Genomic DNA, 69,003 nt, shown 5'->3' on the forward strand with positions numbered 1-69,003 from the left:
GTATTGGCAAACTGTGAGGAAGTATGGGAGTGAGGCTTTCCTCTGGGTACCTTTTGTGCCTTTTGAATTATAAACCACATTAACAAATTACCTACTCAAATACATTGTATCAAAAAAAACAAAAAGAATAGTGGGAGGGTAAGTGGATATAGGAAGTATAGAAGTATAAGCAATGCTCTTCAGGAGATTTGTTGTAAAGTTGGCAGAGTCCACCTCTTCCTAGCTCTGTGGCCCAGGAAGGCAGTACATGTTTCTAAACCTCCATTCTCTTATTCCTAGAATTGGGGGTAGTAATACCTGCCACATAGAATTATCCTGAAGATAAAATAAAAATATTTATCAGGCACTTAGCACACCGGTAGCATACAGGAAGGACTCAACAAATTATTATTATTGTTATTGAATTATTATAATTCATGAGTCCATAAAAATCCCCATTGAAAACGCAGGATTTCCTAGCACCACTAGATGGCATCAGTCTCAAATAAGTGGGTGCTCCTTTCACTCACTGAGTGCGGGAAACAGGGGAGCTCTTTGTTTTCCGCTTGGCTGGGGCACAAGGAACTTGAAACTCAATGCTGAACAGGGCAGATGAGGTGGGGGTTGTTCTGGGCTCCAAAGAAATGAGTTTCCTAAGGCTCCCCCTTTCCATTCATATCTTCCTTTGTAAAGAGTGAAACATGACTGGGTGGGAAAGATACTGAAGGTCAGTGAGAAGAGAGGGGAAATCAACGGTGTTGGGATGGGAGGGTGAATGAACAGAACCAGACTCTGGGACAAGCAGAACTACTAACACCTGTGGTTGCCAGATAGGCCACACCTGTCAGCCGACTACTTCGACTGTCAGGGGACATTCTTCTGTCCCTGACATAAGATGTACTTGAGAGTTTCTCCTAAGATACATTTTGGGGACATCTTAAGATCCTAAGGTCTGCTGCATCTTCCTGTTCTGCCATCGATGCCAGACTTTTCCTCCCAGATCTACCTGCTGAGAGGTGTGGTTTCAGGCCACCTTTTTGGGTTTAAACTATGATGAGTCTGTGGGTGCAGTTGTACTGAGGACGTCACAGAGTGTTACCAGATCATCTTCTTTCATGAGGACTACAGTTTCCATAAGGTTGGTAGATACAGGAGTTATAATGCCCATTGTATAAATGCAGGAAGGACATTTGGTGGCAGGGGAAGGGACCAGGCCAGGCTTGCGTCTGTCCCAAGGCATATTTCACCCACATGGCATTTGAGAGACAGAGCCAAGGAGCTACAGGGCAGGAGCAGGATGAAGCGAAGGCTTCTCTCCAACCTGGCTGCCTAGTTTCCAGGCGGAACAGAGCCCCACAGAGGAAGCCCTGGCTAGTTCACTGCCAGCACTGGGAAGTACCTGCTATTTCTGGGAATGTGAAAGCTGGTGTTTCCTAGAACAGGAACCTTCAAAGGTAAGTCCCTCCCAGTAACCAGAAATGTGTACAGCTCTGCATTTTCATTGGTTGATCCATGTGGGGAGGATTGAGAATGAGGACAGTGGAAGAACCGGACTTACTCATTTATCCAGCACGTAGCCTTGTCTCCGATGGAAGGAGCCCTGTGCCAGGTGGGCGATACAGAGCTTATTATGATGTATGGCCTAGAGTGGGCTCCGGGGACAGGCCTGGATTCAAACTCCAGCTCCACCACTGTGTAAGCTTGAGAACATTGTTTAATCTCTTTGAGACTCAGTTTCCCCGTCTATAAAATGGGGATAATAGTGACCAACCTCATAGGACTGAGAATAAGGACTTGAAATGGTATTAAATGAAAAACATTTAGCATAGTTCCTATTCGCATTCAACACTATAAACAGAAGCTATCATCAATGTTTTATTTACACTGTAAATTATGGAACTGTGCTCTGCCCCTCCACACCCTAGCTCCCAAAATATCAGACACCCTGGGAATGGGGAAAGATACAGAAAGGCAACCTCCTGACCATGTCCATTTGGCAGAGAGCAGATAAAAAACTAATAGGAGAGCCAGCAAAATCGTAGCGAGAGTGAAACACAGGTTAAACTTACTTCTCTACATGAACGTGCGCTATTTATACAATAAGCAAAATATTTTAAAATATATTTATTATACACTGCACTGTGCTCAGCACCAGGCCCCGCCCTGCCCTTGGAGGAGAGAAGGGCCGGGACGCACAGCAGCCCCTCTCCCCGCAGACGAGGCGGCGCGCTGGAGGCCCCATCGCGGAGGCCCGGGCGCAGCGGCCGCGAGAGGGCCCCCCCCCCCCCCCCCCCCCCGCCTCAGTCCAGCAGCCGCCGCGCCAGGCGCGAGTAGAGGTCCTGCCCCGCCAGGAGCTGGGCGCGGTCCAGCAGCTGCCCCCGCCGCAGCACCAGCACCTGGTCAGCCCTCTGCACCGTCTGCAGCCTGTGAGCGATCACCAGCACCGTCCGGTCCCCGCGGGCCTGCCAGTCCTGCAGCTGAAGGGGGGTCGGCTGCCTCAGGAAGAGGCGCGCGTGGGCACCCCCCGCCCCCCACTGCCCGGCTCCTCGGGCCGGCGGGGAGGGGCAGGGGCAGGGGCCGCTCGAGGGTGGGGCAGGCAGGAACCCCCACCCACCACACTCTCCATTCCACCCCCGCCAAGACGACGCAGATACCCCGCCCCTGCTGGGCCGATCGCCCCCGCAGCGCCCCTGCCCCCACTTACCGCCTGCTCACACTCCACGTCCAGCGCACTGGTGGCTTCGTCCAGGATTAGGACGCGTGGGTCCCGCACGAGGGCCCGGGCAATGGCCAGGCGTTGCTTCTGTCCCACGGCCAGCAGGTTCCCCTTCTCCCCCACATCTGAGGAAACCACGGAACGCCCTTCCTCAGATGCAAGTGACCGCGACAACACGCTCCCGCGAGCAGGGACAAGGCGCGGCTGGCATTCCCGCTGGCACAGCTAGGGGGGCCTGGGGGCGCCCGCAGGGCTGCCCGCGGAGCTCCTGGCGTCGGGGCGGGGCCGTGGGGGCTGAGGCAAGAGCAAGGGAACAGTGAACGCGGGTCACAGGGCCCGCGAATAAGCCGCGGTCCCGGGGCCGGGAGGTACCTGTGTCCAGTCCGCGCTCCATCTCGCCTATGAACGCGGCCGCCTGCGCGGCGTGGGCGGCCGCCATCACCCGGTCGTCGCGGCAGCCCGGCAGCCCGTAAGCGATGTTGTCCCGCACGGAGCCCGAGAACAGCACCGGCTCCTGCCCCACCAAAGCCACCTGCGCGGGGGCGGGGGCGGAGCGGGTGGGCGGCCCTGGCCGGGCCCTCCCTGCCTCCTCCGCCCAGCGGCCCCTCGCGCGTCTCCACGCGGGGCCCTGCTCCCTGCCGCGCTCCTGCCCCCGGGCCCATCCTCTCCTGCCGCTCACCTGCCGGTGCAGGTAGCGGTGCTCATACTGGGGAAGGGGCTCCCCATCCAGCAGCAGCTTCCCTGCTGTGGGCTGGTACAGATTCTGCAGCAGGGCCGCCACCGTGCTCTTCCCGGACCCGTTGGGCCCCACCAGCGCCGTCACCTCGCCGGGCCGCAGGGTGAAGGTCAGCCCCTGGGAAAGCAGGGGAGGTAAGGGGCGGGCCTCGCCTCCCTCGGGACCCCCTCTCCTTCTGTCCCAGGTAAGGTCAGCCCCTGGTCACACCCGAGCGGCAGGCAGGGGCGCAGCGCCCTCGCGGCCCTTCGGGCACCTTGAGCACGGGCTGGTCCGGGCGGCCGGGGTACGCAAAGGAGACGTCCTGGAATTCCACCAGCCCGCGCAGCGCGGCGGGCTCCAGGGTCCCCGGCGGGGGCAGGTTCGGCCGTCTGTCCAGGTAGCTGAAAACCTTCTCGGCCGCCCCCACGTTGCTCAGCATATCCCCGCACATGTACACCAGGGTCTGGGAGACAGGGGTGCAGGGTCAGCTCGTCCAACACAGGCCCCCCAGACCAGCCTCCCGCTGCCCCCCCCCAGCGACACTTCCCGCATCCAGAGGAGAGTCTCCTCCTTAAAGGTGCGATTCGGGTGGAATTTAAAAACAGCACCGGTTCCCTCCTGTTCCAACCGCGTCGTAAAAGATGGAGCTGCCCACACCCTCCCGGCGGGACTGCTGCCCGGACTCAGCTACTGCTTCGCGCGGCTGGCCGCAGGGCGCACCTGCCCGCTGCACAGGGCGCCCCTAAAGGCCGGCGCTGTGCCCACCCCGCCTCAGTGGCCCCAGGCGCCTCCCACGGTTCTCCATGCACGAAACACGTTTAACAGACGTCTAGGACATTTATAAAATGAAGCCCAAGATGAAGTAACTATGTTTGAAACCTGGAAAATGCAGGGAAAGAGCTAAATGCTCACTTTGCCTTTTTTAGTCAAACTGGCGACTGGGCACCAAGCAGTGGAGAGGGGAAGTCTGTCCAGCTGACAGAGGAAGGGGTGGGAGAGCCACCTGCTTTCCGCCCCCAGTGAGCTCGGGATCCACACTGAGCGCCAGCGGCCGGTGGCGGCAGACACACCCGAGCGGTGAACGTGATGCACACGCGGGACAAGTGCAGGCCTGACCACTGACCTACTTGGTGGATCTGAAGAATCATCATTAACTTTCCAGGTGTGATCATGGCTTTGTGGTTATGATTCTAATGTTTATACTTTATAAATACAGCTGAAATATTTACAGATAAAATTGTGTCTTGGATTTTCTTCAAAACACTGTGGGTGGGAGGAGGGTCAGGGCGCAGAGGAAGCCAGCCTGGCTGAGCGGGTGGCTGCGAGCAGGCCGAGGCCCCGGGCTCCTTAGCTGCTCCTCTTTCCTGGCGTGTTTTAAATCCTTCCTAACACAGTGAGCTGGGATTCTGCTTTGTCTTGTGTTTTTAAGGGGAACCAATAAAGCCCAAGGCCCAGAGGCTAGAGAGGAAAACAGGGACAAAGAGGACGCGCGGAGGGCCACTGACCTGCACGTAGTGACCCACGTCTTCCTGGAAGAGCAGAAAGGACAGCAGCCCGCCCCGGGTGAGGGCCCCGGCCAGGATCTGCTGCAGCCCGCAGCTGAGCATCAGCACCTGCATCACCAGGTGCAGCATCTGGGGGGAGGGCGGGGCTGAGACAGGCTCCTCCCCTCGCCCAGGCCCCGCCCCGCCGAGGGGGACCCGCCCCGCCCCAGCCACGCCCCTTCTCACCCTGCGGAAGAGCAGGTAGAGGGCGCGTTCCAGGTTTCCTCGCCACCGCAGCTTCCGGCACCGTTCCAGGGCCTCCTCATAGCGACAGGCCTCGTGCTCCTCAGCCCCAAAGCTGCGCACGGTCGGCAGCCCTCCGACGGCCTCCCGCACCACCTGCCCCGCCTGCGCCACCTCGTCCTGGATCTCCAGAAGCAAGGCCTGGACACGGGCAGGAGGCGCGAGGTTCACTCGGCGGAAGACGGCGCAGCCCAGCCGCGCTCCAGCCCCCGCGCGCTCCCCAGCCGGCCTCGCAGCAGCAAACTGCCTTCCTTCCCTCTTCCTTACGTTTACTTCCAGAAGGAGCAGCGCGAGTGAGGAGGGGAGGGAACAAATTATCCCTGGGCTCTCGGTGCTAGTTAAGTGGGAGATGCACACCGTTTTACCCCTTCATCTGAGCTCATTCGCACCACCCCCTGCGTCTGAACAAGAGAGGAGGGGTAGTCCCCCAGGAGCCACAGCTACTTAGCAGAAGGTGGAGATGTAACTTAAAGTGGACCGAAGACCCGAACCTAAGAGCTAAAACGATAAAACTCTTAGAAGAAAAAACAGAAGGGAAAGCTTCGGGACACTTGCTTTGGCAATGGCTTCTTGGACGTGACACCAGAACCACAGGCAACAAACTAAGAAGAACATAAATGGGACTTCGCCAAAATGAAAACTTTGTGCATTAAAGGACTCTACCAACAGAGTGAAAAAGAAACCCGCATAATGGGAGGGGACATTTGCTGATTGCTGATAAAGGGATAAGACACAGGATATACAAAGAACTCTTACAACTCAACAATTTAAAAACAACTCAGTTTAAAAATGAGCAAAGAACTTGCATAGACATTTCTCCAAAAAAGATAAAAATGGCCAATAGCCTGGCTGGTGTGGTTCAGCGGTTGAGCATCAACCCATGAACCAGGAGGTCAGGGCACATGCCCAGGTTGCAGGCTCGATCCCCAGTAGGGAGAATGCAGGAGGCAGCCAATCAATGACTCTTTCATCGCTGATATTTCTATTTCTCTCTCCCTCTCCTTTCCTCTCTCTAAAATCAATTAAAAAATGTTTTTAAATAAATAAATAAAAGTGGCCAATAAGTATATGAAAAGATGCTTAACATGACTAATCATTAGGGAAATGCAAATCAAGACCACAATAAGATATCACCTCACTATCATTAGGATGGTTATTTTTTAGGTAATATATATATGCAAATATTAGCCATTAAAAAAGGAAATTCTGCCTTTTGTGACAATATGGACCTTGATGGCATTATGCTAAGTGAGATAAGTCAGATAAAGAAAGGCAAAAACTATATAAGCTCATTTATAAGTGGAATCTAGAAGAAAATCAGGTTTGTTGTTACTAGAGGTGGGTGTGGAGCACAGGGAAATTGTAGGTGGTCAAACTTCCAATTATAAGATAAATAAGTGTAAGGAATGTAATTTTTAAAACACAGAGGAGCCCTAGCCAGTTTGGCTCAGTGGTTAGAGAGTCAGCCCACGGACTGAAGGATGCCAGGATCGATACTGGCCAAGGGCAGGAACCTCAGCTGCAGGCTCAATCCCCAACCCCGGTCGGCACAGGAGCAGGAGGCAGCCAATCGATGTGTCTCTCTCACATCAATGTTTCTCTCTCACTCTCTCTCCCCTCCACTCTCTCACATCAATGTTTCTCTCTCTCCCTCTCTCCCCTCCACTCTCTCTGAAAAGGCAATGGGAAAAATACCCTTGGGTGAAGATTAAAAACAACAAACGCAGAAGATAACAAGTGCTGGAGAAGGATATGGAGAAATGAAACCCCTGTGCACTGCAGGTGGGAGCCTAAAACGGTGTGGCCACTATGGAAAACAGCATGGTGGCTCTTCAAAACGTCAAAAGTAAAGTCAACATACAATCCAGCAGTCCTACTCCTGGGTATATGCCCAAAAGAATTGAAAGCAGGGACACAAACAGATATTTGTACATTTATGTTCATAGCAATATTATTCGCAGTAGCCAAAAGGTGGAGCAACCCAAGGGTCCATCAGCAGATGACTGGATAAACAAAATGTGCTGTCTGCATTGATGGAATATTATTCATCCCTAAAAAAGAGAAATTCTGACACATGCTACCACATGGTTGAACCCTGAGGACATTATGCTAAACGAAAGAACCCAGCCACAAAAAGACAAATACTGTATGAAGCCACTTATAGGATGTCTAAGTAATCAAATTCATATACAGAAAGTAGCATGGTGGTTGCCATGGTGGGGAGGGGAGGAATAGGAATCTATTGTTTAATGGGTTAAAGTTTCAGTTTGGAAAGATGAAAAGAGTTCTGCAGATGGATGGTGGGGATGGTTGTGAGACAGGCCAGTCAGCTAGGACAAAGTAGAATGGAGAAACTGAGACAGAGAGCTGAATAAACTGGCAGAGCAGTTTACAGCAGATACAGAAGCATCTGCTGCCTAAAGATAGCATCTAAGCCTCAGTTGTATTTCAGCTCCAGGCCCAGAAAAGCAACAAAACCAGGTAGGCAAAGCCAGGACCAGCTGCAGTGATCAATGACCCCCTGCCCTGGTGCTGACCAATCAGTGGAGACCATGGCCCTAGAGGAGCACAGGTAGAAAATGATGAATATTCTGCTAAAACCCTCCCCTGATACCTCCCCTATGATTCCCACCTGAAAGAAAAAGATAAAAGCTTCAAGACAAAGAACCCAGTGTGAGCTCTCTTTCTGGGGAGCAGCCCCCCTCCTCCCTTCCCTCACTTCTTTCCCCACTTCTTCCCCCACAGGCATGCATCTTCTAAACCCTAAAGGACCCCATGATACTTGCAACCAGGAGAGTAATGGGCATCAGCAGCTAACCCCCTGAACCTGTTCCCAAGGCCTCTTTTCTCTGACTTCCCGGTGAGCTAAAGCAGCCCAGCCTAGGCTCCTGTTGCCTCTTCTATGCTAAGCCCTTTTTTGTTTTATGTCCTCACTGTCCCCAGCTTTAATAAATGTTCCCTCATAGTCACCTAGACTCCTGCTGAACCCTCACACTTCTCAGGGCCAGGTCCCTTTTCCAGTTACAGTTGTACAACAATATGAATGTATGTAATGCCACTAAAATGGCACATTTTTAAATTGTTCAAAATAGTAAATTTTATGTTATGCATATTTTACCATAATTTTTTTTAAAAGAAAGAGAAGGGATTCCAGGATGGTGGCACATTGAGTGGAAGCTGCACTGACACTCTCCAGAACCACACTGGAATTACAACTAAAATATAGAAAAACCTGAATAATCAACTGACGACTAGCTGGAGAGCACCCTCATAACCAAGGAGAAAAAGCGGAGACAGCATGGAGACTGGCAGGAAGTGCAGAGGCGCGATAGGGCTGGCTGGGCTCCCCCAGGCAGCAGCTGAAGGTCAGGAGAGATATCTCAGCTGTGGCGGTTTCCCACTGAGAACTTTGGGATCTAAACCCCAAGCTGGGCTCCCCCACCCAGAGCACCAGAACTGGAAAAGGTGCCCACATAACAATTGGCTTTGAATAGCAGCAGGGTTTCAGTCTGCCAGGGAGAGATAGCTAGAAATGCAGGTCCCCTCTTAAAGGGCCAATGCACCAAGTTTCATGTGCAGCCACTCATCTTGGGTCTGGAGAAAGGAGAGCAGAGTGGACTAGACCTGTGTGAGGAGAGTCCAGAGTTGCTGGCTCGGGATAGAGCTCAGAGGGCAGCCATTTGGATCCTTATGCTGAGTTATTCCCCCATATGGCAGGGGACATCTTTCTCAAGCAGACCTTTACCATCCAAGCTTTTGCCTGGGTGGAGAAGCAATTGCCCTGCCCTGTTGAAAAACCTCTTGACCCATCCTGTGGAGTTTCTACAGCCTGAAATTCATTAAGAAACTGGATAACAATCAACCTCTGGGTGCTTTCAGTATTTGCCTGATCTGCTTCTGGACCCAGGGCTTGGAAAAGCAGAACTTGGTGTGCATCTTGCTCCTTTCCAAGTGCACCCAGCCCCAGCAGAGGAAATCACAAGCTGTGGAATGTGGAAAGCTTCAAACAGGGTAATCAAGGCCAGTCACAAACAGCGTCTGACACTGGCCTGCACCAGAGACCATCCAAAAGACTGGGAGTCCTAGCAGATCTACCTAACACATAGAAACAAATCCAAACAGGCAGCCAAAATGGGGAGACAAAAAAAAAAAAAAAAACCCAAACGAAAGAACAAAAGAATTCTCCAGAAGAAGAGCTAAATGAAATGGAGATAAGTAATCTATCAGATATAGAGTTCAGAATACTGATCATAAGGATGCTCAACAGCATGAGAAAAGATATGGAAACTATGAAGGAAATTAAGAATGACATAATAGAAATTAAAAAATACATTGGAAGGAATAAACAGCAGATTAGGGGAAGCTGAGGATTGGAACAGCAAATTAGAAGACAGGGTAGAAAAAAATAACTCAATCAGAGAACCAAAAAGAAAAAACAATTTTAAAAACAGCAGGACAATTTAAGGGAGCTGTGGGACAACATTAAATGTAACAATATTCACATCATAGGAGTGCCAGAAGAGGTCAAAAGTAAGCAAGGGTTAGAGAATCTATTTCAAGAAATAATGGCAGTAAACTTCCCTAACCTGGTGAAGGAAAAAGTCACACAAGTTCAGGAGGCACAGAGAGTCCCAAGCAAGAAGAACCCAAAGAGGCCTACACCCAGACTCCTCATAATTAAAATGCCAAAATTCAAGACAAAGAGAGAATCTTAAAGGCAGCAAGAGAAAAGCAACTTGTTACCTACAAGGGAGCTCCCACAAGGCTGTCAGCTGATTTCTTATCAGATACTCTATAGGCCAAAAGGGAATGGCATGAAGTATTCAAGGAAATGAAAAGCAAGGATCTGAAACCAAGACTACTCTATCCAGCAAGGCTATCATTCAAAATAGATGGTGAAATAAAGAGCTTTCCAGACCAAAAAAGGCTAAAGGAGTTTATCACAACCAAACCAGCACTGAAAAAAATGTTGAAGGGACTGCTGTAATTAGAAGTTGAAATAGATAGAACAAGAAGCATAGGCATAAAGAAATAAAATGGCAATAGATAAGTACCTATCAATAATAACCTTAAACATAAATGGATTCAATGCTCCAATCAAAAGACATAAGGTAGCTGAATGGATAAGAAAACAAGTCCCAAATATATGCTGTCTACAAGAGACTCACGTCAGAACAAAAGACTCACACAGGCTGGGGGGGGGGGGGGAGAAAGAAAGAAAAAAGCTTCTAGAGGACTTTAAAAGAGAGATCAACAGCAATACAGTCACAGTAGGGGACTTTAACACAGCACTGACTTCACTGGATAGATCTTCCAGACAAAAAATCAACAAGGAAACAGTGACTCTAAATGACACACTAAATGCAATGGACTTAATTGACATTTACAGAACATTGCACTCCAAAGCTGCAGAATATACATTCTCTTCAAATGCTCATGTGATATTCTCGCCCAGCCAGGCATGGCTCAGTGGTTGAGTGTCGACCTAGGATCCAGGCGATCGGGGTTCGATTCCCGGGCAGGGCACATGCCTGGGTTGTGGGCCCGATCCCCAGTCGGGGGTGTGCAGGAGGCAGCGGATCAATGACTCTCTCATCATTGATGTTTCTATCTCTCTCTCTCTCCTTTCCTCTCTCTGAAATCAATAAAGATATATTTTTTAAAAACACACACACAAAAAAAAAACAAATGCACATGGGATATTCTCAAAGATAGACAACATATTAGGACACAAAACAAGTCTCCACAAGTTCAAGAAGACTGAAATCATATCTAGCATCTTCTTGGACATTTACGCCATGGAATGCTATGCAGCTGTAAAAACGAAGGATTCTTTGCCTTTTGAGACAGCATGGTGGGACCTGGAGAGCATTATGCTAAGCGAAATAAGCCAGTCAGAGAAAGACAAGTATCCCATGATCTTACTCAGATGTGGAATCTAATGAACAAAATTAACTAATGAACAAAACAGATCTAGAGACATAGAAGCGTGGAACAGACTGAGGGATCTCAGAGGGAAGGCGGGGGCGGGTGGATGGGTGGGGAGAAATTAACCTAAGACCTTATATACACATATGTATAAGCCACAGACACAGACAATAGAGTGATGAAGGCCTGGAGGGCGATGTGGTACAGGGTGGAGGAGATCAATGGGGGGGAAAGGGGGACATTTGTAACATTTTCAACAATAAAGATAAATTGAAACATAAAAAAATATAATAAAAAATAATAAATAAAATAAAAAGAATGAGTAGGTGAGACTAACATGCAGACTCAGGTCTTCCCGGCTGCACATTCTACTTTCTCTCTACACTCCTGCTGGTTATAAGGGGAGCACTACCTACAGCCTCCAAGATGGCAGTGTTCGTCTTTTATGGGGAAATTACGTGCAGACTCCTTTGAGAATCTGATGAAAATTATCCTCACCCCAGAAAAATGTGACTTCCCTCTCTCCTTTCCTCCCTCCTTCTCTGTCTGTCTCTCTGTCTGTCTGTCTGTCTGTCTCTCTCTCTCACACACACACACACACACACACAGTCCCAGGGCCGTGGACCTTCTGAAGCCTGTCAGAACTGCTGCTCTAAGGGCTGAGAGGACAAGACCTCTAGGACTGATCCTTCCCAGGGCTCCGCAACAGCCACATATACCTGATGGCGGGCATTGTACACCTTTTCAGCCGCTATCGTGAGAGGCACCTCGAGCAGGGACAGCAGGGTGAGTCGGGGCGACAGGCTGAGCATGAAGCTGTACAGTCCCACCACTTTCACCAGGCTCCGCAGGAGCACATTGGCATTTAAAGGAAGCCAGGAACTCATCAGCTTGGTATCCGAGTTCAGCCGGGAATTCAGCTCCCCTGGGCAGGACAGAGCAGGTGAGGACCCCGCGGGCAATGGAGACCCCAGAAACTCCCTCCTGACCTTCCCTCTGACACAGGCCCCTCCTCTGAGCAGCCTCCTTCGCTTGCACGCCAGGGGCAGGCTGCCTGCGGGTTGAGGGGAAGCCCGCACCTGGACTCTGGGCCCCACCTGTCTTAGTCTCCTGGAAGAAACCAAGGTCCTGGCGAAGAAGGGAGGCAAAGAGCTGCTCCCGGATCCGCAAGTTGATTCTGGACATAGTGAAGAGGAAGCAGCCTCCCCGGCAGCCTGCAGACAGTGAGCTGTGGGGTGGGGAGGGGACAGGAGGGTGGACAGGACAGAGACAGAGGGAGGGGATGAAGGGGGGGAAACAAAGGAGAAAGCAGAGAGTGAAAAGTAATGCAAAGTTGGGGAAAATACACCGTGAGGGCAGGAGAGAAACAAACAAGAGAGGGATGGGGGGGTGGCAAAGGGGCAGAAATAAACAGAGAAAGAAAAAACGGTCACGATGAGCTATACCCAGAACAAAATCCCAACCCGTACAGATACACCTGCATTTATGGAGCTCACTCTGTGCTAGACGCAGGGAAGGCTACAATAGCAGTGAAAAGATACCGACACAGAGATGGGCTGTGGCCCACCTGGCCTCCCCGAGCTATCCTTCCGGGCTTCCCGCCGTCTTGGTCCTTGGTCTCTTTTCTCCCCACCCCCAAAGTCCTCCTTCCTAGTCCTGGCTGCTTCTCTGTGGGGACCCTGCCTCCCAAGCTCCGCGCCCTGGTCGCGCTGTTCCCCATCCTCTCGTCCCCGGAGTTGGACAACGCCTCTTAGACTAACCCTATTTTTACAATAAAACATGAAGGGAAAATGTGAAAGCATGGAAACAGGTATTTTACAAAATATGGGTTCCTCATACAAATCTAGTCACCAGGTTTGAAGGGGACAGTCGGTGACAGAACATGAGGGTTTGGACTCTGGTGAGAAAGGAGAGAAGAGCCACAGGAGAAACACTGAGTGCGGGGCGTGACCCTGAGAAAAGCATCAACGCTCCTGGTGCTGATGCCTGGAGCCCAAGAGACTGATGGTGTCAGAGGGGGAAAAGAAGAGGGAGCCAGTCCCAAGAGGACCAGGAGGGAGTGTGAGGTGCCTGGAGCCCTGGGTGTGAGGAACGTGGGGTGAGAGGGGGATGTCCAGTGTGAATGTCTAGGAGGCAACAGGACTGGAGCTGAGCCCGGAGCTGTGGATGGTGGAGCCAGATGACCTGAGTTAGCTCACCAGGAAAATGTTCTTAAGATCAAAGATCAAAGAACTGAGTCAGGAGAAAAGTCCACATTTAAGGGTCCGGAGGAGGAAAGTCTCCCGAGCAGGGAGAGTGGGTTGGGAAGTGGGAAGGGAGAAAGGGGTCAATAAGAGATGATTCGAACGCCAAGTGCTACAGAGAAGCAAAGAGAATTGAGGACCGATTTTTTTTTAAGTTTGATTTTTAAAAAACATTTGAGTAATTGGTTTCAGGAAGAAAAAAAAAAGTAGCAAAAATGGAATAAAGACATAATGAAGAAGTGGTTTCTGGGCCATTCTGAATGAAGCAGGACCACAAAAGGCGCCGTCGGGCACTAGGGCGAGGAGAGCGCAGCTCCTCGAGGCGAGCACCCTGGCGCCTCCCTGGAGCACCCTGGTCCCAGCCCCAGTTGGTTAATTGACAGCAGCTTCCTGGGTGTGTCTAAGGAAAGAGGGAAAAGCAAAGCAAGTGGAAAAGAGTAGAGATGCTGGAAAGAAAAGTGTAAGGGGCAGGGTGAGATCTCCAGGGTGACAATGGGGTGTCCGGGGGAGGACCATGCGCGCGCTGAGCAGAGGATAACCCTGGAGGCGACGCGGCGGGCGCGGGGGCACCCCGCGGGGCGCCAGCCTGGCGCGGCCCGGACCGTGCCGCCGGCGGGCAGGGCCGGCGGGTGAAGGGTGAATGGGCTAATAGAAAGGCGAGCAAATAAACACAAGCGGGTTTTCGCTTAAGGGTTTTGTGCTTCGTGCACAAAAGTATCTGAAAACAGAGTTAGGAATGGGAGGGGCCGGTGAAGGTCTGGGGCCAGCGCGCGGGGCTCGCCATCACCCACCTCCCGACGGAGAAAAGGCACATGAAAAGGATGGCGCTGGCGAAGGCGTCGGGGTCAAAGTCACCACCCAGGATGTCGATCACGCGACCGGAGTAGTAAGGGATGAACGTCTCACCTGAAGGCAGGCAGGGGGGTTACGGAGGCGCGGGTGCCGGGCCTCCCCCCGCTCCAGGCGTCGCCCACTCACCCAGCACGGCGAGCACCAGGAAAAAGAAGGCGGCGGCGAGCGCCGGCAGGTCGGGCCTGGAGAGCTTCAGCAGGCGCCACACGAGGGCGCGGCCGCGCTCGGGCGCGGGCTCCCCGCCGCCGGCCCCCGCGGGGCGCAGCGCGGCCCAGACGGCCCAGCCCAGCGCGGCGGCCGCGTCCCCCAGCAGCAGCCAGCTCCACGGGGCCGCGGCCGCCCTGGCGGGGGGCGCGCTGGCGGCGTCTGGGCGCAGGGCCCCCAGCGACAGGTACACGGGCGTCGCCAGGCAGAGCGCGGGCAGCAGCGCCCCAGCGACGCCCCGCAGGGCTCCCAGCTTCAGCAGCCACCACAGCCCTCCGAGGCGCAGGGCGCCCTCCAGCCACAGGCCCGGGAGCCCTCGCGGCAGCAGCGCCCCCAGGGTCCCCCGGAGCAGCCAGAGCAGAGCCGCGTCCGCCAGCAGCAGGGCGGCCCAGGGTCTCGGGTCAGGGAGCCGCATGGCGTGGCTGCGGGTGGAAGGCGGGCATTAGAGCGGCGGGGTCCCACCCTCGTTCCCCCCTCCCACCCCACTCCCCGGACGGGCCCGCGCTTCTCGCCGTCTCTGACCCGATCCCGAAGCTCCGGGTTCCCGCGCCCCTCGGTGCATCCCTCCCCCGACGGAAGCAAGGCGCCCGCACCAGCCTGGGAGCCTGGCCTTCAGGGCTTCACCCTTAAACATCCCGTGAACCCTCCCTCACCCCTCCCCACCCGCCGCGTCGGGGTCCGCAGGCCGGGCGGTCGTGCCCGACCCCTGCACCCCTGGGGCCCGGGGGGGGGAGGGGGCGGCAGGAAGCCGGACCCGGGGTGCTGGCGAGCGGGGAAGCGTTCCTGCCGCACGGACTCGCTGGCGGCAGCTTCGGGCCTGCAGCTCCCGAGGTCCTCCCGTGAGATGCTGGGCACTGAGTGAGATGCTGGGGACTGAGCTCCGAAACCGGCTCCCGCAGCCCCCGCCGGGCCGCCCTTCCGCCGGCTGAAAACAATCCCAGGCGAGGGAGTGCCGGCCGCCGCTTTCGCTTTCGCTTCCCCTCGGGCCGGGCTCTGCGCAGCGCGGCCAGCAGGGGGCGCTCGACACCGCAGACGCCGCGCCAGCACCTGCTGCAGCGAGCCTCTCGCCCGTAGCAACCGTTACTCTAATGGAAAACCGCAATTTCTAAAAATTGTCACTAAGTAGAATAAAGCTATGTCAAGAATTGGGATGCTTTGTAATTGGAGAACCACTGGGTTGTCTTACGTGGAGGTCTTACTACCTCAAGCTCTGCAACTGTTTTGAGAAGTGCCCTCTTCCCCTGCCCAAGCTCCAGTTTTAGGGTCTTGGGGTAAAAACAGCCAAGTTCCGAGGGAGAAACATGGGGTCTCCTAAACAGAAGGCAGCAGGCACTCTCACGGGCGCCGAGTGGGTTTCACTTACAGATTCTGGGCTGAAAAGGCCCTGCCCCTTTATTTGTCCTCTGCACTGCGCCTGGAGCAGGGCACGTGTTCAGATGCCTCCAAATGCGTGCCCCAAATTATGTCGGGCAGCTTCCGCACCTGAGGGATGGACTTGGTTTCCTGGTCTAACACCGGCTGGAACAGCGATGGGTGCTCCAGGTCCTGCCTGGCCCAGAGCCTCCTATGGGGCAGGCACGCTGGCTGGTTTCAGAAACGGCTCTTCCGGCTGAAACTACCTCCCAAGCTCAACGTATCCTCAGAGGTGATGACTGGGTTTCCCCGGCACCCTTTTGAACCGTTCCTGGTACGGCTACCAATGAGTCACTTCAAACTGAAAGCAATGGGGGAGGGGAGAAATTTACAGTGGAGGATTACTCGCCGGCCAGGCGTGGCTCAGCGGTTAAGCATCGACCTAGGATCCAGGCGATCGGGGTTCGATTCCCTGTCAGGGCACATGCCTGGGTTGCGGGCCGCAGCGGATCAATGACTTTCTCATCACTGATGTTTCTATCTCTCTCTCTCCCTCTCCTTTCCTCTCTCTGAAATCAATAAAGATATATTTTAAAAAATAAAATAAAATAAAATAAAGTGGAGGATTACTAAAATTTCTCCAACCCCGTGCGTTCTGGGATTTTAAGCATCTTGCCCTAATGAAGAAAGCTTCATGCTCAGCTGCGTCCTGCTTTCAAGTTTTTCCTTCAGCGATGTCCTTTGAGTGGTGGCACTGTCCATATTCTTTCCTGCACTTCCAGCATGAGCCAGAAGACTTCAATATGTCTTCTCGTTTTCCTGACCTCCTTACTTTTCCCTCATAGCCCCCACTTGAGGCGTCTTCCTGTCTCTTTCTCTTCAGTCATGGCCCTGTCATCCTGCAATGGAGCCTTACACATCATGAAACTGAGCCCCTAACGTCCGTCTTCACATTCAATACCCGGCGTCTCCAATACCCAATTTCAGGTCGGCGGTACCATGTTTACAGTTACCACATGCATTCAAGGTGGAAGCTTTTCCATCTAACACTGTAAGTTCAAACTCAGTTGCTCTAGGTGCCCTAACCTAAATTAAATTGCAAATATGTATCCACAGGTAACAAAAATCAGGCTTCCCGAGGTCCTGGAGAGATGTGTGTGGAAGTGATAGGGGGAAGGACACGTAGCAAGAATAGAGCCACAGATGTTTAATAAGTATTCATCTTACTAACTGTAGATAAGAGGTTTTTCACAGGCCCTGGGAAACTGGAGGCTGAAACCAGGCTATAAAAAGATAAGATGCCTCGGTGGGCCCACCACTTAGAAAAGAAATACATTTTGAGAACAGACCAAGGACAGGACACGCTTTGATGTGGCTGCTGTGCCCGGACCCTGACCCCCTCTGGGAGTCGGCCTCAGGAATGGTGACCATTCTCCGGCCCAGGAACGGGCTGAGCCGTTTGTAACATCACCGAGGATTAGCCGCCTGGTTACCGGACTTCGAGCTCCTGAAGGCCCGACTGCAGCCCTGCCCCTCCCCTTCTCTGTCACACTTGCAGCTGCAGCTGCGGAGTCATCCTCTCCCTCACTGGCGTGTAAGCAGCCAGCCGGCGAGGGAGTCAGAGCAGAGTTTCCAGGCTGGCCGGCTGTCTCCCATACTGCCGGCGTTATTGGAATAAACGCTCACAGACGATTCAACCCTGTCTCTGCTTAATTTGGCTCAAGTAGTGACAGGCAGCCTTGGACCCCTTGTGTCCGGTTTCAGAAAGAACATCCAGGAGAAATATTTGGTGAGGCTGTTTCTTAGGTGGGCATTTGATCTGTCTTCTCAGGAAAAGCTCTTCTTTATTTCCTGTCTCCCCTCCCCCAGTCCCCACAGCCCCAAGCCCGCTCAGCCACAAAGCAGAGGCTTTATAACCGTTTCCTTTATTGTACCCGGATGGCTGAGGTGGGGGGAATGGTCCCTGAAATGGAGAACATACAAAGAATAAAGTCTGCCCCAACCCCGCTGGCCGCCGGTTCCCTATCTCTGGGCTCAGAGTGAGCCCCCTTTCTCCTGCTGGGTAAGCTGGCTCAGGTCCCTGAGCGGCGGGCTTTCCCGGAGGAGCCTGCCCAGCTGCGGCCACAGTTACTGAGTGCCCTCCCGGTACTGGTGCATCAGGTCACTGACGTCCGTACTTTCCACTTTCACCCAACCGTCTTCCTTCATGTGGTACACTGTGGGCAAATGAGAAAGAACATGGAGCCCCCTTCACTTCGGCAAGTCCCATTAACGAGATTCTGTTGAAGGCCGTGACAGCACACAGCACAGCCCGCTACTGGGACGTCAGCACCCCTCTGCTGCCTCTGAAAACCTCCTCCCTGCCGCTGTGCCTCCCCCAGTGCCCCAACGCCAAATCCCCCTTCCGGGCCCAGGGCTGCCGAGTGGGAGTGCTGGTCTCTTACTATTGACGAAGCCTCCAGAATAGCTGTCTCGGTGGGTGGCGTGAACAATAGCCCTGCGGCCCAGGTCATAGGCCTCTTCAACGCTGAGACTGGGCCGGTAGCCACTGTCCATGATCCCATAGGCAAAGCTTCGCCCACTACCGGTGGAGAACATACTTCCTGAGAGCCGAGTCCCGTTCTCATCCACATAGTAGAGTCCAGGACCCTAATGGACGCAAGCAGGGTCCAGGTTAGAATGGAGAGGCAGTCCTTGGTCACACACAGTTTTGTGTGACCCATAAAAATTGGACAAAAGAATAAGAATTTACCACACGAATATCTGAGCTTGGGATATCTGAGACTGTTACTTTAGTAACAATCATAGAGCTTTAGAGAGGGGAGGAACAAACGTGCAATCAGCTCTTTTTCCTGACTGGGCCTGGCTCAGCCGCGGAACGTCGGCCTAGGACCCAGGAGACTGAGGCTCGATTCCCAGTCGGGGCACATGCAGGAGGCTGCCAATTGCTGGTGTTTCTCTCTCATTGATGTTTCTATCTCTCTATCTTTCTCCCTTCCTCTCTCTCTCTTAAAAAAAGGACAAGCTTATGAAACAATGGTCCACATCTGGACCCAGAAATGACCGCGGGTATGAAGGAACTGCCCGCGTGTCTTGTAAGGGGGGGAGTGGAAGTGTGCAGTGGGGAACTGATCTCTCGGCAGCAGTGGGGGAACAGAGAGAAGGAGCGCCCACCTTCTTGTCCCAGCCGCAGATCATGCTGCCCATGGAGAGGCCCATGCCCCGGTACTGGCACATCATGTTGGAGAGCAGTTTGGAGGCTGCTGACACCGAGATCCGCTCCCCATTCCGCAGGTGGTACAGTCTGGGTGAGGACAGGCGGTGGGGGAGAGCTTAGAGGCGGCAGCCGGCTAGCTCTCTGAGGGGCCCAGGGAGCAGGGGATGGGCAGGAAGTGATTAAAGAGATGAGCATTTGAAGGGAATGGTTTTGTAGGACCTAAGGATCAGGGAGAGGTTTGAAATTTAAAGTATTAAGCCACCTTTTTAAAACAGCAACAATGGTACTATCCCACCAGGATTGATGGTATCAGTGCTTAAGTAATTGACAAATTATCTGGCTTATTGACAGGAACAGAACTGAGATTTGGGGGAAGGTCATCACCAAAAGGCTATTTTGTGAAATACTCCTTTAGCACCAGGATGCTGCATTAGTTCAGGGGGGAGGGTAAGGAGCAGTGATCTGGAGAACCCGGGACCCAGAACTGACCGGCGTCCTTAGAGGGGAGATGAGAGGCCGGGCCCACCTGCACTCCTTGGCCAGCAGGCGCTCCCAGTACTGACAGTCGGCCGCACAGCCAGACATGGTGCCAAGCAGGTAGGGGTTGATCTCGATCACCTTGTTCACCTTTAAGGTGGCTGGAAGAACATGGCGTCTTGAGAGAAGAGGAATGGCCCTCCCTCCCCAGCTCTCCCCAGCGTCCTAGGTCAGCGTCAGCTGGGGCTCTGTGCAGAGGCTGGGGTCCCGCTGGGAGGAGGGCGCAGCTCCCCGAGCTGGCTGCAGGAACAGGACTCACCGATGTAACTGCCAGCCGAGGCCCGAGAGTCCACGGCCACGATCACCCCGTGCTGGAACTTGAAGGCCAGCGTGGTCGTGCCATGAGCCAGCTCAATCTGAACGCGCCTCTCTCCGCTGCCACCCAGGGCCTGGAGGAACTCGGGGGGCTGGTCCGGGGGAAGGGCAGAGAGGGGAGTGAGGCCTCCGGGCGGGGCTGGCGGAGCCCGTGGAGAGCCCCTGGCCTGGCGAGGACGCGCCGAGGCTCCGGCGGGAAGCGCAGGCCCGCGACGCCAGCCCTTCCCGCTTCCCGGCGCACGGAAAGGAAACAGGTGCCCCCGCAACCCGCAGCGTCAAGGGTGACTTCCACGTTGTCTCAGTAACAGGTCATTTAACCCTCACAAAACACGTGTATCACTCGTATCCGCATTTTACAAAAGAGGCCCAAAATCTAGTCTAAGTGATTTGATCCAAGACACACGGGGCGGGGGGGGGGGCTAACCGCCCTCCTTTATAGGTCCCCCAAGACCCTGCGCAGCCGCCGCGCCCGGTGCCGCCGCGGGAAGGGCTCCGGCCCGCGGGTGCGGGACGGCGGGCGGGAACGCGCTCCGCCTCCCGAGGGGCGCCCCCACCCCGCTCCCACTCCGTCCTACCCTGCGCTTCCGAGCCCCCAGGCTGTGAGCCGCGACGCCTCCTCCCGGCTCGGTCCCCGGGCGGGGCTCCGCACCACTCGGGACGGCCCCTCCGCGCTTCCCCGCCTGCGGCCCGCTCCGGGGACCCTCCGTTCCCCGCGCCCTCCCCCCGCCTCCCCGTTCTCTTCCAGCGCCAACCTGCACCCCCCGGGGGAGGGCGAGCTCCGGAGATCGCGTGGAGAAACTGTAGTGTCCCGGGTCCGAGCAATGCCGGCCTCCCGAGCGGGGGAAAGCCCAGTCCCCGGTGCGCCCTCGGGGGGCTCCGCACACCTCCAGCAGCGCCATGATCGCCCGGCGCCCCGAGACCTGCCCGCTCTCGCAGAAGGAAGCGAAAGCGAAAGCCCGCAGCCTCAAGGGGAGGGACCCGGGATATTTTCCACATCCCCCTGCCTGTTCCGAGAAGCCAGCGCGTGTCTGGGCACCCGGTGCATCCCGTCCGGACAGGCTTCCCCGCCCACCGTCAGGGAGCTGGGGAAACGGCGGGCGGCAGGCTGTCAGAAGGAAGGGAGAAAGAGATGGGCGCCCCCGAAAGCCCCCTTGGCGATGAGATTACGGGGAGACGCCGCCAGGCCGGGGCGTCCTCTGGACCGGTCGCGGGGCGGGGCGGGGTCGCATCTCTAAAGGCGCAGCCTCGACCCGAAAGCTGGGAGTCCGCAAGGGCCTGGGGGCAGCTTCACGTCGGGGGAGGGGAGGGGCGTGCACAGGAGCATCATTTCGTAGAAGTGAGGGGTGTCGGAGTAGGTGGGGCACTGAGTCCTGAGGACAGGTTTGGGGGCAACAGAATATACCCGCAGCGTGTGGGGGCGGGGGCACCAAGGAGAGGGCGAAGTCTCGGGATCTGCCCACGTGGGCCTTCGTAGGGCCTCCCGGGGTGCAACGGTCGCCCAGCCCGCAGCCACCCACAGGAACTGCCCTGCCCGCCCGCGCCCGCCGGCCTGCTTCTCGCGGACTGAGCCGCGCCGAGCTCCGCTCTAACCCCGCCCGTTTGCAACCTGTGTCGGCCTAACACGCCCAGCAACTGCGGCGTCACAAGCCACGGCCCTCTCTGATTGGAAGGCAGCCACCAGCCGCCCCCGCCACGCGGAGTTCCCAGGCGGGCCCACGGGAAAGGGCCTGGCCTGGCCGCGAGGAGGGGAAGTCTGAGCGCCTCGCTCGAGCCCCTGCGCTTCCCGCAGGCGCTCGCCCTCCGGCAGAGCAGCCAGCGCCTAGGAGCCCTCGTAGCCCAGGCTGGCCCATCCTTGGGGGAGGACATGGGGGGGAGCGGGGAACGGGGAGGTGGCGGTGCAACCAAAGGGAATAGGACACTTTAGGGGAAAGAAGGCGCACCTAGGGCTGTGAAACACGGGGATGCTAAAGGAGAGAGGACACCGGGCTCCTGAAAACTGCACTGAAAAGTCAGCGAGCCATTTGGTGCGCCGAAAACGCGAGAAACCATAGTACACAACACTGATTTTATTATAAATATCAAGAATCCACACAGGGCATTTATGCCTATAAACGCCTTTGCTCCGATTGGAAAGTAGCTGATCTTTCCTTTCTTTATATTCTAAATATTTCTCATTTTTAGAGTGCAATGCACAGAGACCCTGGCTATAAACCCAGTTACACCAGTTGTAAACCAGGTTTTCTTCCAGGAAACCTGCATTTTTCAAGAGGAGCTTGGAGAGGGGGTAATGTACATGGCAGAATTTCAAGTATCACCTAGGGGGTTACACTTGAGGATGTCAGTCCTGACTACTCTGCAGCTCCAGTAAGACCTTTGTTCCCAAATTCTCCACCAAAGAGAAGAGAGAAGGGAGGGCGATGAGAAGTCTCATTCTGGGGCACCCAGCCCATCAGGCGCCTGCACCATGGCCCAGTAGCGTCCCCTGTTCTCCATGAGCTGCTGGTGGGTCCCCGCCTCAGAGATGGTGCCTCCTTCCAGAAAGAGGATGTGGTCAGCCTGCTCCACGGAGCCGAGACACTGGGTGATGAGCAGCACAGACCGAGAGCAGCGCCCGGGGCTCTCATACAGGAGACGCTCCACCTGAGGACAGACAGACTGTCAGAGCTGGGGACCGCGCCCAGCCCAGAGAGGCATCTGTGTTGCCAGAGCCCATAGGCCTTGCCAGGATCGTGGCCATGTGTTGCTTCTCTCTGAAACCTTTGATTTGTTCAGGACTGTTTACATGAGGGAGCAACAGTGGAATGAAAGTCAGAGTTCTAAGGTGAAACCAGTAAGAAAAAAGCAAAGGATATCAAATAGTCTCTCTACCTAAGGACTGAAATATAAAGAATGCTTTATATTCTGTTTTAAAGAAGTACAACTTAGGGGTAAAGACATGAGCGTTCAAGTCAGGTCAGGCAGACTTGAATTTGGGCCCAGGCTCTGCTACTCAACAGATGAATGACACCGAGCAGGTTATTCGACCTCTCAGCCTCCACTTCATCCACAGAAAGAGGACAGCAGCGGCCAGCTCCCTAGCACTCACGATGATTAGGAGACGGTACCTGCAATGGGTCTAGTCGCATGCCTGGCAATAGTATAAGTTCAATTAATATTAATATTGGTATTAGGGTGGTCTTTTCCTTATGTCTGGCTTCAGAGATTCGGAGAATGTCAGTACTCTTGTAAGTGTTTCTAGGCATCTTGAGGAGAAGCTAACAGGAGCTGAGAATTGCAAGGACCAGTTTGGGTAATTACAGGGCTAGTATAACTAACATAGGATGAGGGAGGGAGGGAAGATGGGTGGGACACAGGCATTAAGAAGACTGTCTCACCCGTAACTGGCTGTTTGCATCCAGGGCACTGGTAGCATCGTCCAGGATGAGTACACGTGGTTTCCGGATCAGCGCTCGAGCCAAGGCCACTGCCTGTCGCTGACCCCCTGATAGCTGGCTCCCAGCTTCACCTACCTCTGCAGAGACAAGGTGACAGCTGGGTAACCACATGTGGACCCACGAGCACACAGGCACACATGCACACACCAGGGACTGCAGTCACCCAGGACAAAATATGACAAAGACTCATGGAACAAGGAATAGTGGGTGCAGCCGGACAGGAGAGGTTCTGGAAAGGTGGAGGAGTTCTGAAGATGTGAGGATGAAGGAGCCAGAGGAACAAGATCTTAAAACTTCAAACTGACGTCAGTGGGGCGAGAGGAACTGATGAGCAGAGGCAAGACTACTGGGGTTCCAGGAAGGCACGGCTGTCCGGGTGGTGACATGAATGGACAGAGCACCTGTGTCATAGCCCTGCGGGAGTTCAGAGATGAAACTATGGGCTCCAGACTCCACTGCAGCAGCTGTGATCTCCTCCAGAGTTGGCTTCTGGATCAGGCCATAGGCAATATTTTCTCGGAAACTTCTTCCAAACAGCTGTGGCTCTTGTCCCACTGCAGCTATCTGGGACAAAACATGACAGAGAGTCATGGAACAAGAAATACCGGATGGTTATACAAAGATTAAAGACTCAAACTATTCAAGATATCGTATCACAAAGTTACACACCCTCTCTCCTGGCCATTCCCCGTCTCTACCCAGGGTCTCCCATCATTCCCTAACCCTTCTTCAGCATGTTCAGTGAGTGCTCAGTGAGAATATTCTTCTTACTTGGTGCTCCGCACCCTCCACCGACCACCTTCTTGCTCACCTGCCGGTGCAGGTAGCGGTGCTCATACTGGGGAAGGGGCTCCCCATCCAGCAGCAGCTTCCCTGCTGTGGGCTGGTACAGATTCTGCAGCAGGGCCGCCACCGTGCTCTTCCCGGACCCGTTGGGCCCCACCACCGCCGTCACCTCGCCGGGCCGCAGGGTGAACGTCAGCCCCTGGAGGCCAGAGCATCAATCACACGGTAAGAGGCCAACTGAGGCCACTAACCCTGAGGCTGTCACTGTCTCATTACATAGCACGATGTCTTACCCCAGGGAAGAAACGAGAAAAATGGGGAGATATAGTCACGCCTCCCCTCCCACATGCAGAGACCTCTGCTCCTTGGGGGTGATAACTCCCAGAGGAGTAGAAATGGAAGGTGAGGCAAAGACAGAAAGAAAGACTCGGCACCTCTATGCTACATACTTGGTATCAGATACCATGAGAAAACAGAAAAAAATCACCTTCAAAAGCACAAAGGGAAAGAAAGAGGAAAGCTGGGAGGCGGGGGCACAGATTTCCTTAGCAATTCCTTGGGATGTGAGGGATTCCTCCCTGAGAGCCTCCTCTCCCATTCTTCTTGGAAATCCAAACTGGTTCTTCAGTTTGGGGCAGTTTTATGGAACAGATGGTGCTCACTTTTGCCTTTGAGGGGTTAGGAAGGCTCTATCTCTACCTGGTGTTAAGCAGGCTGAAGTGAGGAAGACAATTTAGGATGGAAGAGTTGAGAGTATGGTGGTGGAATGCAAGGACTGGGAGGTTGTACCTGCAGCACTGGGACATCTGGGCGGTTGGGGTAGGCGAAGGAGACGTCTTGGAACTGAACAAGGCCCTCCAAGTTCGAAGGAGTCAACACACCACTGGCTGGGCAGCAAGGGATCCGGTCCAGATACTCAAATATTTTCTCTGAGGAGCCCACAGCCTTCTGCACATTGGGGTAGGTGGAGAGCAGTACCTGGAAGGGAGATATGAATGGGGGGGGGGGGCTCCTAGTCTGCTTCCAGGGTTGTGTGATGTGAGATGTGAGATGGGTAAAGAATGGAAGGAAAGCGACATGGATGGTGAGGGCATGGGGAAGGAGGGGTACTGGGAGTGAAACTGGAAGGACCTCACCTCAACCGCTGCGGTGAACTGGATCTGGTAGAGGACAAATGTGACGAGGTTCCCACTGCTCACAGCCCCACTTGTTACCAGCTGCCCACCGATATATAGGATTCCCACCTTCAGCAGCATCCCTGAGATCTGTGGGGAGACCACAGAGAAAAGGGATTGCTGTAGAAATCTAACAGGGTGCAAAGAACCAGAATCCTCAGCATTAAGGAGAAAGAAAGTCCCCTTCCCCCTAGTCACAGCAGGAGGCTCAATAAGTGGAAAGGAAGGAGGAACCACAGAGACCATGGAGTCTCACTCAGTTCATGCTAGAAGTCATCACCATCACCATTATCACCTTGTCTGGGGAGCATTTTGCTCTTTACAAAAGGCTTTCATGAATGTAACATAATCTAACATTCATATCAAGAGCCCTATGAACAAGGTTATATCACTCTCATTTTTTAAAATGGGGAAACCGTCTCAGAGAAGGTAAGTTACCAGGCCATGGTCACAGAGCTAGTAAATGACATCACCAAGCCAGGAACTTGTCATTGCTGGGCTAGTTGTCTTCAATTGCATCACAGATGCCCCCCCACCTTGGCTTCTGCTACTCTCGTGGTTCTCACTAGCACATCCACACATGAGGTGGGCCTAGGCACAGGAATGTATGGCTCCCTGAGCACCCCCTGTAAAGCAAAGGAAGGTCCTAGGGCTGGAAGACGTGGCATCTTCCTAAAAGGGGGGTTAGGTATGTTTTGTGTATCACAGTGAAAGGAAGCCATCTAGCCTAAAAAGAGGGAGTGGGTCAGGAGCACGGAGTGGGGTGACTGAGCCTCAGATTGCTAGGATGAACCAACCGTTGCCCAGTGGAGGACTGTGGAGCAGGGTCAAGGGAAAGGGAGTAGAGCCAAGGCATCTCGGGGACAAGGGAATGGGCATTCATCTCCAGGTGCTCACACTGGTGGTCCAGAGGTTGACTGCATAGGCCAGGGCCTCTTTCTGGTTGAGTGTCTTCATTTCCTGCTGTTTTTGCCTAAACTTCTGGGCCTCGCCCTCCTCATTGGCAAAGCTCCGGACTGTAGAAATGGCTGACAAAGCCTCAATGGCCACCTGGCTGGACTTCGCCAGAGATTCCTGCACCTGTGCTGCTAGCGCCTGCGGAGACACAGACAAGAGATGTCACACAAGGTTGGCAAACCATAGAGACACTAGTACCTGAGTTACCAGGTTGGAGATGAAAGGTGAGAAGGGACAGACAGACAGGACAGAAGAGGACACAGCTCTATGCCCTGGATGCCAAAGAGATCAGAGGAGAAAATGGCTCAGGAGGGTGGTAGGGGTCATGCTCTTGAGATGGTGGCCGTGTTCTTAAAGACAGATTGCGGGCGGGAGTTAGAAGAGAAGGCACAGAGAAAGGAAGATCAACACTCCCACAGAGTCTGAGAACATGGACTATAGGGACAGGAAGTCCATGAAGATGGAGAATCGCTGAGAAACTGAGTCCACCAAAGTGGGAGATGAGGGTCTGTGTAGGGTGAGGCAACTCCCTGGACATACCTGGTACCGTTTTCCAAGCTTCTTAGGCAGAAGGAAAAGCAGAGGCAGGGCGACCAGAGTGACCAGGGTGAGGGACAGTGACCCCCAGAGCATGAGCCCCAAGAGACACAGCCCCCGCACCAGGTACCACAGCAACAGGCTCAGCTTCTCACTCAGAGACTCACTCAGGGTGGACGTGTCCTCTGTTACCCGAGATGTGATGGCACCTGCCAGAGGTTGGGAAGAGAAAGTGGAGTGAATGAGAGTGTCAGAGGGATAGGAGGGACTAGCAGTGGGCCAGGGTGCCAGAGGGAGGGGTGTCAACATGGTGTTCTAAGGATGCTGGGGAAAATAAGGTGAGAGATATAGGGAAGTTCTGGGATCTGAAGGCAGGGAGTGTGTGTTAGAGCAGAAAAGTCTGGCCAAAAGCTTTCATTTAACTATAAAGAAACTCACACCCATGTAAATTCCCACTTCTCTGGCAGATTTCTGTTCCTTAAAGGACTTGTATACCCCATTCTACACACATAGGCAGGGACAGCTTAAGCTGGTCATGTAACAGAGCTGGAGAGAAACGGAGGGTTCTGCTAGAAAGGGGCCCAGGAGACTGTGGTGGTCATGACTTCTAGCATGTGAACTGAGCAAGACTCCATGGTCTCTGTGGTTCATTCTTCCTTTCCACTTATTAAGCCTCCTGCTGTTACTAGGGGGAAAGACTATTTCTCCTTAATGCTAAGGATTTGGGTTTTCTGCACCCCCATTAGATTTCTACCAAGCACTGGATTTGAAATCAAGAGATGGGTTCTGTCTCCCAGTTCATCACTATCCATTTGTGACCATGCAGGTTTCAGCATTTAGGGTCTAGGCCTCAGTTTCCTTCTCTGTAAAACGAGGCACTTGGACACTGTGAGCTCAAAATTTCCAGGTTTGCAATTCTATCTAAATACTCATAGAGGGATAAATTTATGTAAAAGCCTTGGGTGGAAAACTGGGTTTTCCTTAAGGTAAAGAGTTCAATATTTTGCTCTGGAGGTACACCAGGATAAGAAATGACAATGTCTATGTGAGAGAGACCAAGGTTATAAGTAAAGGGGACATATGGGGTTATAACTAGCATGTGGATGTATGGTGAAGGGGTTTCATGGGAAACCTGTTTGGTTCTGTTGGAAAAACTCTGTTTCCTGGCGCAGGACAGCCCGAAACACCTCGCCCTGCAGGCGGCTGTGCACGCGGCCCATGGTGCTGTTGTAGACCCCATCGCCCAGGAACTCCAGCACTGCACTAGAGAGAGGCAGGGGGGTTCAGGGAACAGAGGCCAGGTCCCCGCACAAGTGCACTTTGGGTGGCAGCCCCAACTTCCAGCTCCCTCTTTTTCAGGGTCCCCGATTCTCAGCCTCCCGGCTTGGGCCCCCAGACCTGGCTATGGTGAGAATGGACATGAGGGTTATGTTCGCCGTGAAGGCAGTGGCCGTCCCATCTTGTAGAATCCAGTCAGTGAGGCGGCCCGTGAAGAATGGAATGGCCATCTCCCCTGGGGAGGGAGCGAGGTGTGGGTCACAGATCCCGCGTGTAAGCGGGGCAGCCGTCCCCCAGCCCTCCCCGCCCCCCCCCGCCCCCCTGGAGGGCAGCGCAGGGACAGCACAGCCCCGCAGCTGACGGGCCGCCCTGGAATCCAGCCCGGGGGCCCCGCCAGACCCCGAGGCGCTGCCCTGGGAGGGAGGCCCAGAGGGCACGGAGTAAGATGCCCGGGGGGGGGGGGGGGCCTGGAGTCCCGACGCCCACCCAGCCCGCGGGCGGTCCCCTTCAGGCCGGGGCTGGGCGGCCTGCCCTGACCCGCTAGCCCGTCTCACTGACCACGCCTCTTGACCTCTGCCCCGTCCCCGGCGTCCGTTCGGACCCCGACCACTCACCGAGACAGGAGAGGACCAGCAGGACCAGAATGAGCGGGAGGCGGCGGATCTCCGAGCCCAGGCAGCCCAGGAGCCGACGGACCGCGTCCGCGGAGCCCCCGCCGCCTCCCCGCACCCAAAGGCCGCGGAGCTTGTGCCACAGGGCGGCCGCGGCCAGGGCCGCCGCGTAGCTGAGCGCGAAGGCGTCGGGGCGGCTGCCCCAGCGCAGCAGCCCGGTGCTGTCAGCGTCCCGGGGGCGGCCCCCCGAGCGCAGCTCCCGGAACAGGGCGAGTCCCGGCAGGGCCAAGCCCAGCGCCGCCGCCAGCGGCTCCAGCGCGGCCAGCCCTCCCCGGGCGCCTGCCCCCTTGGCGCCCGCCGTCGCCCTGCGCACCGCACGGGCGCCCAGCCAGAGCCCGGCGCAGCGGCCCAGGCCCGCCACCCAGACCCGGAGCAGCGGCAGCGCGGCGGGCACCAGCAGGGCCGCCACCCGGGGCAGCGCCGGCCGCAGCAGCGCCCCGTCGGCCAGCAGCAGCAGCGCCGGCCCCAGCCACGCCGGGGAAGCGCACGGGAGGCGGAGGCTCCCGCGGGGAGCGGGGGGCCCCGAGCCGGCCATGGCCTGGGCCTCTGGCTGTCCGGGCCGGGAGCTCCGAGCGCGTCCCCGTCGGCGCCCGAGCGGGGCCGGGCCGGGCGGGGCGGGGCTCCGGAAAATCCCGGGCCAGCCGAGCCTGGCCGCGCTGCCCAGAAGCGAGCGGTTTCAGGGAAAGAGGAACCGAAAGCGCCGCGGCTCGCTCCGCCCGCCCACCTCCAACCTGCGCGGGCCGGCCTTCTGCGGAGAGGCGTGGAAGCCAGAGCTGAGGTCGGGGGAGCGGCCCCCAGGCTCCACCTTCTCCGCCACGCGCACCCCGCCCTCCTCCTCCCGCGCCTCCTCCCGCTGGGATCCATTGGTCGGGACTCCGCGGCCCGCCTCGGGGCGGGGCTCTTGGTCACCTGTCTCCGGGCAGAACGGGCCCGCACAGGTTGGCGCCTGGCGCGAGGCCAGCAAGGAGGACACGGGCGCCCCCTGGCGGGCGCGGCGAAGGGGCGGGCCTGCAGGCTGCGCGCAGCGAGGTCCCGAGTCGGAACTCGGCGCGGGCGGCAGCTGGGAGCGCGGCGCCGGGATGCTGCGAGCGGGACCACCCACCGGGGACTTGCCCCGGGCCGGAGAAGTCCACACTGGGGTAATGGGCCTGGGCTTGAGGGTTAGCAGAAGGGGGGAGGTGGTGGAGCGCCTTGGGGGGCTCTGGAAGCACCAAAGTGAATGCGGAGACCAAGAGTGGGGAGGTGGCGTGTGCCCAGTGCCCGTCCCCGCGGTGGATACACAGCGTTTCCATTCTGAAGGGGACTGTCTAGGGCCCGTGAAGGGGCTGCGCCCGCGAGGCTGGTGGAAAAGGGGGTGCTTCGGCTCTTAGCTGGAAGCGCAAGGGGAAGCTGCTCTAAAGAGCTTTCGCTTTCACTCTGGGCTAGAGAGGGGGGCTGGTTAAATCAAGGACGGGTTTGGGAAGGGCGCAGAGTTGAGGAAATGGTGCCCTGGGTGAAATAGGACAGCATTTGGGAGAGGAGAACGTGCACTGATTGAGGAGGGCCAGCTCTCATCACTCAGACTTTCCAGGAATTGGCACCTGGTAACCATGGCACGCACTGACAGCGGGTCGCATGTGCCCGGCCGTGCCCCTCCCCAGCTTGGCCCAGGACGCGGGCTGCCGGCCCCCGTCCCTGCCCGCTCCCACGCACGTGCTGGGGGACTTTGCCCCGGGGGTAAGGCAGCCCAAGACTGGCCGGCTTCGGATCCCAGGCCACTGCACCCCTCTGGGCTGGGGGCACTTTGTTACGGAGGAGTAACTTGAGGATGCGGTTGCCGCCGTCCTCTGGCCCTGATTCGTGGTAATCAGTGTGCAGAAAGGCGCTCAGGCCGCATCCCCGGGGCCAGGGCCGTGAGAAAGAGCAGTAAAACCTCTTAAAGCTAGGAAATCTCCCCTCGCTGCCACACCAGCCGCAAAAGGCAGGAGGTGGAAGCTGAAGAGAGGATGGCAGTTAGACCTGGACTTTAGTCTCCAGTGTGCTAATAGCTGTGTGACCTCGGAGAAGTCACTCACCTTCCCTATGACTCAGTTTCTCATTTGAACCAGGGATCTTTAAGGCTTTTCCAAACTCAACAGAAGTAGAAAAAGTGTAGCCTTAAGCTCTTCACTCTTCCTTAATTTCTTTTCCTGACCTGGAAAGGTCAGCTCAAGCTCTCCAGTCAAGTCCTCGCTTGGTACAGATCTCTCCTCCTGACTCCTAAGATATCTCCTTACCTCTTGATCAGAAATCCTTAAATGAAACCTCTCTTTTAACCCGTCTTGTGTTCCTTGCAGCTTTCCTCCTTCCTTGAGAGTGGCCCTGCTGACCACGGCCCCCCTCAATGCTTCCCTGTGAAAGAGCTCGCTTCTGATTAAGGAGGTGTCGGGTGGAGGATTCTGGGCTCAAAAAAGACCTGAGCTTGTTTTCCAAGGTCGGGGTAACTTGCTGTGTCAGGTCTGTACCACACCTGCACACATGAGCACATGTGATGGAGCCTGCAGTTCCCTTGTGGGGCTGTCTCGCTGGTGCTTGGAAGGGCCCCCTGAGCCAAACGCCTGCCTCTCAGAGCCTCATCTCCCTCCTCTCCCGAAGTGAAAAGGGCTCCACACAGAAGGCTGGGCTTCCGCTGCAGTCCCCCGTGTTGTACCATGGCCAACCTGTGGCATCCTCTTGCAGCCAGGAGAGACAGTAGAGAAAAATGAAAGATGGAGAAAACTCCCCTTCTGGGAGTCAGCGCTGGCCTGAATTTCTGTGTGACCTTGAGCCAGCCCCCGCCCGTCTCTGGGAATGTTTCCTCTCCTCTGATGCGAGAGGGTCGAGGCTCTTCCTGTGCTGACATTCCCCCTCTCTCTGCAGACAACCATCATGGCAGTAGAGTTTGATGGGGGCGTTGTGATGGGCTCTGATTCCAGGGTGTCCGCAGGGTAAGTACCAGTGGAGGTATATGCTTTGGAAGGGAGCCAGTGGCCCCCAAGACGCAATTTTCTTACCCACTCGTGAAGCTCTGGTGAACCGGAGCTTTGCAGAAATGGAGCTGGCTTTCAGAAAGGTCACTGTAATTAGGTATTGGGTGGGCACTTGTGTCTCTGAATTCATGGAGGACCCGGGCCTGGGTGTTCCTTGCCTTCCCTGCAAGGAGCAGGGTCTGAAAAGGGGGTGTGGCTAGAGATTTGAGAGGCCTCCTTCCATCTATATTTAGAGGTAGAAAAGACGGGTCTGTCAAGCAGGCATCCTCCTTTCTCATCTATCACATATTAAACTAATTTTGTCTTCTCCTCCTGGCCAGTTTCCTCACAGGCAGAATGAATGTATGGGACCAGGTCAATATTGCTTTATGTCCCATAGAACACATAACTTCTTCAAAATGGTTAATAGCAAAGAAAAATTGATAAGAGTAACATCATTCTTAGCTTAGTATTTTTTAAATTTTATTATAAAATCTAAACCTGAAAATAAGTCTAATTTGGATTACTTGCAGTGTTTCATTTAGCTGAGATGATTTTTGCTTCCTGCTTTAATCCAAGCATTAAATTTCATGCAGTCCATAGCTGTTCTCTTGTCAAATAAGTTTGAGAAACACTGGACGATTAACCTCAAGAACTCCTGCAACTCTAGTGCTGATGACTGCTGACTTCTTCCCCACAGAGAGGCTGTGGTGAACCGCGTGTTTGACAAGCTGTCCCCCTTACACCATCGCATCTACTGTGCCCTCTCTGGTTCGGCTGCTGATGCCCAGGCCGTGGCCGACATGGCTGCCTACCAGCTGGAGCTCCATGGGTAGGAAGCTTTGGGGTCCTCACACTACAACCAGTGAACCCCCATACAGTGCCCTGTCCCAGGAGCACTGCAGTAGAAAACAAAAAACCTGGTTTTGACTCCTGCTTTTATTAGCTTTTACCCAGCACTTGAATCTCTCCAAGCTGGTTTGCACATCTGTAAATCGGAGATAGTAGCACCTACCTACCTCACCAGATGGTTGTTTTGAGAATCAAATGAAGGCAGTTTGAAAACTGCAAATCACTATCCTAATATAAATAACGAGGAAGAAAATGATGTTGCCCACGTATCCTATGGGGAGCCAAGGTCGTTGGGCCGAAGTAAGGCTTATCTGCTTTTACCAACAAAGGCAGGGCTCTTGCAGCCCAGAGTTATAACACTGGGGAGTGGCAGGAGGGACAGAGTAAAGGAGGGCACGATTGCTTGCGACTGAAATCTTCTTACCCATGGGAGGTGTGAGACTTGGCTTCCTTGTGCACTTGGGAGGGGAGCTGCAGTTTGACCTATTGGAGCTACAGGTTGCAAGCGTCACTTGGCAGGGATAATGGTAAGGGCAAAGGAGGGTAGAGCTTCAGGAGATTATATGGACCCCTCCCTCCTAACGTTTCCTTCAGGATGGAACTGGAAGAACCTCCCCTCGTTCTGGCTGCTGCAAACGTGGTGAGAAATATTAGCTATAAATATCGGGAGGAACTGTCTGCACATCTCATGGTAGCCGGCTGGGACCATCGTGAAGGGGGCCAGGTGAGTCTCTCCCAATGCACTCCCTCCCTTGGTGTTCCCTGGTCCCCTCAAGGTGGAGTTAGTGGTCCTATGTCCTTCCAGCAGTGAGTTCCAAAGACACTGCCCCTGAAAGCATAGGACAGTCTCCAACAACAGGGACAGGGGATACGGGGCTTCACTGCAGAGCGTGGAGACCACCTGCTTGTCTGGGTGGCAAGTAGAGGATGGGTGCTTCTCTAGTCTGACTTGAGGATGCCTCCCCCAGGTGTATGGAACACTGGGGGGAATGCTGACTCGACAGCCCTTTGCCATTGGTGGCTCTGGCAGCACCTACATCTACGGTTATGTGGACGCAGCATATAAACCGGGCATGTCCCCCGAGGAGTGCAGGCGCTTCACCACAGAGGGTAATTAGCCAAGGGCAAAGGTGCTGGGAGGGCTTTTAACATGGGAAGGTTGTGAAGAGGGGGAACAGAAAGTGGACTACGTGGGTGACCATTTAGTTTAATGCCCAAACTGGGACATTTTTGAGAGTGAAAGGGGGCAGGACAAATGCTAAACTAGATGGGACTTCAGGACAAAAGGCATAAACCAGGACTGTTCTGAGTACAGAAAACTAAGAAATGTGGCTACAGTAAGAACCAGTGGTGCCTGGTGCTGGTTCGGGTCTAGCTCCTGAGCGCCAACTGTTAAATATTCAAGGATTTGGGAGCTGCTGGTTAAGCTCCTATTTATAACTTAAAATGAATCATGGCAGGAGTATTGAGACCATGTACATTAGGAGATGTTCCATATAAAGGTTTTCTACTTTTAAGTTGGTTTATTAGCACATCACTAACTATGCCCCTCTAGGAGATGGGCTTTGAGGTTGGAAGGTGGTAGCAGGCTTATGGACAGGAGGGGAAGGAAATGGTTTTTGAAGGTAAGTGATTCTCTCTCTCCCTCTCTCTCTCCAACTTGAACCCTCTGCAGCTATCGCTCTGGCCATGAGCCGGGACGGCTCGAGTGGGGGTGTCATCTACCTGGTCACTATTACAGCTGCTGGTGTGGACCATCGAGTGATCTTGGGCAATGAGCTGCCCAAATTCTATGACGAGTGAATCTTCCTCAGACATTCCTCCTTATTTTGTAATAAACTCTCTGAGGCCAGACCCGGCATGGTCAATGGGACGTGGTGCTGAGAGAGGTGAAGCTTAGGGGAGGGCGCCTTCCCCCTCCCTCCCAGGTGTCAGCATACCCTTTTTATCCTTTCGCCCCAAAGTCTAAAACAGGGAAGGAGGGTGGGGAGTGTGCATCACAGATCATCATGTACTGAGTGATTCTGAAATACTAGAAACAATAATTCATTCTGACTCCCCAGGGATGAGGGTGGAAGTTGAGTCGGGACTCATCTCTTTAAGGCACGATTTTCAACCGGTGTGAGGCGGCACAGCAGTGAGCCATGAGAATGTGTAAGACATGACCCCTTCTCCCTCAAATTGTCAAGTTAAAAAAGTGACAACAGCCAACACAACAATGGCTGTCCAGTGTGAATGAATAAAAATTATACCTTTTTTTTTTTTTCTGTCAGGTGGAGGAAAATGTAATATATTTTTTGGTGTGCAGCAGGATTTTAGTAGTTAGTTTGTGTGCCATGAGATGAAAAAGTTGAAAATCGCTGGCTAAGACTGACAGCTAAGACAGTGACATGCAAGTTCGCTAAGAGCACCAGCAAACTCGCCTGTAAAAGAATGCCTTTTATAATGCTTTCATTTGCACTAGAGGTCAATACATGATAAATGTTAACATTTTTTAAAGCATTTCAAAGGGTGCACTTGTGAATTTCAAAGAATAATAACTAAAAAAAAAAAAAAAGCTATATTTATTAAACCAGGCATTCTCTAAATGCTCATGAACTTCATCTCTTAGGATCCGAACAAAAAAAAACTGCATAGTGTCAACCAATGGTCGATGGCTATTGGCACCAATTCAGTGCTAACAAGAATTCCCAATTTGGGATGTGGTGAAAAAGGAAACTTTATTCAGTGCAAACAGCTCAATGATGGTACAGCACAGCTGTGAAACAGCCCAGCTGTGGAACAGCTCAGCTGATATGCAGCACAGCTGTGAGGCTGCCTTGGGGCCAGGTGGGCAGCGCAGCCCAGCCCAGCCCAGCCCAGCTCAGCTCAGCCCAACTCTGGTCTGGTCTTTTCTTTTCTGCTCCACTCTGCACCAATATGCTCTGGGGAAACACAGTCTTCAGTCTTCAGTGAAAAGGGGAGCTGGCCTATATGGACAGAAGTCCCAGCCCCTGGTTCCTAATTGGTCCATCTTCATAAAAAATGAGGACTCCAAATCCTCAAAGTTTGAATAGTCCAAAAGACACTGTCCTGATTAGTCAGAATAGAGCCACTCTGATCGGTTGGAGCTGGGCAGCTCCAATTGGATGGGGGAAGCCTCAGTCCTCTTGGTTGAAATAGGAGTCCAGGAGCTCCTTTATAAGGCCTGCCAGCGGGCAGACACAGTGCAGGCGGGCAGTTCAATGCAGGCCTCTCCCTGAAGTGCAGTTTGTGTGAGGAGCTGTGCAGAAATGGCTGCTAGGCATTGCTTTTTTTTTTTAAATTAATCTTTATTGTTGAAAGTATTACAGATGTTCCTCTCCTTACTTTAAATTTGAGCCCAGTTAGCCACCAGGAGTCCTTCTTAGTAGGTGTCCAGGGTTCACACTAGGTACTACTCCTACTTCTGTTTAAGTACAGATGGAGGCTTAGAAAGAGTAAGTCACTTGACCAAAGTCACAGCAAGTTAAAAAGCTGAAAGCTGGCCTGGCTGGTGTGGCTCAGTGGTTGAGCTTTGACCCAGGAACTGACAGGTCACTAGTTGGATTCCGGTCAGGGCACATGCCCAGGTTGTGGGCTGTGGGCTGTGGGCTCGATCCCCAGTGGAGAGCGTGGAGGAGGCAGCCGATCAATGATGTTTCTCTCTCATCGATGTTTCTCTCTCTCTATCCCTCTCCCTTCCTCTCTCTAAAAATCAATAAAAACATAAAAAAAAAAAAAAAGCTGAAATCTGGGATTCAGTTTTACCATGTGCCCTTCCTCTGCCACTACATCGAGCTTTCCATTACCTCACGCTTCATAGAGCACCTCCTCCTGGAAATCTGCAATAATTAACCAACATTAGTTGCCACTTAGGGCCCTGTACCAGATGCCTAAGTGACTGTTAAACAAGCCAGTCCTGGTCCTATCTTTGCCGTTAGCTTCCTGAGGGACAGGGCACATTATTTCCCACTGGGAGCCCTCATTTCCTCTCCTGTCAAATGAAGGTGCTGAGTGACTCCCACGGTGGTTTACAGCTTTGACATTCAGTGCCAGTTTGCTAATAAGTGAGCAGTGGAGAGAGATATTAAGAGAAACCCTCGTAGGCTCCCCAGGGAGCATCTGTCTGCTTTTCTTTCTGGATCTCAGGTTAAAATACAAATTCGAAGTACCCTAAAAACAGCTCTATGCCCTTGGGGGGTGGATCTAAAATTACTAGAGCCTTGAGTTCTCTCTACCATGATATTTATTTTGAAGTTTAAAATAATCGTTGAAGAGCCTACCTCGCCTGCTGATCACAACTAGAAACTGGAGAGTAGAGAAAGGCAATCACTAAAGGACTCTGAAGGAGTCAGAACATAGAGAGGCAACCTCCCCTGTGGTTTCAGTTGTCTTTCTTTTCCTCTCATGGCTTTGCCCTGAAGTCAGGCCTCCGGCCTCAGGCCTCAGTGAGAGCCAGGAGCTGCCCCAGGTTCTGGCCAGAAGAACCGAGGAAGGGGACTCCTGTGTGGGAGAGTGTAGGGAAACCTCCCAACTGAGAGGCAGAGATGGGGACTCCCTCATTCTAGACGTGAATCTCATGAGCACTGGTCACCCCTGAACTGCGCAGGCCTGTGACACGCCTGAAACAGCACAATAAAGACTTAACCTTTTAAAATTAGAAAGCTATACTTTTCTTTATTGGCCCAAAATCATGTCCTTCCTTATGCCTCTTATTCCAAAAAAGGCTTATAGCAGCTTACAGGGACAGACACAATTTAAAAAGAAGAAAGAGAAGAAGAAATTGGAGCAAAGAGAAAATAAAATTTAGAAACAACTAAAGCCAAAGGGACCCGTAAATAGTCACAGTGGCATTGCACAAAATGCAGAGAAACCAAGAAGGGGAGGGTTGATGTAGTAAATATGATGTTAACAAGTTAATTTTATCAAAAGTATTATTACTAAAAAAAATTAAGTGAAGCCAAGGGGAAAGAGCAATTACAACATGGATATCTCAAGGAGAAAGAGAGGCGTTCCGGAGCCGTCCGACACGAGCAGCTCGTAACGTCCGGGAGTTTTGAGAGGCGGGCGTTAAGAGGCAGCTGGACCTTGGCCGCGCAGAAGCGTCTATGCCACAGAATCCAGCGCTGCTAACAGTCAGAGCTTCCCCAGAGAGCCAGCCTACCGGGCACTCAGCCGCTGTTCATGGGTAGGAGCCACCTGGCTGAGCTACAGGGTAGTGAAACCAAAGAAGGAAATGAAAGTAGGTGTGAGATTCATTAATAAATGAAAAGCCATAAAAAAACAAACATTTTCAAGTCATAGAACATTTACTGAAATAGAGTATACACTATGCCATAAAGAAAACACCATTAAATTCCAAAGTATTAATATCTTTGAAACTATCTATGCTCTATGGCCAGACTGTAATGATACCGAAAGTTCTCATGGTTTGCAAACTAAGAAAAAACTGATAAATTAATGGATTTAAAAAGCAGTAATAAAGGAAATTAAATAATTTAGAAAAAGGTGGTAAATTTTTTGATACGTAACAGTTAAACACAGTTAAAACAGTATTCAGAAAGAATTGTATAGCTTCAGATGCATTTATTAAAACAAGAAAAGTTAGAAATAAATAACATAAAAATTCTCCTAAAAACTCTGGAAAAAAGGCATTTGAGCAAACCTAAAGAAATAAGAAGGAAATTATAAACACAAGAATAGAAAGCAATTTAATAGAGAACAAAACTATATAGTAAAGATTCACAAAACCCAAAGTTGCTTCTTTAAAAAAATACCTGTGAGATATTCAGACTGATCATGAACAAAGGGGCGAAAGGAATGAGTAAACAGAATTCAGAATGAAGAGGAGGGAACAGCTACAGATATAAGAGAGACATGAAGATAAAGGGTTTTATGAATGAGTATATGCTAATAAATTTGAAAACCTCTATGAGATAAATTCCTAGAAAAATTTAAGCTACCAAAATTAGCAAGAAAAAATACAAAATTTGACTATGCCAATAAATATTGAAGAAATAGAAAATATTGCCAAAGGCCTCCGATGAAAATAACTTTAAAAAAAAAAATGCACAGCCCTCCCCTAGCTGGTTTGGTTCAGCGGTTAGAGGGTCAGCCCATGGACTAAAGGGTCCCAGGTTCAATTCTGGCCAAGGGCACATACCTTGGTTGCAGGCTCAGTCCCCTGCCCCGGTCAGGACACATGCAGGAGGCAATCGATCCATGTGTCTCTCACATCAATGTTTCTCTCTCTTCTCTCTCCCTTCCACTCCCTCTGAAAAAGCAATGGAAAAAATATCCTCAGGTAAGGATTAAAAATAATTAATTAATTAATTAATTAATTAAATAAAATTGCCCAGCCCTGGCCAGTGTGGCCCAGTTGGCTGGAGCATCATGCCATGCACCAAAAGGTATCCGGTTTGACTGACGGTCAGGGCACATACCTAGGTTGCAGTTCAAAGGCCAGTCAGTCGGTTGGGGTTTGTGCAGGAGGCAGCTGATCAATGACCCTCTCATCACTGATGTTTCTATCTCTCTCTCTCCTCTCCCTTCCTCTCTCTGAAATCAATAAAGATTTTTTTTTAAAAAAAGACTTTTTTAAAAATCCTCACCCAAGGGTGTGTGTTTATTGATTTTAGAGAGAGGGGAAGGGAGACAGACCGAGAGAGAGAGACATCAATTGGTCGCCTCCCCTACCCACAACCTAGGTATGCGCCCTGACCAGGAATCAAACCTGCAACCTTTTTGTGTACGTAACGATACTCCAACCAGCAGAGCCACCCAGCCAGGGCTAAAGACATTTTTCTAAACGAAGACCATGGACAACTCTTATAGACAAATGAGAGAATGGGAGAGGATGTTTGCATTGTCTAAAACCAACCAGGGATAATATCCACAGTACACACTGAACTGCAAATCAATAACAGGAAAGGCAGAAACCCCTAGAGAAAAATGCATAAAGGACAGGCATAGGCTTTGCAGAAGAGGGAACAAAAAAGGTACAGAGCATTTGAAGAGATAATCAAATTCAACAATAACCACAGGAAAACAGATTTACACATTACTTTATACCTATTAGACTGGAAGCATTAAGGAGTTAGATGATGCCAAATGGTGAGAACACAGGGGTAAGGAAGGCCCTGCTCTGCTGGTGAAAACAAACAGGGGCACCCTTCTGGAGAGAATTTTGTGGTGTTTAATCAAATTCAGTGCAAAACATGTCGTGATGCAACAGTTCCACCGCTGGGAATACACCCGGTCCTGCCTCCTGCAGGTCGGCGAGGAGACCTGTACGAACACATCCTCTGCCAGTTATTGTGGTGGCAGAGAGAGGCCAACCCTCTGTCTACGGGAGGGACAGTGGGAAATGTGAGTGCTCACCCTGGAGGACTGTGAAGAGGTTAAAAGAAGTACATTAAATGCACACCCAGTAACAGGTGGGTCTTTAAAACACCAGGTAGAGGGGAAATACAAGTAACAGAATGAGCTCTTTAGCACAAAGCCACACACTTTAAATAAAACATAAACACACAAAACACACATTTTGTAAGAATACATATAGCAAAAGGAAATATACAAAACACATTAGAAGGATTGTATTCAGTGAGGGAAAGAAAACTGGAGGGGAGAAATGGGGATAAAAATGAATAAATAACAACAAGCACAGGAAATTTGGTATGGACCAATGGTGTCCATATGCCATGAACTGAAGGATATAATTAATTCTGCCACTTGCATCTAAAATTTTTAAAAGCCAATGACTCAAAGAAAATCATAGCTCTGAGAGCAATTTCTTCTATATTTTCATTACAAATAAGTAATTCCATATTCTTCCCATCCAATATATAAACAGGAAAATTAAATCTTTGAAGACCAGGATTTAGAGAGGGTAGGAAAGAAGCAGAATACTTAAGAATTTCTCTACATTTGCAGCTCCTCTCTCCAATGAATAATTTTTATTCTAAATCTTTTAGAATCTAGTTAACATGTTCTATTTTATAAAACAAACGAGAATTCACAGATTATTATTGGTCCTCCTTACCCAATTCTGAACTTTGCTGGTTATGGGCACACACTGTAAGAATAAAAATGTTTTAACTCCATTAGGCTTATTCAGAAGCACTGGAAATTGGTTTAACAATATTCATCTTTACCCAACAATGCTTATGACAGAGTCCTATGTGTAGTACAATTATGTGTAACACAGCGCATGTTCTCCGAAACTCAGAGATGATGTGGAGATTCAGTTTATTTCTTTAAAAAAATATATATATATACGTATATATATATGTATATATATATATACGTATATATATATAATATCTTTATTGATTTCAGAGAGAGGAAGGGAGAGGGAGAGAGAGAGAGAGAAACATCAATGATAAGAGAGAGCCATTGATCAGCTGCCTCCTGCATATCCCCCATGGGGATCGAGCCCACCACCCTGGCATGTGCCCTGACCAGGAATTGAACCACGATCTCCTGGATCCTAGGTCAATGCTCAATCACTGAGCCATGCTGGCCAGGCAATTCAATTTATTTCTAACCTGTGTTGACATGGAAAAAAACTGGGTTTCTCTGGGAAATAAACTTTTGTAGGAAGTGTATTGGTCAAGGTCCTTTAGAGAAACAGAAGCAATAAGATGTAAATATAAAGAGCTTTCCTTTAAGAAATTGGCTCGTGCAATTGTGGGTCTGGCTAGTTCAAAATCTGCAGGGCAGGTTGAGGCCCAGGGCAGAGTTAGTGTTGTAGCTGGAGTTGGAAGGCAGTCTGGAGGCTGAATTCCCTCTTCCTTGGAGGACCTCATTCTTTCTCTCTGAAGGCCTTCAACTGATTGGAAGGCCCACCTACATTATGGAGGGTAAATCAGTTTACTCAAAACCTAGTGATTTAAATGTTAATCTCACCTGAAAAATATTTAAACAGCAACATCTAGACTACTACCCAAATATGTGGTACCATAGCCTAGCCAAGCTGACACAAAATCAGCCACCCCATGGCTCAAGGTGAAACCAGGTTAAATGTGGCAGGAGTGTTGAGGAAGGAAGTGGACTCAGCACTAACCAGTTAGGGCAGATGAACAATCACTGGAGTCTGACTGACCTCACATCCAAGGTCACATGCAACAAGGTTTTTTAGCTTAGGACAGGGACCAGACAAATGCTGGGTGAGTCAGTTGAGGTTTCTGTCACTACCTCCATAGGCTAGCTGCTTTAGACAACCCTAGAGAGCATACAGAGAAAAAGACTAATGCAAAAGCTTTTCATCCAAACTCAAGACAAGAATGAAAAATTTTGAAAAGCCACTATAGAGTTTTAAAGGATACCTTTCCCCTGTAACCCAGCACAGATAGGGATGAGGGCCACGCCCAGGGTAAGGGTAGATGATGAAGGTTGCAAAGTTGTAGAAGTGGTAATCTCTTGTGCGAAGGTAAGGCCACCAGTTGGGGTGGTTTGAACCCTGAGATATAAAATGGGGACATATGAAGAGAGACAGAGAAGTCTGAGCAATGTGAACCACCAAATCCCCTGAACACCTTTGTGGAAGAAGCAGACCCAGTGCGTCAGTTAGCTACTGCCATGTAACAAATGATACCGAAATTTAGCAGCTTAAAATAACAAACATTTATAATTGGGCAATATTGGGATAATTGGGATTCATATTTCCCCAATTGTCCCAATAATGCCCAATTATGAATATTTTATAATATTGAATCAATTGTAAGTGTCTTGGTGTGATGATGGCATTGTGCTTATATAGGAGAAATGTCCCTGTTCTTAACACAGGTGGCAAACTATTTCAGGTGTAATTTCATAGGTCACTGTGAAATGGTTTAACAAAATAGTTCCTCAATGGTAAAGGGATAAATAAGATGTGCATTCATACCATAGGACACGACATAAGCAATTCATTTTAACCAACTGCTGATAATGCAACAACATGGATAAATCTTATAGAAATAATATTGAGCAAAGATGCCAGACACACATAAAAATACACATTGCTGTGTAGCAAACCACCCCTAAACTTCGTGGCTTAAAACAAAAGCAATCATTCCCTTATTTCTTGTGGGCTTGGGTTAACAGGGCTTTACCAGCACTGACGCAGCCGGAGCCACCGCGTGCTCGCAGCAGCCGGGACCCCGCACAGCGCCTCCCATTCCCTGTGCGCACACTGCTGTGTCCTGGCGGCCCATCAGATTTGAACTTTAAAATACTGTAGAAAGTCCCCCTACATTACGAGTCTTGCCTCCCCACGGCAGAGTTCAGAAAGCTCACTTCCCCTAGGCTTCTTGGACGCGAAGACACAGATACCAGCCCTAAGTCCCATCAAATTCATCCACCTGAGATTCAATCCAAAACTGAGCAACAGGAGGAAACGGGGATTCATCCACATTCATCTCCCTGAGAACGCTGACCAAGAAGCAACTGGCTTTTGGGGAAGCAGTGGTCAAAAAAGTGAAGTTTGTGGAGCAGAAGTGGCTTAGGAGGTGCCCCGGGTCCTGGTTGCAGTCAAGCCCCGTCCTGCCAGCTACCAGTGGAGCCAACGGCAGCCTGTGGAAGGCTGGAGGGGAGTGGGGGGCAGCGACCCGCTTATCAGACCTTCATCGCTTCCTAATGAGCCACCCATCTGTTGTCCAGCATTTCCACTCTAAAAGTCTAATTTGGAGAGAAATTTACTTGTTAGACTTTTCAAAGTTTTATCAAACCAATTAAGGATGAATACAAGAGACTTGATTCAAAGAGTATTTGCAAAACAATGTCTGTAGTCAGGAAAAACTGCTGCCTTAGGGGTTCAAACCGCGTACTGTGCGGCAGGGCAATGAAAGCTAACCTTGGCCTATCTTCCTGAGCAGGAAAAAGGCAGCAATGCAGGCCCGGGGTGCTCTTTAGTCCCTTGATGATCCCTACACACCCAGGTTTTGCTCTGGCAGGATTGTGAGGAAATGTCCAAGTGTGGTATTAATAATCAAGCACATTCTGCCTTGTTTATAATTTTAGAAACGTTTTTCCTACAGAGTTCCTGCCCCTAAGGTACAGAATTGACCAAAGAAGATTATTTCAGAAATGTTCTATTTCAGTATCATTAATTGCAGTCTCTTTTATTTGGCCTGTTGCAGGATAAAGACGTAAAGGCCTCCTTGCTGTGTAGTTATCAAAACAAGGTCTTATGATATTAAGGCAAGAGCGTTCACATCTGTCTGGAAGGAGTTAGCCCATAAGGTCATATTTTTAATCAGTTCTATTATAACGAGAAATATTTTTATTGCCACTCATCAGCTCATTTATTCTGAGAACCCTCCCCTGACACCTCCACAGAGCTTTGCTTGCAGTGCCTGTACCCGTGGGTGAAACCCCGTTTGCTCTGAGATGCCCGCAAGAGGCATCCTTTCCCAGCTGTCAGGTGGGGACTCAACCGTGAACCAGGGTGCTAGGACTCTGCGGCCTCATTTCCATGGATGAGCTGCGGTCTTTTCTCTTAAATACTGGTGTGCCGTCCCCAAATGAATGACATTTTCCTCTGTGACGTTTCCGGCATGATCATGGTCCCAACTTGGAAATGGGACTGCTGAACCCTTGCCCATCAGCACATCACCATGAAACCTAAGACAACCCTAAAAGCACCTTGCAGAGTATTTGAGGGAAAGAACTATATATCCAATTTTCTATAGAATCATCATACATTCTACCAGTGACGCTGTCTACAAAAATGTTTGTTGTTTGTAGATGTGTGGCAGTTATAAAAAGCAAAACTTCACTTAATAGCCTTTAACAAAGGATAACTGAGATTTTCTTAGCTTAAAACACTGTAGCCTGGCTGGTGTAGCTCAGTGGTTGAGCGTCGACCCATGAACCAGGAGGTCACGGTTCAATTCCGTCAGGGCACACGCCCGGGTTTCAGGCTCGATCCCCAGGTGGAGGTGTGCAAGAGGCAGCCGATCAATGACTCTCTCTCATCACTGATGTTTCTGTCTTTCTCTCCCTTCCTCTTTCTGAAATCAATAAAAACTTTATTTTTAAACTGTAGAAGCATTTCTCAGAATCCCAACGAATAGGGTCATCAGCATCTGTAACTTTTCCTGATATTTATACTCTGTAATCTATATTAAGATTTACTATGGGACATTTTTTCCTGAACTCTGAAGTTCCATTGGAAAAAAGACACCATTCAGAGAACATTTGGTTTCAATTTCCACGAGCATAGGCTAAAGTTGAGGGTGACAAGTAGACAAGTCAAGAAGAAAATTAGCTCTCTCATATGCTCAGCAGAAAATAAAACATTTAAAACAATATTCTAAAACAAAGTCATGATGAAATATTGGGTGACAGTTGGATCTAGTCTTGTTTCTTGCCCCACTGATCTTGGCCTAACAGAAATCCTCTGCTCCTTCCTGAAAGTCCGGTGAGTCCCAGCGCTCACGCGGAGTTTGTTCTCAGTCCGGCCTCCGCAATCACCGGGCAGCCACTTCCACTGGGCTTCTGAGACTGTCCTTTTCTGTTGCTTCTCTCAGGAGACCCAATTTTTGATGATAGCTTATGGCAGAGGCCTTCAGGCAGGCGGGAGAGAAAAGCAGAAAGCGCCTGCTTGGAACAAAACCGGATGGCACAGTTTAATCAATCCCGGCAACCAGCAATATGAGCACAGAGTGGGGTCTTCCACACACCGGGCTGCCACAGGCGATGCCCAAGGCAAGCGCGGGCTCCAGGCGGGGGGCGCCGGCCCCTGTGCGCAGTCCTCTCACCGCCCCTACGGCGGGGTCAGAATCCCGGCCAGTTCCTGCCAGCTGGGTGTCCTGAACCCAGAAACAAAATCTACTTGAAAACGAGGGTACTAGTGCCCAACTTGGAATATGAGCAAGAGCATGCTCTTACCTTTCCTGAAACATATTTTTACCTGAACAAAATTAATAAAGGGAAGTTTTTTTCTATTTGTCAGCTTTTTCCACATTGTAGGTCTGATACACAGAGCAGCTCTTTTGATAGTACAGAATTAATTTAAAATATATCAAGCATGCTAAATGCACCTAATTATTCCTAGCCTCCTTCATTTTATAAGGTTAACCTAAAACTAAAGGCCTTTCAAAGTGAGAGGCAGCAAGCATGTTAGCTGAGATCAGTAAGAATAGCTATTCGGGAAGCAGTGATTCAGGCAGAAGCCCAAACAGTGTTCCGATTAGGAGACAAAGGGAATGGTATTTATGAGAAAGTCACGGGGAATGATTACATTCATAGAAGATTACATCCATAGAAGGAAGGCATTTCTATTGGTGCAATTAAGCTACATAGTGACATTAATTCTAAACAATGTTTTTAAGTTTCAGTCCCACTCAGTCTGGTCATAATATCTATTTCTTATTACCTTTGCAAACATTTCTTTGGGAAACAAGGTTGCTTAGGTGCAGTGCAAAGGTTGCTTTGCCCTGTTTTAACACCCAAAGGTTTGAGGCACAAGACATGCAGGGCGATGGCGGCTCTGGCTCCATTTTAAAGGCGGCTCCATTTATAATTTTTACAAGGTGAAAGACTAAGCCTTTGGTGCTATCTAGTGGTCAAGTGGGTAGTGACTACCTAGTGGAAAAAATTAAAGGTTTTTCGGAGTAAACAATAGCATGATAGTTTAATATTCCGAATTCAGGGTCCGGGTTTCAGGAAGGCAATAATAAAAAAGAACTTTCAGAGGAAACTGGTCACTTAATTAACGTAAGTGCACAGGTACCTGAGAGTGGACAATTGTTACCCCAATAACCAGAGTGACAAAACATTTTAAAATAAATATAAAGAAGGTAACATAATGATTAAAGGAAGTTTTTGGTCTCTCAGAAGCAAAGGGTTTTTGTTTCCTGTTTTAAAACTGGTTTAAACGCATAGATAATATCAGCACAAAGCACTCAAAGTTATCAGGACAGTGAGTGAAAGAGGTCTGATGAGAATGGAAATTTCTGCCAGCTGGGCCGATTACACTAAAGGGAGGAAACTTTTTCTACCTCTTCTTAAGAGTACAATGACTATTCCAAGACCAATCATGAACTATAAGCCCTCTTTTTACTTAATTTTAATTCATCATTCTGTGTGTGTTTTAAATATACAGAAATGTGCATATAGTTAGCAGACAGTGTTATTTAAAGCTTTCAACTTCAGTTTTAAAATGTAACTAACCATATTAATACAATACATTAATGTATATGACACATTGAATTTACCACCTCAATTTGAGTTTTGCAAAAAGTAAATATAGCCCCGGCCAGTGCGGCTTAGTCGGTTGTCACCCCATGCACCCAAAGGTTGCAGGTTTGGTTCCCAAGCAGGGCACAGGAGGCAACCTATTGATGTTTCTCTCTCTCCCTCTCCCTTCCTGTCTCTCCAAAAAAAAATAAATATAGACAAGACTGTAAAAGCCACTTAGTGACGCTGTAATTTTTCTCTTTGTCTCTAAGGATTATTACTTCTTTTCTTCTTCTTCTTTTTTCTGTTTTGTTTTGTTGCTGTTAATCTTCACCAAGGATATTTTAGAAAGAGTGGAGGGGAGGGAGGGGGAGAGAGAGAGGCCATGTGAGAGAGACACATCGATTGGTTGTCTGGTGGGGGGGCAGAATTCCCACTCTGGGCACAAGGACCCCTCGGGGGTGTCAGTGAAGGCTGATGGGGAACCTGGAGTCTGGAAGTAAGGACACTCACCTCCTGCCCCCGTCGGAGTGGTGCCTGGAGGAGCGATACACTGTATGAGTCCATTCATATTACAGCATGAAATGATAAAGGCGTAGAAATGCAGGAAAGATCAGCGGCTGCCTGCAGTTAGGCAGGTGGTGGGAGGGGGAGGAAGGTGAGGAAACCATAAAGGGCAGATGAAGGCTACTGGCCATGAAGAAAATGGTGTGTATCTGGGCTGCCTCAGTGTCGCCGCCCCGCTGTGGCTTCACTGCGCTCAGTCCCACAGGGCACTAACACTGGGGGAAACCGAGCAGAGTAAAGGCTTCTGTCCACAGTATTTCTTACAACTGCACGTGAATTTACAACCATCTCGAGATAAAAGGGTTAATTTTTAAAAATACATATAAAGATGTTTGTTAGATGGGCTAGGTACAGAAACCCAGGAAGAAAAACCCAGGTACAGAGACTCACCAGGGCAGAAAGCCCCGGTGCCTCCCAAGGGCAAAACTGGGAAAACAAGAACCTCGTCCCCAGGGGAACCTCTCCTCCCCCAGCATATCGCTGGTCATGCGGCTTAGACCCCTGAGCATCTCCTTCCTAAAGATAACATCTAGGTCTCAGCTGTATTTCAGCTCCAGGCCCAGAAAAGCAGCAAAACCAGACAAGTGGTAGCTTGGCCCCCTCAGGACCAGCTACACTGACTAACGACCCCCTGCCCTGGCACCGAGCAATCCCTGGAGACTGAGACTCTGAAATACACACCTGGAAAGCTGATGAATATTCTATTGAGACCCTCCCTGAGACCTCCCCCAAGATTCCCACCCGCAAGAAAGAGAGAAATACACTCAGGACAAAGGACCCAGCACCATCTCCATCCCTCTAGAGGGGACCCCATGAGACTTGCCACCAGGGGAGCAATAGGCAGTGGCAGCTCATCCTGGGCTTATCCCCCCAACCTGTCTCCAGGGTCCCCCATACAGCCCAGCCTGGGCTCTCCTGTTACTTCTGTGCGCCTTCCTTGTTTCACTGTCCCAAATAGGCTCTTGCTGCCGTCATGGGCCCAATAGCCTGTGACTCAGTGCTGTGTAGCCTTCCCTTTGGACACCCCCATCCCCGTTTCCTTAAATAAATTAAATTTTCCTTTATTCACCATCTGAGATGGCTATTTAGCCTGCCTGTGCACCACTCACGTTAACCTTTCAATGTTTATAGTTTTTTCAAAATATTTTTAGGAAATGCATGAGCAGAAAGTGAACCAAAATTATATCTCAAATTCTGGTTGGAAATAAACCTGGGAAAGTTCAGCCCAGCTCTTGCATGACCCAGTTCTAGACCAGTTCTCAGTTCTGCTGTTGCTCACTGTTCCTGTTGAGGGGGAGAGCTCCTAAGTTACTGCCAAAACCCCGGGATCCAATTTGCTCTCACTCACCCGGGCCTTCAGGAGGGAAAAGGGAGATGGAGGATTTTCCCTTTGCCCTACTGTCCTTAGTTTTGAGCTGAACTGTACCCCTTACCCCTCCAAAATTCATATGTCCTAACCCCTCATATCCCAGAATGTGACTGTATTGGGAGGTCGTGTCTTTAAAAAGGTAATTCAGTTAAAATGAGGATGGGCCCTAATCCGATGAGACGGGTCATTATAAGGAGAGATCAGGACACAGGCAAACACAAGGGGAAGCCATGTGAAGACACAAGCCAAGGAGAGAGGCCTCAGAAGACACCAACCCTGATGACACCTGGATTTCTGACTTCCAGCCTCCAGAACTGTGAGGAAATCGGTTTCTGCTGTTTAAGCCCCGGTCTGCGGAGCTGTGTTAAGGCAGCCCTGGCAAACCAATACTGCCTCCTGTATTTGCACCTGGACCTAGTCCTTAATACCTAAGGACTGCTAGGTAAGACTAACATTGAGTAAGTCTGCTGAAGGTCTGGGCACAATGAAAGAAAATGGCAATAGAAAACCCTTCCATTTGGAGGGCAAATATTATGGATCTTAGAGATCAGGGGCCCAAGGCCGTCTAGGGGTTTTCCAACCGGGGACAGACCAGCAGTGGCCATGCCCCTGGCCCCTGGGCCTTCCCTGAGGCACCCTGGCCAGGCCCCCACAGCAGCACTCGCAGCTCTTTCCTGAAGGCTGTCCCAAGAGCCAGCCAGGCCGCGGGGCCCTGGCCGCAGCTGGAAGGACAGGGCACCCACAGGCCGGGACGCAGCTCCGCGCCCCTCGGCGGGGGTAACTCAGGCCGGGTGCCCACCCCTCCCGGCGTTTCCGTGGGCCTGCGCCCCGTGCTAGCAGCCCTCCTCCGCGAACTGCCCCACCCGCTGCTGAAGGGCCTGCACCTGGGAACTAAGCCGCCTTCCCTCGCTCTCGTCTCAGAGCCGCTTCTGGAGGAAGCACGCGAAGGCGCCCGGCGGGCTTCTGGGCCTTCCCCGCGCGTGGCCGAGCGCGCGACCCGGCCCGCCCGCGCCCCCGCGCGCCCGCCCTGCGCCCGCTCCGCGCTCCGCGCCCACGGCTTCAGCGCTCCCGCGTGGACCACGGTCCGTGCCACTGACTATCAGGCAAAGGCAGTTTAGAAACCGTCAGGAATCGTTTTGCTCTGTTCAAATTTGTAACAAGAGAGACTATACGCCTCCTCTGGTCCTGAGCTGGGGGAGCGCTGACCACCTCGACCGTGAAAACGACTCCGTGCAGCCCCCCACTCCCGACACTCCCCTCCGCGCGTGGTTCCGCGTCGACTCCCAAACTGGCTTCATCACGAGTCCTTCCCAAACCTGCTGCTTGTGGCATAAGCGCCGGCCTCGGGTGTTTACCAATCTGGGCCCTTCTTCCGTCCTGCCTCTACCGTGGGCTCTAAAGTAAATTTTAAATTCAAGAGCTTACTCTTTGGATCACCGCTGGTTTGCTGTGACCTCCCATGGCACGAGGGGAAGATGCCTTGTCTGCTTCGGTATTAGAAGGACAAATCGTCCGTGGAAAACTCAGAACTGCCGCTGCCAGAAACCTGCGCAGCTGAGCGCGCAGGAAGCGTCCTAGCGGACCTGCCGAGCTGCCTCTGGGAAGCGCGTGAAACGGGGCGCGGCGCGGAGGGGGGAGACCTTCACCCTACCCTGTTCCGCGCAGCCCGAACCTTTTATAACAAGAATGAATGCAGGTGTTTATGCGGGGTTTTTAAAATAAGACACAGGACTTTTGAAAACAATGAATGAATCTCCACTAGGTGGTGGTAGAGAATCACAGTATCAGTCTGAACCTGAAGGGCAGAGGAAATGGTCGTTAAGCCCAGGGCAAATGCTATAGCCCATTCAGTGACAAATATTTATTAGCTAGGTTTAATTTATTTTTTAAATTTAATTTATTATTTACCAAGGTTTAATTTTTCATAAGTGCCAGATGACATGCTGTATGCTCTTTCGAGCAAGGCTTTTCTGGTTCAGTTCTCCCACATTCTGCACACTGGCCTGAGATGTGCCACTCCCTGAAACGGAGCAGTCGGTGTCCTCCATGGTCCGAGGGCTAGAAACCTGAGAACAGGTACACACACTGACAAAAAAATATATACCTTTTCCTTAGGCAACGTGAAATGTAGCAATATACTCCGATCAGCACGCAGTCCCCTCCCTGTCTCCGGGGGTAAAAGGAGGCATCCATATTCTGAGGGAGGAGCAGCCCCAAGGGGACTGCGGCATCCTCACCTAACCTCCCCCATGTCTGACCAGTCTGCTCAATGACCGTGGTCTCTGCCCAGTGGCCTTGCCCATTCCTTTTCCTCTGTCCCGTCCCCAGGTGGGCCCAGCGCTGATCTGGCCAGTGCATGTAAGACCGGGGCACTCTCACCCGTGATAGGCTTTCTTTTCCCTAGAAGTCAGATCTGGTTTCTAATAACCACCTGTATCATCTTGCAGCCACCCTTTGAAGTGGGTGCCAGGTTCACCTCCCTATGCCTGGGGCTTCCCTGACGACTCCTATTTATTTCCCTTGGGATCTAAAATCTGCCAGGACTAGACCGCAGTTTAACCCTTCAGTGGGTTCTGTTAGACCCTGGGTCATGATCCTTGCTGCTCACCCCCCCCCCCCAAGCTGGGCCTTATTTAATTCTTTGATTCTAACTAGTGCCAATTCCCAGCGAGGCACAAGCAGGCTCCTGCCTCACCGGAATTGGGCTGGAAATCCTGGCATTTGAACAATGGAGTCACCACTCCCCCGTGACTCAAGGGCAAACCAGGCCTTTTCTAAGTCCAAAAGTCTCTCTCTCCAGGTCACTTTTAATTGTTTAGTCATTTCCTTTCAATCCCCACAGCTTTTCTCTTACTTACTGTTTATTTTCAAATTTGATAACTTGTTTCTCTGCTCTTTCTCCCACTTTAGCACCCGGAGCCCCTGGCCAAGTAAACTTGAGAATGCTAGACATTTTGTTTCGTGGCTGTCCAGTGATTTTAAAATGTGAGATTTCAGCCCGGCCGGGCGTGGCTCAGCAGTTGAGCGCCGACCTAGGATCCAGGTGATCGGGGTTCGATTCCCGGTCAGGGCACATGCCCGGGTTGCGGGCTCGATCCCCAGTTGGGGACGTGCAGGAGGCAGCCGATCAATGACTCATCACTGATGTTTCTATCTCTCTCTCCCTCTCCTTTCCTCTCTCTGAAATCAATAAAGATATATTTTTTTAAAAAATTTTTTAATGTGAGATTTTAAAGGCAGTTCTAACTCACAGTTCTCTGGTAACTACTGTAGGTGTGCATAATTTTTATATACTTACTGGCCATTTATATTTCCTTTTTTGTGAAATGCCTATTCACATCTTTTGACCATTTCTCTCCTAGATTATTCTGAAATACTCTGGATATATCCTATGTAAGTTATGTGTGATGCAAATAAGTCTGGTCTGTGGCTTCTCAGCTTGCTTTCTTCAGAGTGTACTTCCATAAAAGCTTCTGATGTGGCCAGATTTCTTTTTATGATTTCTTTTTAAATTTGTGTCTTGTTTAATCATTATTTCCTTTCTTGAAGTCATAGTTATTTCTTTTACATTTTCATTTGAAAGTTTTATCTTCAACATTTTAGTCCTTAGTTCATTTGGAATTTATTTTCATGTATGATGAATGTATACACAATTATTCCAGTGTCATTTATTGACTAGGACACCTTTTGCCCACTGGTCTTTAATGTCCACTCTTCACATGCAAGGGGGCCTGCTGATGTCTTACCATCCTATTCTACTGGTCCAGCTTTCCACACATCCTACCACCATCCAAAGTGAATGGTCTTAACTACAGTGGTACTATACTCTCTTATTATATTTTTGGGAAGCCCTCCAACTTCCTCTTCATCTTCAGTTGAATCTTGCCTCTTCTTAACCTTGTATCACTTCACTTCATTTTAGAATCAGTTTGTCTAAATTCCATAAACACCCTGTAGAGAGTTTTCTAGGAATTGTATTGAACCTATAGATCATATTGCGGAAGACTGACACTTTCGTAACATTGATGTTTCCTAACCATGATTATCATATATCTCCCCATTTTTATACAGGACTCCGGCAATGCCTTTCAAAGTTTTTAATTTTCCCCATTAAGATCTTCCATGTCAAAAAATAAATATAGGACCTACTGTATTTATTTAACCGATTAAATTTACTGAATAAATTTAACCAAAGAGGAAAAAGACCTGTCCTCAGAAAATTATAAAATACTAAAGAAAGAAACTGAGGAAGATACAAATAAGTGGAAGCATATACCATGCTCATGGATAGGAAGAACTAACATCATTAAAATATCCCTAGTACCCAAAGAAATCTATAGATTCAACACAATTCCTATCAAAATACCAATGGCATATTTCATAGAACTAGAACAAATATTCCAAAAATTTATATGGAACCACAAAAGACCCCGAGTAGCCACAACAATCTTGAGAAAGAAGAACAAAGTTGGATGTATCATGCTACCTGATATCAAACTATAAGACAAGGCTATAGTAATAAAAACGGCCTGGTAATGGCATAAAAACAGACACACAGATCAATGGAACAGAATAGAGAGCCCAGGGAAAAAAACCCATGCCTTTATGGTCAATAAGTATTTGACAAAGGAGCCGAGAACAAACGATGAATTAAAGACAGTCTCATCGATAAACGGTGCTGGGAAAACTGAACAAATAACATGCTAAAAATGAAACTAAACCACCTTCTTAAACTATACACAAGAATAAACTAAAAATGGATTAAAGACTTAATTGTTAGACTCAAAACCATAAAATTCCTAGAAGAAAATATAGGCAGTAAAGTCTCGTACATTTCTCATAGCAATATTTTTTTCTGATATATTGCCTTGGGCAAGGGAAACAAAAGAAAAAGTAAACAAATGGGACTACATCAAACTAAAAAAGTTTTGCATAGCAAAGGAAACCATCAACAAAATGAAGACAACCCACTGAATGGGAGGACACTGATCCATCTGATAAGGGCTTAATATCCAAAATTTATAAAGAACTTATAAAACTCAACACCAAAAAAACAAACTATCCAAATAAAAACTGGACAAAGGACTTGGATAGACATTTCTCCAAAGAGGACACACAGATGCCCAATAGACATATGAAAAGTTGCTCAACATCACTAATCATCAGAGAGATGCAAATTAAAACCACAATGAGATATCACCTCACACCTGATAGTCAGAATGGCTCCATCAACAAAGCAACAAATGACAAGTTATTGAGGGTGTGGAGAAAAGGGAACCCTCATGCACTACGGGTGGGAATGCTGACTGGGGCAGCCACTGTGGAAAACAGTATGGAGGGTCCTCAAAAAATTAAAAATGGAGCTGCCTTATGACCCAGTGATTCCACTTCTGGGAATACGTCCGAAGAAGCCTGAAAGAATATATGCACCCTTCTGTTCACTTCAGCGTTATTTACAATAGCCACCCAAATGCCCATCAGGAGAGGAATGGATAAAACAGCTGTGGGACACTTATACAATGGATTACTACTTGGCTGTAAAAAAGAAGGAAATCTTACCTTTATCGACAGCATGAATGGACCTAGTGAATATGCTAAGTGAAGTAAGCCAGTCAGAGAAAGACAAGTACCAAATTATTTCACTCATATGTGGAATAATGAACAAAATAAACAAACAAAATAGAAACAGACTCATAGATACAGAGAACAGACTGGTGATTACCAGAGGGAAAGGGGTGGGGACAGATAGAAGAGGGTAAACGGGGGATAAGTGGTGACAGAGGAGACTAGACTTTCGATGGTTAACACACAATATAATATACAGGTGAGGTATATAGAATTGTACACTTGAAACCTATGTAATCTTATTAACCAATGTAACCCCAATAAAGTCAATTTAGAAAGATCTTGCATGTCTTTTATTTGGTCTTACTACCGATTACTGTAAATTTGCTGTTAAATGGGATTATCCTATCACGTTTCCTACTTGTTTTGATAGAGTGATGCAATTGGGGTTTTGCTATTTATGCAGCCACCTTGCTAAACCCTTATTCTTGCCTCAGTCTTTTGTGTTTTCTCTGCAATCATATCGCCCGTGAGCAGTGAAAGCTTGCTTTCTTCTTTCCTTAGCCTTCTGACTTTTTTCTTTCTCCTTTCCATTCTTGCTTTTTTTTTTTCTTTTTCTTTTTTGGCTATTGTTAAGTCTCCCATTCCCTGCCTAACAAATCGTGCTATGCCATTTTCCATTTCACATTATAAAATTTGACTTTCTAAAAGGGTCTTTTTTTAATTCAATGCCAGTAATGGAATTTTAATTCTTAGCCTTGTAATGCTGGTGACAAATTTCTCAGCCAGATAAGAGAAAAAAAATGTTCTTTTTTGCCCCCAAAGCTGGGGAGAGCAATAACGTATTTTTTAACATAAATCTGTCTTTGCAAAAATTACTAACAAGGGGAATCTGTCAAACCCCTAGACTTCCAAGTCCTTAGACAAGAAATGATGCTTAACCTGTAAAACATCTGTAATTTTTTTTTTTTTTTTTTTTGATCCTCACTGAGGAGGGAGGATATTTCTCCCATTGATTTTCAGAGAGAGTGGGAGGGGAGGGAAGGAGGGGGGGGAACATCCATGTGACTGTGACACACCAATTGGTTGCCTCCCCCACTCACCCCAAACAGGGGGCAGTGATCACATCTGCAACTCAGGTACATGCCCTTGACTGGAATCGAACCAGAGACCCTCAGGTGTGCAGGCCAACACTCTAACCACTGAGCCACGCCAGCCAGGGCAACATCTGTAATTTTGATCACTCATTTTCCTTAGTAATTTAATGTTCTGGTGACAATGTTAACATCTCCATCTACAGGGAGGTAAAATTACTTGTAAATTTTACCAGAAAATAATCATTTGCACTTCTCTTTTCTCACACATAGAATAAAATGGCTCTACCAAATTTTTATTAAACAAAGTGTGAGAGACTGTTGGATGAGTGAGCCAAGAAGAGAGCAGCTGAGCCTAAAAATGAGCCCACAGTAAAATAATTTTTTTAACTTTAAAAAGTCAAGTAAGATGAGCCTCCGAGCCTGCCTGCTTCTGTGATCTTTCCTTAGCTAGACCAAAACTTTGTTCTAGAATTATTTGTACTGGAAATCCAGAGCTGTTAGAAAGTAAGACAATTACAGGATTTCACTTTGTTGTTGATTTGGGGGCAGCAGTTGAATCAGAACAGAGGAACTTGACTGGATCAGAATCCCCGGCAGGTTGTTAAAATGCAGCCCCCTGGGCCCCACATCCAGTTTCTGATTCAGCCGGTCTAGGGTCAGACCTGAGAATTTGCATTTTTAATACGTTCCCAGGGGTTAGAGGTGCTGGTCTAGAGACCATGTTTTGAGAACCACCGGCATATAAGAGTTGTTATTCCAGCATATGTTCTATCATTTACTTTTCTGAGTTGATCGAGTAATAATTTCGTCTGATTTGAAATGATTCTTTGTGCTCGGCTGGCGCGCCACAGGGACAGGTGGAGCCTGACCTAGGATCCAGGAGATTGCCGCTGGATTCCCCAGGGCGCAGGCCGGGGCTGGGGCTCGGTCCCCAGCAGGGGGCGAGCAGGAGGCAGCCGATCAATGACTCGTCATTGGTGTTTCTCTCTCCCTCTTCCTCTCCCTTCCTGTCTCTGAAATCAATAAAAACATATTAAGAAAAAATAAGGAAGCTGTGTATATTTTCCTCTCTTCCAGTTACACAGGGAGGGGCAAAAGTAGGTTCACAGCTGTAATACACTAATACAGCGATTAATAAATAACACAAGAATAAACCCGTTTCCCATCGCACAACTGTAAGCCCAGTCTGCCCACCCCGCCTGTGTTTTCTCCCCGCCTTTTCTGAAGGAGCCGCCCTGGGCCGTCTTCAGCTTCCCCAGGCAGTCAGGGCGCCTCCCAGTGGGGCACTTATTTCCCTGAAAGCGCGTGTGAACCGCGCCAGGCCTTTCACATCTGTCGTGAGTGTGCCTGGCACTTTTTTTCCGTGTGGTAGTGTCTTTGTCACGTTTTTCGTGTAAAGGCTACACGAGGCTCGTAAGTGCGAGGGGCCCTGTCTCCCTGCAGAGCTTCCCGGGGCTGGAATTACTTTCCCCCGCGTCTGGGCGGCGCGGGAGCAGCAGCCAGGCGCGCGTTTCCTCGGCGGCCAGACGTTCAGCGCCAGCTCGGTCCTTCCCCTGGATGATGACCGAAATGGATTCCACCGACTGGCGAGCGCGTTCACCGCCGTGCGGGGCCCCGACCCGCAGCGGTTTCAGGAAGAGCAAAGCCGTTTCCATGGCCTCCCGCTTCCCGGGACGGTCGCGGACTCGGGGCGCCTATCAGACGGGCCTAAGCCCCCCCCTCCCAGCGGCTGGGGGCGGGGGGCTCGAGGCGGCCCCGGGCTGCTCGGAGTTCAGTTGCGGGAGAGGACTCCGTTTTTCAAAGTTAAAAGTTAAAAATATGTATATTTATAAAAAATGAAACTATACTTACACGCTCTGTGATGCAGGCTGGTATTTTCCATTCTATTCTTTTCTATTCCATCCCACTATGTGCATATAAAATAGTGCTACGTACCTTTTATATGTTACTCTACCGTATATGATGCAGTGGTACATAAAATCTACTTTAGCCATAAACAGTGTATATATGTCCAGTCCACTAATATGTATAAAATCTTTCAGGATGGGGTTTGGGAGCGGACTGGCAAGCTCGTCGGTGCTGGGGAGCCCCACGACCCCACAGTCCACACCCACGCCGCCCGCACCTTCCGGTTGTTCTGTTGGGGGCAGGTGAGTCCCTGCCCCCTGCCGGCGGGGAAGATTCCAGGGTTATCGAGGCTGGCATTCACCGCGCCGGCTGCAGGGGGCGTGATGCTAAGTCCCCGATCCGCGCCGCTGGAAACCCCTCCGGCTCCTCCCGCGGCCGCCGGGGCTGCCCGGAGGGGGGCTGCCCGGGAGGGGACGCCGGGCGCCCACCGGCCCCGCCGCCCCGGCACCCAGCCCGCCCCCTCCCCGCTCTGCCCGCCTCCTGACGCCCGCCCGTCCCTCCCGAGCTCCCTGCCAGCTGACAGCCCTCCCGCGGCGGCGGCGGGGGCGGGGGCGGCGAGGCGGGCGGTCCAGAAGCCGGGCCCGCGTCGCCCAGGGTGCGGTGGAGCCGCGGGAACGCTCAGTCCGGGTGTTTCTGGGTCGCGGCCGGGGGCTGAGTCCCGAGGGGGAGAGACGGGGGCAGGGCCACAGCCCCGGGCGCGGGGACCGCGGGCCAGGCCTGGGGAAACCTGGGCGGCGCCCGAGGACCGAAGTCGCAGGTGGCCGCGGCGCCGCCCGAGGGACTTGGGGAGCCGGCTCCTGCCCGGGAGCGCGGAGGGCAACCCGACGCGGGTTCACGCCGGAGGGCGGGCGGCGTTTCCCCGCCCCCACCGCGCCGAGCCCTGATTGGCGTGCAGCCGGGCCAATCATAGCCTCGGGGCCTGAGCTGGGCGGGGCCCGGGCGCCAGGGGTGCGCCCTGGGGGACGGATTCCCCGAACCCCGCTTTCCGCGCTGCAACCCCGTGGGGGACCGTGCACGGCGAGTCCTGCCTCTCCCACGGTCCTCGCCGAAGTGCCCGCACCCGGGCCTGGAGACCGGGACAGAAGTGGACACTGCGGCTCTAACCCCCAGGCTCAGGGGGAGACGCCTGCTGCGCAGTCCCGGAGCGCCTGCCTGGAGGAGGAGGCATCCGACGCTCTGCAAGTCCCCGAGGGACGCGCAGGAGGCGCCGCTGCAGGGCGACATCTGGGACGGTCATCGTGCCCCCCGGGGCCCCGGGCGCGGGCAGTGAGGCAGCGCTGCGGGCCTGCAGACTCCCCCGCTCCCCGCGGGGCCCGGCGAGGTGGGGCAGAGTGCGACACGGTCTCAGCCCCACGAGGGAGGGACGGTGCCTGCACTGGGAGGTGTACCCCCAGTGCCCTCGCTCTGGCGGAACCTTTCAAGGAATCCGGGTCCTTGCGGGAGGGCCCCAGGTTACTTCGGGCGGTGCGTTTATCCCTTCAGCTCTCGCCGCGTGTGTCCGCGTGTGTCCGCGTGTGTAACTGGTTCCCTTTAACCTGAGGCGGCCTCGGTTTGTGCAGCAGCGCGTTTCTGTCTCAGACGCCACCCCCTGGGCGGCCTCGCAGCGCATCCCGCAGCCTGAGACGGGGCTGGCGTGGAGCGTGACACGGGGGAGGGGATCTCCTCGGACCAGGGGAGTCGGGAGCCGTCCAGGGCGCCTGAAGGGGGACCGGGGTGCCAGCCTAGAGAGAATCGTAGGCCGCCTCCTGCCCTCCCCGCAGCCACCGTCCTGCCTGCTTGCAGTCATCACGGACAAGCCGGGCCCGCCCTTTCTTGCTGCTCCGGCTGGTACAGGTGAAAACCCCGGTTAGAACGAGAGTGAGGAAACCAGCCTTCCAGTCGACTTGCGGGTTTCCCACTCCAGGTAGGTGAGGTACACAGCAGCCCACCTCTGCGCTAGGGGCAGGATGGTGACTCACAGGCGAGCCACAGAGGACGGAGGGGGGTGACCGTCAGGCAGGCCAGTCTCAGCCAAGGGTGGCCAAGAGGCCACAGCCCAGGGGCCCGCACAGTCCAGTGAGCTCTTGCTTGGGTCAGAGGGCTTGAGGCAAGAGCCTGGCGGTCAGTCTGAGAAGCAGTGAAGATGGAGAACTGCAGAATCAGCGGCTCAGGCCAAGGTCAGGCTTCTGCCGGGGACGGCCTGCCCTGTGGGCTGACTCCCTGTGCCTGGTGTGCATTGGGATGTCCCCTGCTTACTCATGGGGGCCAGGAACCTGAGCCAGGAGCCTGGAGAGTGGCCAGGTCACCCAGGTACTTGAGAAATGGTTCCCTTATCTCCAAGAACTCCGAGAGATCCACTCCAAGAATTCCCTTCCTGCATTTCCCAAATTTTTCACCAGTGATTCCATGGGAGGAAACCAGGTCGCAGCCTTGATTAAGAACAAACAAGCAGAAAAGCTCCAGGTGGGTGTGCATGTGTGTGTAGATGGTGCTACGCAACAGTGTGACTGGTTAGCAAGGGGATATCTACCCCAGGCCTATTTGAGGAGCAAATCTGGAGTCGGAGGAACTTGGAGTCCTCCCCAGATGCTGGGTTCATTGGCACAAAGCCACTGCTCCAGGACAGGCTCCTAGGAGTGCAGGCGTCTAATGCCAGGCCCTTATGCCTCTTTCCCCGTCTCCAGATTCTACCTGGGTCTAGCTTCAAAATGTTTCTACCACTTTCAGTATAAGACAAATGATTTACTCAAGGACCTCACAACCCCCCCCCCCTTCTACCCTGGCCTCAAAGGGTCAGTTTCTCTTCACAGGCAGCAGAAGAGGGTAATAACCTCATCTTCAAGTAAATAAGGGGAGAGGTTCAAACAGGAGGGACAGGAAACATTGGTTCTTTGCTATGGGAAGAACTGCTGAAAATTAAAGAACTGAGCTGAAGGGAGCTTTTGGGTTTGGTGACTTGGAGTGTGGGGAGTCCCTCCAGAATGTGTCTGTCCCTTAGTGTGTCCTTCCTCGTGTCTCTGCTGACACCGGTGTCTCTTCTCCAGGTGTGTGTGCAGGGAAGACTGTTTCAGGGGCCTCCCTTCCTGTCTCTCATAAGAGAATTGTGAAAGCTTCCCCGGAAATCCTCAGCATGGATTCCGGTAGTTGCAAGGACTATGATTCCCAGCACATTGTACACATTAACAGCTAACATGTGTGAAGAAAACTTGTAATCACTGGAATCTAAATACCATATTTTTTGACACCCATAATTAAATTTTGTTGTTGTTCTGTTAATCCTCACCTGAGGATATTTTTTCCATTGATTTTAAATGGAGTGGAAGGGAGGGAGGGGATGGGAGGAGAGGGAGAAATACCTATGTGAGAGAGACGCACCAATGGGTGCTTCTTGAACCCCCCCCCCCCCCGAACGGGGCTGGGGATCCAGCCTGCAACCAGGTACGTGCCCTTGACCAGGCCGTGAACTCTCTACCCTTCCGCGTGGGCCGATGCTCTAACCACTGAGCCAGCCAGGGCCCATAATTAAATTTTAAAATCCACAAACAACTTCTTCCTTAGGCTGGAATTTTAAGTTCTCAACCCTGGGTACATCCTAATACAATATTTTTGTACCCAGAAATCTTGATTCATCTGTTATGTTTCCTTGCAACAAACTGTGTTCTTAAAATGAATTTATTTCCTATTCTAAGTTTTTACAAAGTTATATCGGTTAAGATAATATTACAACTATTAGAGATATGCAGCTGAATGAGACAATATAAATAATACAGATTTTGCTAAATAAAAGTATAAATTTTTCAAAAGTAAAATTTAACTGAAAGTGCATCTTGTACCAAAATACATAGGGGCTTTATTTTCCCAACTTCACGTTGATGAAAGTTACTTATCATTATAATGAGACTGGTTTTATATGATTTCTATTCCTTTCAAATTTTTTACGTGAAAGAACTAAAGAATATTGTTGATATAAATAGGGATGGGCACGGAATAAGTATGGAAATGGAAGGAATTTTGATGTAGCAACTTTACCCAATTTTTAAACTTTCTTCTTAGTTCTATGCCAAAAATCACATAGTGAGCTATTATTAAATACTGTTTTTAGTAATCTCATAACTAAAGTGTAGAATTCTTCTTCAACTTTGTTGAAGCAAAGAATCAGAAACTACCTGATTTGCAAAAGTATTTTTACATATACATTAGGTTCTTTCGCTTTCTCAGTTTTTAGAAGTATACTAAAAAGGCTTTACAAATTCTTATTAAATAGCAAATAATTATACCCATTAGTCTTTCACATAGAGGCATTTTGTGAAACTCAGATTAGATGGAACTGGCATGAGAAAGAAACAAACCCATCCCTGGCTGGCGTGACTCAGTGGTTAGAGTGTCAGCCTGAGCACCGGAGGGTCTCAGGTTCAGTTCCCGGTCAAGGGCACGTACCTGGGTTGCAGGTCCAATCCCTGGCCTGGGTCCAGGCAAATGTGGGAGGCAACCAATCTATGTGACTGTCACATCAGTCTTTCTCTCTCCCCCCCCTTCCACTCTCTCTAGAATCAATGGAAAAAATATCCTCACTCCTCCCATGAGGATAAAAAATAAAAATTTTTAAAAAGAAAGAACCAAACCCACAAAATTGGAAATTAAAAATCAATAGGTTCTGAATAAAGACATTTTCCCATTTTTTTTTATGTCATCTGGAAGTGCCTTTGAAAAGTATGACCAAAAAAATGGATACTTTAATGTGTATGTATAATTCCATTTCACTGTAGAAAATGATTAATTTTATAATTGTTCATTTGACAGATGTAGAACAGTGCATCAGCATCGAAGAGAGAGTAATTAATCCAAAATAAATGAACCTGGGTCTCCAGACTGCTTTGCGAACATTTTGTTTTGTACTCATGTGTAAGTGGATTTCTGCTTTTAAGAGCACGATTTAATCTACTTAGTGGAAATCAACAGCAAAATGAAGAGGAGTTATTAGGTCACCAATAAGTGTAAATTTACAGAAATTCTATTACTGATTGCTGTGTGTATTGTTTACAGCAGAATCCACAAATTACTCCCTTCAGATTCATCTGAATCTAGTGGGTATACATTAAAAATAAATAAATGAGCAGAGAAGTAATAGTATATCCTAGACCTGTACCCAAGTAGAAAGATGTATTTCTATTATTCAGTAATATTTTTTAAAATTAATGAAAATATTTTTCCTATGAGCCTGAATAAGTTCAAGAAAACCTATATTAAAGTGCCCCCACTATGTGTTTACTTTTACTCCAACTTGTGGCGTTGATCTGTCAGAAATAAACGTGGAGACTTTTGCCTTCACTGCCTTGAGGTCACAGAAGAAGCGAGTAAAGTGCAGGTGCGTCGCAGTGAGTGGGTCTTCGTTGGTACCTAGAGTGCTGTGCAGCCAGTTATTTCTTTACGTGGTTTTTATGTTTAGAATATTCTAACCTTGAAACAGGGTTTGGGACTTGGCCATGAGTTTGTCACTTCGATGAAATAAAAAACCACCACTGTCAGTATTTCTTGCGACTGCTAGGGGACCGCTCATTCCCTGCAAGTGTCAGGGAAGGGTTCATTGAGGTCCTCAGAAGAGAAGTGTTCGGCATTCCCGCTTCTCTCCCGAGGAATTATCTGAATTCAGAATACTGTCGCTTAGGCCAAAGCTCCCCCATTTCTTAAGCCACTTGTCACCCTTAACACAAGGTTACTCAGCCTGGAGTATTACTGATATTTGGGGCTGAATGATCCACCAGGGAGGGGGGCCTGCCCTCTCAATGTTTAACAACATCTCCCACTCCTGTCCACTAGATCCCAGCAGCACCAACCCCTCAGTGAGACAACCAAGCGTGTCCCCAGACACATTTGCCAGATGTCTCCTGGGGGGCATAGTGGTTGGGGGTCACTGGCCTTAACAGAAATGTCCATGCAAGACAAAGAAGGGCCCAAAGCTGTGGCTAAAGGAGGCTTTGTGGACACGGGTTTTGACTCGCCCTCTTTGGTGCTCAAACCTCTTATTCCCAGGTCAAAGCACCATGACTATATTTGGGACAGATGAGCAGCACGCCTTGCTTTTGTGAGGCTGGAGGGCACTATGAAAGCAGGGTTGGGAGAGTGCTCTTGAGGGGTCATTAGCACATCACTTCAGAAAAACCAGCTTAAAATGACAAGCTTTGGTGAAGCCTATCACCTTTTTAATGTGTGCAGGTGGATGTTGGAGGTCTAGATGCCCTTAAATCTTTCAGCACCTGTGTACCCCTTGGAAAGTTCTGGTACCCCCAGAAATACAAGAGCCTAAGTTTGAAGACTGCTACTCTAGGGGGTAAGTTCCACGTGCAGGGCAGGAAAACTTCCACTGTTTTGTTTTTCTGGGTTTTTTGTGTGTTTTTTTCCTCTACGATGAGACAAAGTGTCAGTCTCCTAAAGTTAGACCAATTCCATATCCTGAACATTTAGGGAGGTTTTCACCTCCACCTGCCCAGCTTTTCAACACATACCCGAGTGATTCCTCCTTTGGTATTAAGTGGAACGTGAAAGCAACCTCAGCATGTACAAACTTAAGTCTTGTGTGCTGTTATGACAGCCCAATGGAATATTATTTGTGTATCTTTGAATTCCCATAGAAAAACATTAGCTGTGTTGTTAACCAGATTTAAATTTTTACGGTATACTGAGCAGAAGGTGACACAAAAACTGTAAGAAACGTCGGCTCCTCCCTGACTGCTTTATAAGGGTCCACCCAGTCATGATCATTACCAAAGCTAACAGACAGCTGAGACGCGAAGCACACTCAGGTGCAGAACAAGCTGGGCAGAAGATGCCGGTCCAAGGCCCAAAGTCCATTAGGGACTTTAGAAATTTACATTAGGTTCATATTAAAGAAAAATATAACCACCACTGATATTAAGAATTTATCAGAGAAATGTGATACCATAACTTTTACCAGATGCTGTAAGTGGAGTGACTTGAGGATTCCACATCACATGCCATATTGAATATTCAGTTGTCTTAATTTATTTGACTACCCGTGACTATATTCACATACTCTTAGACACTCATTTAAGGAATAAAAACCAGTCTGCTCTGTAAGGTAAGTGAATGAAATTCAGGACATTCCATTTAATCTGGCATTTCAGTTTTAAAAGATGGGGCTGCCAAAACTTGTAAGTAACAAGATAGCTTTCGACAGGTAAATGGATAAACAAAATGGTACATTCATACAGTGGAATATTCAGCAGTTTTTTAAAATGAGCTATCAAGCCATGAAAAGACATGGAGGAACCTTAAATGCATATTGCTAAGTGAAAGAATCCATCTGAAAAGGCTACCTACTGTATGATTCCAACTATAGAACATTCTGGAAAAGGCAAAACTATGGCGACAGTAAAATGATCGGTGATGCCAGGGGTTCGGAGGGAAAGAGGGAGGGACAGATGAACAGAGGGAGCTGGGCATTTGCAGGGCAGTGAAACTCTGTGTACTTCTGTCATGAGGGAGACATGTCGCCATACATTTGTTAAAACACATAGAATGTCCAGCACATGAACTCAAAATACACAAAACAATTTAATTTATGAACGTGTTTACTCAGGTCAGGAATGTTAAATAAACTTAGATTAAAATTAACTTCTCTTTCTTATTTTACTGAATAATCCTCTAAGTACTGGCTTAAATTCTTCGTGCAGAAGGATTTTTTAAGTCTTTCTATGACCACTAATTAATGGTGTACAATCAAGTTACATATCTTTAATTTTTATTTTATAACATAGCACAAATACTGAGACCATTAAACCAAAATTATAGTTTCCCCTTTATCACACGAAAATGTTTTGGAGACTATATATTTATATTAGAAAACAAGGCCACTGTTTAAGCATTCATTAATAATATTTTTAGGTGAGTTGTACTTTTTTATCTTTACACATGTCAGAGTAAAATTTTACTTTTGAACCAAGATTTTATAATAAATATTTTTTAATTTCAAAAGCAACTTTTCCAAGTAGAAGATCAGTGAAGGCTCCGGTCCTCTGAAGGTAGCTTCTTTAACTCCCTGACCCCCATTGTGTCGTTACAGGTCGGAATTTTCCCTGCATCCCCTTAAGTACAGGGCGCAGTGGGGCCCAGCTTCACAGGCGCTGTGCTTGGATTTTACCCCAGCCTAGGATTTTATTAAACGTTATGACCATTTAAAGCACTGAGAATCTTGGTTTAATTTCTTTTCCCCCTCAAGTGTATTTGAGACTCCTGCCTTGGACTCATATAAATAATCTCTTGAAATCAATAGAAACAGGAGCTCCACTGAACATGAGAGACATTGGTTCTTACTTGCTAATACCCTCTAGATGGGGCCTCGTCCTAATTTAGGGGCACCTTCCAAAGGGGGTGCCTTTCCTTTAGCATCTGTATAAAGTCACACCAGTCCTGGAAAAGCAAGCAGCAGGCTCCAGACCTTTGAATTTCTTACTCTGAGGACACACAAAACCGACCTGCCCTTCCTTCAGTGGAAACTATACCTCCTCATCTTCCCAGGGCCCTTTTATCAAGAAACGCGCAGCTTCTGCACCCAAACAGCTGGAATTTGGGGTCCTGGATCCTCTTGGATACCTCACTCCTCAGTTAACCCATGTCAAATAATGGAAGAAATAACTAGGTTCTTGGGAAAGTTGAAAATTTCCCAATGACCCCTTTCCAATAAGAAAATAATGCATATATTAGTAGAGAAAACAACCCGGCGGCGCACCAAGCACCCGCCCCTAGCTGCCCTCCAGAAGCCACAGTTGTGCAGCGATCTACAAACAGCAAGCAATCAGCTCCATCTACAAACAGCCACCAGCTCCATCTACAAACAGCCACCAGCTCCATCTACAAACAGCAAGCAATCAGCTCCATCTACAAACAGCCACCAGCTCCATCTATAAACAGCATCCAGCTCCATCTACAAACAGCCACCAGCTCCATCTACAAACACCAACCAGCTCCATCTATAAACAGCCACCAGCTCCATCTACAAACACCAACCAGCTCCATCTACAAACACCAACCAGCTCCATCTACAAACAGCCACCAGCTCCATCTACAAACAGCATCCAGCTCCATCTACAAACAGCCACCAGCTCCATCTACAAACACCAACCAGCTCCATCTATAAACAGCCACCAGCTCCATCTACAAACAGCAACCAGCTCCATCTACAAACACCAACCAGCTCCATCTACAAACAGCCACCAGCTCCATCTACAAACAGCACCAGCTCCATCTACAAACACCAACCAGCTCCATCTACAAACAGCCACCAGCTCCATCTACAAACAGCAATCAGCTCCATCTACAGACAGCAACCAGCTCCATCTACAAACAGCATCCAGTTCCATCTACAGCCACCAGCTCCATCTACAAACAGCCACCAGCTCCAGCTACAGACAGCCACCAGCTCCATCTACAAACAGCCACCAGCTCCATCTACAGACAGCAACCAGCTCGGGGCAGCTCTGCGCCCCTGGTTCCCTGCGGTTTCCCAGGTCTCTCCGCCTGGGAAACTGACTGGGTGACTTCAGGTGTCGCTGCAGTCTAAACTGAGGCTCATTAGAGATGATAAAATCTTAGGTTTGCTAGAGGTGGGCCACAATTTTGACTTGAGATCAACCAACTCAAAAAGGTGCTAGCGGCTCTAATACCAGACGCAGCACGGGTTGGTTACTGGCTGTCACCACTGAGCCAATAAGCAGAGACAAGGCTGAATCTTTTATGAGCGTTTATTAATCAGACAGCCGGCAGTCTGCGAGCAGCAGGTATCAGCACCTTGAAAAACTGCTCTGACACTTCATTTTAAACAGTGAAATAGAGGCAGTGAGTGAGGGAAAAATCTAAGGTTAGCCAGTTCCCAGGGTCTGCCTTCTTTCATTGTCCTACCAAAGATCAGCCTCGAACGCTGTCTCCCTTCAGACAGGTCACCTCTGTCCTCGGTCTGGGCTCTGGCTGCCTTATGTCAGGGCCTGTTCTCCTTGTAACACGCCCTTCTGTTGCCCGGGGCCTGGAAGAAAGTTTCTCTAAGAGGTCAAAGCAGCTTAATCCATTCGGCGTTTACAGAAACAATGGCAAATGAATGGTGGGGTGGGTCACAGTTCCCATTGTCACAGCTCTCATAGAAAACAAGGCCAGAGGATATGGTGATAAGAACAGAAACGTAATTCTGAAGGCCCTAAAAAAGGAAAACTTGTCATTAAATGAATAACGTCCCAACAATACTGTTTTTCAAAACCCAGTAGAGTTTCACAGGCCTGATTCTTACGGGGTTGCTCAATATAGGTAAACATCATCACACCAAAAGGTAGCTCCGTAACCAGGATTCCACAGAGAGCTGACACGCTGCAGAACGATCGGAACTGCGACAGAAAATATACAAGGCAGCCCAGAAAAATTAAGTGATTAATTCTTCCTGGTATGAGTCAGGTTAAGAAAAACTTCCTGGAGAAAAACATTCGAGTGGAATTTTGATAGATATGACTTGGAATTTTCCAGAAGAGGGATGTTGCAGGCAGAGAAACCTCGTGAATGTAAAGGCAGGGAGTCATGAATCTGCGTGTTTTTAATAAGCAGCTGTAATCCGATCAGCTTGCTGGAAAATGAAGGGAAACGGGAGACAGGTGGACAGTGGCAGGGTCAAAAATGCCTCAGACAATATGATAGAGGCTTGACATTTGTTATAAAACAAGTAAAATTACCACAGTTCTGACCGAAGGCCTCAGAAATAGAAATGAAGATGAGAGGATACACTTAAGGCCACTTGGGAGGTAGAACTTACACCAAGTGTTGAGTAATAAAATGAGGAGGGAGAGAGAGAACCTAGGGTGAGTCTAAAGTGTCTGGTTCAAGGAATAAATGGCAGGAAGTGCCTGTCTTGCACTTTGAAAGGATCTTTCACCTGCATGATTCTGTCACAGCATTCATTGGTCATTCGAAAAATCAGGTCAATGAATTCTGCAGATATTTAAATATTAGCACTTCATACAATATTAAAAAATTGCATTCATTAATATTGCCTCTGATCTCATCAGAAAAGTGTTTAGGGCCCTGGCCAGGTAGCTCAGTTGCTCGAAGGGTTGTCGGGATAGGCCAAGGTTGCAGGTTCCATCCCCCATCAGGGCACATACAAGAGTCAACCAATGAATGCACAAATAAGTGGAACAACAAATCCCTGGTTCCATCTCTCTCTCTCTCTCTAAAAATCAATCAATTCTTTTTTAAAAACGAAAAGTTTTCAGGTATCACAGTAACAGGTCTAAACTAACCAAAATTCTAATTTTCCCTTTAAAGCTTAAATGTTATCATTGACAAGACAATGAGCTGTTTTTCTTGAAGAGACATTCTCACTGTGTTCATTTTCAAGGAAGTGCCTGCCAAACACCCAAGTCTGAATGACCAGTTTTCTGTCAGTTGTTTGTTTTTCCAAGTGAAAAAAATGTGTGCAAGGAAAAAGGCAGCTAGTTCTGCATGCAACTCAAAGTGTTTTCCTAGCAACCACCACATTTCAGCCTGCAGCCCAAGTGCCTCGGGGCGTCCCCTTGCACCGCACAAAGTCTCTTCAAATGTACTCAGAGTGGAGATTCAATAACACTCATTTTAGTGCTTCATCAAGGACATTCTCTAGTGAAACTGACTCTTTCAAAACTGTGACTATGTGGTGGTAAAGAACAGTGACCACCAATATAGTTAATGCCATGCCCTTGAGTTGTGCTAAGGCCCCAGTCCTGTTACCCACCCTCGTTTTTGCACCATCAGTACAAATGTCAACACAGCTGTCACAGGAGAAACCATGAGATTCAGAAAGAGTCCTACAACACTATTAAT

General features: G+C 50.1%; 4 protein-coding genes across 5 annotated transcripts; 1 reads left to right on the forward strand and 3 right to left on the reverse strand.

Moving 5' to 3' along the window:
- Positions 1-1,836: 1,836 nt before the first annotated feature.
- Positions 1,837-15,398, reverse strand: TAP2 (transporter 2, ATP binding cassette subfamily B member). Its single transcript, XM_081139758.1, has 12 exons — positions 15,179-15,398; positions 14,347-14,846; positions 14,160-14,274; positions 12,223-12,353; positions 11,845-12,050; positions 5,141-5,338; positions 4,916-5,044; positions 3,685-3,873; positions 3,375-3,548; positions 3,068-3,227; positions 2,684-2,820; positions 1,837-2,456 (listed from the first exon to the last, which is right to left on the reverse strand). The coding sequence occupies exons 2-12, from the start codon at positions 14,837-14,839 to the stop codon at positions 2,280-2,282; spliced, it is 2,109 nt and encodes a 702-aa protein (XP_080995884.1). The 5' UTR covers positions 14,840-14,846; positions 15,179-15,398; the 3' UTR covers positions 1,837-2,279.
- A 2,285-nt stretch (positions 15,399-17,683) lies between these two features.
- Positions 17,684-21,418, reverse strand: PSMB8 (proteasome 20S subunit beta 8). The gene is made up of 6 exons (XM_081140646.1): positions 20,599-21,418; positions 19,791-19,938; positions 19,521-19,632; positions 18,952-19,081; positions 18,222-18,426; positions 17,684-17,993 (listed from the first exon to the last, which is right to left on the reverse strand). The coding sequence occupies exons 1-6, from the start codon at positions 20,743-20,745 to the stop codon at positions 17,905-17,907; spliced, it is 831 nt and encodes a 276-aa protein (XP_080996772.1). The 5' UTR covers positions 20,746-21,418; the 3' UTR covers positions 17,684-17,904.
- A 479-nt stretch (positions 21,419-21,897) lies between these two features.
- Positions 21,898-29,436, reverse strand: TAP1 (transporter 1, ATP binding cassette subfamily B member). Its single transcript, XM_081139543.1, has 11 exons — positions 28,628-29,436; positions 28,134-28,248; positions 27,868-27,998; positions 26,739-26,944; positions 26,139-26,336; positions 25,203-25,331; positions 24,856-25,044; positions 24,092-24,265; positions 23,682-23,844; positions 23,221-23,357; positions 21,898-22,486 (listed from the first exon to the last, which is right to left on the reverse strand). The coding sequence occupies exons 1-11, from the start codon at positions 29,217-29,219 to the stop codon at positions 22,274-22,276; spliced, it is 2,247 nt and encodes a 748-aa protein (XP_080995669.1). The 5' UTR covers positions 29,220-29,436; the 3' UTR covers positions 21,898-22,273.
- A 143-nt stretch (positions 29,437-29,579) lies between these two features.
- On the forward strand, positions 29,580-34,354 carry PSMB9 (proteasome 20S subunit beta 9). 2 transcript variants are annotated; one of them, XM_081139544.1, is made up of 6 exons: positions 29,580-29,823; positions 31,562-31,629; positions 32,351-32,482; positions 33,097-33,226; positions 33,471-33,612; positions 34,178-34,354. In XM_081139544.1, exons 1-6 carry the CDS (start codon positions 29,764-29,766, stop codon positions 34,303-34,305), a joined length of 660 nt encoding a protein of 219 aa, XP_080995670.1. In that variant the 5' UTR covers positions 29,580-29,763; the 3' UTR covers positions 34,306-34,354. The 2 variants fall into 2 exon arrangements, with proteins under 2 accessions (XP_080995670.1, XP_080995671.1); XM_081139545.1 differs by having other exon boundaries at positions 33,507-33,612.
- The last annotated feature ends 34,649 nt before the right edge of the window (positions 34,355-69,003 follow it).

The sequence above is a fragment of the Miniopterus schreibersii genome (assembly GCF_964146895.1).
Source record: "Miniopterus schreibersii genome assembly, chromosome: 6".
Lineage (NCBI taxonomy): Eukaryota > Metazoa > Chordata > Mammalia > Chiroptera > Miniopteridae > Miniopterus > Miniopterus schreibersii.

Bases quoted from the DNA above. Each gene is read 5' to 3' on its own strand.
- TAP1 (XM_081139543.1), bottom strand. From the start codon at position 29,219: ATGGCCGGCTCGGGGCCCCCCGCTCCCCGCGGGAGCCTCCGCCTCCCG. The intron at 25,045-25,202 runs GTGAGGTCCTTC...TCTCCCTTCCAG, and splicing joins AGTTCACCGCAGCGGTTGAG to GTACTGCTCTCCACCTACCC. The intron at 23,845-24,091 runs GTGAGCAAGAAG...GTTTTGTCCCAG, and splicing joins ACCGCTACCTGCACCGGCAG to ATAGCTGCAGTGGGACAAGA.
- TAP2 (XM_081139758.1), bottom strand. From the start codon at position 14,839: ATGCGGCTCCCTGACCCGAGACCCTGGGCCGCCCTGCTGCTGGCGGAC. The intron at 12,051-12,222 runs GTGGGGCCCAGA...TGTCCTGCCCAG, and splicing joins CTTCCAGGAGACTAAGACAG to GGGAGCTGAATTCCCGGCTG. The intron at 3,228-3,374 runs GTGAGCGGCAGG...GCCCCCGCGCAG, and splicing joins ACCGCTACCTGCACCGGCAG to GTGGCTTTGGTGGGGCAGGA.
- PSMB8 (XM_081140646.1), bottom strand. From the start codon at position 20,745: ATGGCGCTGCTGGAGGTGTGCGGAGCCCCCCGAGGGCGCACCGGGGAC. The intron at 19,633-19,790 runs GTGAGTCCTGTT...ATGTTCTTCCAG, and splicing joins CTCGGCTGGCAGTTACATCG to CCACCTTAAAGGTGAACAAG. The intron at 18,427-18,951 runs GTGGGCGCTCCT...TGCGTCCATTAG, and splicing joins TCTGCGGCTGGGACAAGAAG to GGTCCTGGACTCTACTATGT.
- PSMB9 (XM_081139544.1), top strand. From the start codon at position 29,764: ATGCTGCGAGCGGGACCACCCACCGGGGACTTGCCCCGGGCCGGAGAA. The intron at 29,824-31,561 runs GTAATGGGCCTG...CTCTCTCTGCAG, and splicing joins CCGGAGAAGTCCACACTGGG to ACAACCATCATGGCAGTAGA. The intron at 33,613-34,177 runs GTAATTAGCCAA...AACCCTCTGCAG, and splicing joins CAGGCGCTTCACCACAGAGG to CTATCGCTCTGGCCATGAGC.